Source organism: Callithrix jacchus, chromosome Y, assembly GCF_049354715.1.
Source record: "Callithrix jacchus isolate 240 chromosome Y, calJac240_pri, whole genome shotgun sequence".
Classification (NCBI taxonomy): Eukaryota; Metazoa; Chordata; class Mammalia; order Primates; family Cebidae; genus Callithrix; species Callithrix jacchus.
The window spans coordinates 5,265,492-5,335,525 of record NC_133525.1 but is presented as its reverse complement, the minus strand read 5'-3'; the positions used below and the strand labels follow the sequence as shown (position 1 = coordinate 5,335,525).

At 46.4% G+C, this 70,034-nt stretch overlaps 1 protein-coding gene and 1 pseudogene across 1 annotated transcript; one reads left to right on the top strand and one right to left on the bottom strand.

Annotated features, from left to right (window-relative positions):
* Positions 1–10,466: 10,466 nt before the first annotated feature.
* On the bottom strand, positions 10,467–32,999 carry LOC128930735 (microtubule-associated protein 4 pseudogene; annotated as a pseudogene).
* Positions 33,000–33,127: 128 nt separating this feature from the next.
* LOC118150463 (uncharacterized) lies at positions 33,128–58,693 on the top strand. Its single transcript, XM_078364511.1, has 2 exons — positions 33,128–34,682; positions 57,447–58,693. The coding sequence occupies exons 1-2, from the start codon at positions 33,787–33,789 to the stop codon at positions 57,502–57,504; spliced, it is 954 nt and encodes a 317-aa protein (XP_078220637.1). The 5' UTR covers positions 33,128–33,786; the 3' UTR covers positions 57,505–58,693.
* The last annotated feature ends 11,341 nt before the right edge of the window (positions 58,694–70,034 follow it).

The following is a 70,034-nucleotide window of genomic DNA, read 5'->3' as shown; positions in this document are numbered from 1 at the left end:
TTAGAGATGAAGTCTCCTTCCGTCATCCAGGCTGCAGTGCAGTGGCTCCATCTCAACTCACTGCAACTTCTGCTTCCCGAGTTCAAGCGATTCTGTGCCTCAGCCTCCCAAGTAGCTGGGATTACAAGCATGTGCTACCACACTTGGCTAAATTTTTTTAAGACTGAGTCTCACTTTATCACCCAGACGGGAGTGCAATGGTGTGACGTCAGCTCTACAACCTCCACCTCCCAGGTTCAAATGATTGTCCTGCCGCAGCCTCCTGCATAGCTGGGATTACAGGCGCACACCCCCATGCCCAGCTAATTTTTGTATTTTTAGTGAAAATGGGTTTTCACTGTGTTGGCCAGACTGGTCTCAAACTCCTGACCTCATGCCTCAGCCTCCCAAGTAGCTGGGATTACAGGTGTGTGCCACCACTCTCGGCTAATTTTTGTCTTTTTTTTTAAGACAGAGCCTTGCTCTGTCATCCAGGCTGGAGTGCAGCGATGTGATCTCGGCTCACTGCAACCACCTCCACCTCCTGGGTACAAGAAATTCTCCTGCCTCAGCCTCCCAAGTAGCTGGGATCACAAGCATGTGCTACCACGCCCAGCTAGTTTTTGTATCTTTATTTTTAAGACTAAGTTTTGTTTTATTGCGGAGGTTGAAGCTCAGTGGCACAACCTCAGCTGACTACAACCTCTGCCTTACAGCTTCAAGCAATTCTTGTGCCTCAGCCTTGCGAGCAGCTGGGATTATAGGAACGTGCCACCACGCCTGGCTAATTTTTGTATTCTTAGTAGAGATGGGGTTTCATCATCTTTAAGCTGGTTTGGCCGGGCTGGTCTTGAACTCATGACCTCATGTGACCTGCCCACCTCAGCCTCCCAAAGTGCTCCCCTTGGACTCTGCCTGTCTTTCTCTTTATATGTAGATGGTTCCCTCTCCTGGTGGGAGGTTCTCAGTGCCTGTGTCCCAATCTATGACCCTAGAGGTAGAGATGTCCCCAGCTGCCTTTCTTACTTCTGCCAAAATGGTGTCCTGTGTCCACCTGTTCCAGCTACTTGGCTCACTTTGACCCAGACCCTCAGAGATGACACCCTCCCTCATCAGGCTCCCTGATCCCATCAAGTGTCCAAACCCGATGTGGCAGGTATGATCCTGATCCCTGGAGATGTTCTAATTCTTAGGACAAAGAGCAATTTGCAGATGGGATCCAGGTACGGATCTTAAGACATTGTTTGAATTCTCCACGGAATCACAATGGGGTCACAGGGCTTTTATGAGGAGAAGGGAGATATTCGACCACAGAAATAGGGAATGTGAGGCTGGAAGCAGAGCTCAGAGTGATATGCCTTAATGGTGGGGTCACAGCCAATGAGATAAAAACGGCAGGTACCTTCTAAAACCTCAAAAGCAAGGATGAATGCTCTGCTAGAGATTTTGCAGACACTGCAATCCTGCCAACACCTTGTTATGAAAACTGCAATCCATTTCAGACTCCTGACCTACAGAAATACAGGTAAGAAAATAAACCTGTTGTTTTCAGTGTTGGCCATTTGTTGCCACAACAACACACACATCCTCACAGCCCACTCAGGAACGAGGCTCCCTCCCTTCTAAACAGCATGTATCTGCAGCATGTGACGAGCGTGAATACAGGTGTCACCATGTATATTTCTGGTTTTTTTGTTGTTGCTGTTGTTTTTAGAGATGGGGTCTCACTATGTTGCCCCGTCTGGCTTTGAATTTTTGGTCTCAAGCAATCCTCCTGCCTTAACCTCCCAAAGTGCTAGAATTACAGGCATGAGCAAGTGTCCCCGCCCTATATCTTTTTTTTTTTTCTTTGACAACCTGTGTCTTTTTTTTTTTTATGAGACAGTCTCACTCTGTCGCCCAGGCTGGAGTGCGATGCCATGATTTCAGCTCACTGCAACCTCCACCTTCTGAGTTCAAGCAATTTTCTTGCCTCAGCCTCCCAAGTAGCTGGATTATAAGTGCCCACCAGCACACCCGGCCAATTTTTGTATTTTCAGTAGAGACAGGGTTTCACCATGTTAGCTCAGGCTAATGTCAAAGTCCTGGTCCCAAGCGATCCTCCTCTCTCAGTCCCTTGAGTAGCTGGGGTTCCAGACATGAGCCACTGCACCTGGCCTTTGAATACTTCCTAGAAGTAAGTTAGTGGTCTGTTTCTGTGATTCTGCTCACTCCTTTCCCCACAGCCTCTATCCTCCTCCTCCTCCTTTTTTTCCACCCCCCCCGCCATGCTTCACCCTTTCTATGAGAGTGTCAGCAACCATGCACCAAAGTGTGAATGAGGCTCAGTCTTGGATGGAAACGGAGCTCCCATCTACACTTTCTGTTGTTATGCATTCGGGGCGGGGGGACGGGCAAGCATGTCACAGAAAATATTTAGGGAAAGTTATAACTGATAGTCTCAAACATGTTGGAAGGCCGAGAAGGTTTTATTGGGGCAGGCTGAAGGCAGCTGCTCATTAACGTTAGCATAGGAAAGAGAGAGAGCCGATCAAAGACCTCACCCCACATGCATTTCTCTCCACTCTCACTGGTCACTCATGTGAATTTTGTGCTGGGTGCTCCCCTCTGGGGAAGGTCAAAGGGGAATTACCCGTTAATAGTGTTTACTCTGAGCCCCAGAACCTAAAGCTTCTATTGTTTGTAAAATCATTACTGGGTATATATCCAAAGGCTTATAAATCGTTCTACTCTAAGGACACATGCACATGAATGTTCATTGCAGCACTGTTTACAATAGCAAAGACCTGAAACCAACCCAAATGCCCGTCGATGATAGACTGGACAGGGAAAATGTGACACATATACACCAGGGAATACTATGCAGCCATCAAAAATGATGAGCTGGGTATATATCCAAAGGATTATAAATCGTTCTACTCTAAGGACACATGCACATGAATGTTCATTGCAGCACTGTTTACAATAGCAAAGACCTGGAACCAACCCAAATGCCCGTCGATGATAGACTGGACAGGGAAAATGTTGCACATGGAATATTATGCAGACATGAAAATCAATGAGTTCATGTCCTTTGTAGGGACATGGATGAACCTGGAAACCATCATTCTCAGCAAACTGACACAAGAGCAGAAAATCAAACACCGCATGTTCTCAGTCATAGGCGGGTGTTGAATAATGAGAACACATGGACACAGGGAGGGGAGCACTACACACTGCGGTCTCTTGGGGGGAAATAGGGGACGGACAGTGCGGGGTGGGGAGCAGGGGAGAGATAGCATGGGGAGAAATGCCAGATATAGGTGAAGGGGAGGAAGGCAGCAAATCACACTGCCACGTGTGTACCTATGCAACTATCTTGCATGTTCTTCACATGTACCCCAAAACCTAAAATGCAATTTTAAAAAACTCACTCTTTTAACCACGTGAATTATCCACAAGTGTATTGACTTAGAGCCTCTGTTATAAATAAACGTGTGGATGCACAGAGGGTCTGGGTCTATGGTTGCATTTTGCCCTCTGAAAGCAGCCAGTGGCCATCCCCAGCTCACTTGTATCACTGTAACGGTGTGAGAATGCGTTCAATCATCTGTCCTTGACTCAGGGTCTGCAGGGCAGACTTCCTCAGGTGTTGGGACCCACGTCTCGACTTTCCTGAGCTGGAGCTGATGTTACAGGTGCCCATCCTCCCTTTCAATCACCTTTACTTTCTGCCATTCCCCCCATGATGGTCGGCCCCACCTCAGGCGATCCCCTAATATCCCGTGTCCGTTACCATGTCTGTGCCCCCCTTCAGCACCAGCTTCTGTGCTCATGGCTTCTCATGGTCTATACCTACAAACTTTGACCATTGCCCTTGAATTGCTGGGTTTGCTCTTTCCTGGGACCTCAAAAAGCTGGAGGAGGACAGGGGTTTTCCTTCCTCCTCTTTGCTGTGGTATGATCCCCCCACCACACACTCCCTTCCCAAGCATGCCTCGAGAGTCTGCCTAAGTATTCCACTTGCATGACTGCATGCCAGGGCTGCATATCATTGTGAGTCATAAAAAGCGATGTGCATGCCCTCACCCTGAAAATCTAGCAAAAGGATCTTATTTAGAAGAAAGGTCCTGGCAGACATATTTAAGTGAAGGTTCTTGAGATGAGATCATCTTAGAGGTGGAGGGGGGCTCTAAATCCAATAACTAATGTCCTTATATGGAGAGAGAGATTTGTAGACACAGAGGAGAAGGTCTTGTGGAGATGAGGCAGGGAACGGAGTGATGTGGCTACAAGCCCAGGACACCTGTATTCCCCAGGAGCTGAGAGAGGCAGGAATGACCCTCATGAGGGATCACGGTCCTGCTCAGTTAGATCTCAGACTTCTGGGGTCTGGAACTGTGACAACACAAATTTCCTTTGTAATGTGTAAAATTCTTAGGGTAATGTGATAAATTCTTACGTCAGATGGCATTAGAGTATTAGAGTCTAATACTGGCATTAGAGTATTCGAGTGACCCCATCTGGGTCTATTCTGAGGTCTGTGTGGGACTTCCTCTTTTATGTGTGTGTGAACATCATGAATCATCAGGGAAAGGCACATTAATTCACTGTGTGGAATTTCTTCTAATCATACCCATGAATGACCAGTGTGTGCAAAGCATGTCTAGTTTGCCCTCCCTGAGATGACACTTTCTTCCCTTGTGAAACTCTCCAGGGCACCTTTTTAGTGTGGCATCCATTGTGGCATCTCCTCTTTCCATAACTAGGATGTTTGAGCCCAAAAGTGTGATCACTAGCATTAGGTATTTTTAATAAATAAAAGTGGAGAAACACCATTTTAGCTTTAGGATTCTAAGAAAAAGTTCATTCTTGAGCTGAGAAAAAAAATATATACCTGGCTGGGCATGGTGGCTCATGCTTGTAATCCCAGCAATTTGAGAGGCTGAGGCAGGCAGATCACCTGAGGTCGGGAGTTCAAGACCAGCCTGGCCAACATGGTGAAACCCCATCTCTACAAAAATTAGCCAGTCATGATGGCGAACACCTGTAATCCCAGGTACTTGGGAAGCTGAGGCAGGAGAGTCACTTGAACCCAGGAGAAGGAGGTTGCAGTGAGCTGAGATCATTCCACTGCACCCCAGCCTGGGTTTCAGAGTGAGACTCCATCTCAAAATAATAAAATAAAATAAAATACCAAACAACAATGAAAACCCCCCAAAAAACAAAAAAAATAACCCTGACACTGGAGAAAGTGCATACATGTCAAGTAAATTAGAGGATGCCGGGACAGAGACATTCGGTCCCTCTCCTGGACCCGGGCAGTAAAGCGCTTGACAGGTCCTGACTCATGAACCTGACTCATGAAAAAGCCGTCCCTGACCAGTAACAACATCCAGGATTTCACTATATTGGCCAGACTGGTCTTGATCTCTTGACCTTGTGATCTGCTGGCCTCAGCCTCCCAAAGTGCTCGGGTGACAGGTGTGAACCACCTCGCAGACTCGGATTTAGTAGTGACTCGCCACGGGTCTCATAGAGACATTTACCCAACAGTATGGCTGCAAAGCAGCACCAAGGGGCAAAGCCAGGCTGACTTCAGAGGCTAATGTCACAGGTGGGGAGAACCAGCAGAGCTCTCTAAGATGGAAACTTTTCTTTCTTTTCCTTCCTTCCTTCCTTCCTTCCTTCCTTCCTTCCTTCCTTCCTTCCTTCCTTCCCTCCCTCCCTCCCTCCCTCCCTCCCTCCCTCCCTTCCTTCCTTTTTTCCTTTCTGTCTTTCTTTTTTTTTTTTTGAGATGGAGTCTCACTGTGTGATCCAGGCTGTGATGCAGAGGTGTGATCTTGGCTCACTGTAAACTCTGCCTCCCGGATTCAAGTGATGCTCCTGCCTCAGGCTCCCAAGTAGCGGGGATGATGGGCGGCTCACTACCATGCCTGAAATTCCTGCTACTTACACCTTGAAATGTAATATAAATATTTTTATATTCAAAAATATAAAAATAATTTTTGTATTTTTAGTCAAGATGGAGTTTCACCATGGTGGTCAGGCTGGTCTCGAACTCCTGACCTCAAGTGATCATCCCGAGTCTGCCTCCACAGTGCTGGGATGACAGGGGGTGAGCCACTGTGTCCAGCCAAATGGGAACTTTTAAAATCATTTAAATGAGTTTCCTATCTGTAGCCCAGTGTCCTCTCCACCTTTTCATCCTTGAAGAGTGACAGCCAAAATCCCACTCCGCTAACGGAACCAGGAAGCTCTCTGACATCTCTCTTTTCAAGCTGTCCCTGAGTGGAATACCCTATCTCTTTGCTTTCTTCACTGGCAGAGGTGACTGAGCCAGCCAAAAGCCTCAGGTGCCCACAAGCCCATGCTGAATATGAATTTTACCAGTAAGTTAATATATTATTTTAGTCACTGAAAAATAAATTCCCAGCCAAAGTGGAAGGCAAAGCTTCCAGTGTAATACCTACCTGAGGTCAGGAGTTTGAGGCCAGCCTGGTCAACATAGCAGAACCCGCTCTCTACTAAAAATACAAAAAATAAGCTGAACATGGTGGCAGGAGCCTGTAATCCCAGCTACTACAGAGGCTCAGGCAGGAGAATCACTTGAACTGAGAATACAGAGGTTGCAGTGAGCTGAGATCATGCCATTGCACTCCAGCCTGGGTGACAGAGTGAGATTCTGTCTCAAGAAAATTAATTAATTAATTAATTAATTAAATCCAGTCAGTAGCCAGACATGCTAGCCAGAAACAGGCAAACGCAATGTTCCATCTCTGTTTGGTGTCTTTGGAAAATGTGCCTTTTTAGGGTAATAAAAATGTCCACAGTATTTTCTTGGGCTAATGAGAAGTCAAGTGTTTCTCTGTATTTTTAATATAAAAGAGAACATCTTTGCTCCGGGAAAACGTTTATGAGAAACATAACTAAACGGAGACCAAGTTTCTTTTTTATTTCCCTTCTGCCTCAGAGATTCTTCTGTTTGTTCATAGTACTAACTAATTAAGTATTTAAAGCTACTGTCCATGTGGAAATGTTCCTTCCTAAAATGTTTCAATGAGCTGGGAAAAAAGTGCAGGATAATTTTCTACCTTGTACATATTCAGAACATAAGGACGGCAGGAAGCCTTAGAGTCGCTTTCAACGTGTCTGACTACACAAGCATCGGTAATATCAGGAAGAACATTTCCAGCTTGCAAGGTTTGAAATTTTCATCTCCTGCTTTTCACTTCCTTCTGCTCCTATCCAGGACCCTTGGAGGTGGCCGCAGCAGGTCATGTTTGTTTATTTATTTATTTATTTGAGATGGAGTCTCGTTCTGTGGCCAGGCTGGAGTGCAGTGGCACCATCGCAACTCACTGCAAACTCTGGCTCCCAGGTTCAAACAATTCTCCTGTGCCTCAGCCTCCCGAGTAGCTTGGATGACAAGTGCCTGTCACCGCGCCTGGCTAATTTTTTTGTATTTTTAATAGAGATGGGGTTTCTCCATGTTGGCCAGGTGGGTCTTAAACTGCCGACTTCAGATGATCCATCTGCCTTGGCCTCCTAATATGCTGAGATTACACGTGTGAGTCACCACACCCAGCTGGTCACATTTATTTTTTACCCAGGTTCTGTGCACCAAAGTAGGGTCACCCTTCTGGATGTACTTTAAAAGGGAGGCAGTGAAAAGCTGCAAGAAGTTCATTGCAAAACATATCTTCCAGATTTCTCAAAGAACTAATAAGAGAACTACCATTTAGTTCAGCAATCCGATTCCTGGGTCTATACATAAAGGAAAATCAATTGCCCTCCCAAAAAGACTCCTGCACACATATGTTTACCACAGTACTATTCCCAATAGCAAAGACATGGAATCAACCTAAATGTCCATCAGTGGTGGATTGGATAAAGAAAATGTGGACCACAGACACCCTGACGTAAATACGATACAGCCATTGAAAAGAACAAAACCACGTCCTCTGCAGTGACATGGATGGAGCTGGAGGTTCTTATCATCATCAAACTCATCCAGAAACAGAAAACTGTTAGGAGGAGCTCTTGACATGTGTGTGATGGAATATATGTTGTTTGCTGAGAGGTGATGGCAAGGAACACGAAGCCATCCCCAGGCAGAAAACTGCTAGAATCAGCAAGCAGTGCATACTGGTCACACACAAGTTAAGCCAGCTCCCAAAACACTGAATACATAAACTTGTCCCCATTGTTAAGTCGCAACGAGTGCTTTCCAGCTTATTTCTATCTTAGTAGAGAACAGGCACTATCTGCCTGTTGAGTCTATCTTTATTCTATGAAGAAACACTGCGCACCTGCTTATTCAAAATAATCACTTGTTCACAAATAAATACGTGGGTCAGAGTCACTCTGGGCTTTCAGCTAGGAAACGCTGTCAGTCCCCTGATGTCCCACTCTGACCCCACTTTTGCACTCTATCTTTGTGTTCATTTCTTAATTCCTCCAGTGCCGCCTGGGTTGGGATCTCTACGACCGAGCTGGTCTTCGCAGAAAACCAAATATTGCATGTTCTCATTTGCAAGTGGATCTACATATTGGTTACTCATGGACACAAACATGGGAACACACACTGGGGACTTCTAGAGGTGGGAGGGAGGGATGGGGTAAGAACTGGAAACTACCTATTGGGTGCTATGCTCACTCCCTGTGTAATGGGATCCATCACACCCCAAACTTCAGCACCAGACAGTACATCCAGGTAACACACCTGCGTACGAATCCCCTAGTCTAAAACAAACACTGAAAAAGGTCTCTGACAAAAATAATGAAATCTTCTTAGTTTTATTTTAACCACAAATTAGAAATAAGGCATTTTCAACTATCTGCCTTGGACCCGATTCTAGGAAAAATATCCTAGGTCTGTGTTTCATAAAGACATGTGTAACTATATGTGCATATGTGTGTGTGTCTCTATTATATGTATGTATATAATGTGGGTATGCTTATATATGTATATAAATGGTTGTATATATATTTACACTTGTATGTGTGTGTATATATATATACGTACATATATACACAATCGTATATATGTGTATATACACATATATAAGCATACACACATAAATTGTCAATAGTGTCTTAATCTTCACATGGAAATTTTTTTTTTATGTTTCAATCCTTTATTAGAAACCATGCAAACTTTGATACAAAAAAATACAAGTGCAATAAGAATCTTTGTGTCAATACAGTTCCTGGGATTTCTCCTCTCTGCAGCCATCCCAAGGCCTAGTTGGGACGCCCTCTGTGGGCCTGGTCTCTCCTCCCTCCCCTCTCCATTCAGGGCATTAAGGGAAGCAGATGGCCTTAGTCTCATGCCTTTTATTTTTACATTTCTAGACCTGCTTTCCCACTATCTGCATGAGGCTCCCCTGGACATGAGGGTGCCGGCCTGAACGAATTCCATCTCCTGGGGCCTTTCCTGTTCTCTAGCCCTGGCTTTGTATCCGAGGGCTGACCACCAGATCCAGGGAGTGGGACCGAGATGCCAAAACCAGCCTCTTGGTTAGAAAAGAAAAGCAGCACACACACAAAATGGAAAAACAACCAACCAGTCACCGCTCTAAGAGCCCCTTGTGTGCCTGACCCGGTCACCAGCCACAGCCTCTGCACTCCTCTTCCTGCCATGCCACCTCCAGGGCCCTAACTGCCCACATCCTCCAGTGGGGGCAGCATAAGGATCTCCCTGCCCTGTTCCCTCTAACACTTACTGAGGATTTTCATGTAGACATGGCTTCAACCTGCAGAACTATTTTGCCAGTTTTTAGGTTATTAGAAAAAAAAATAAAAGGACAAAACAAGAAAAAATGTGACAGCAGCTAGGCGGGTATGTTAAGCATGGGGACAGCACTGGCCCCTAACTTGGGGCAGGGCAGCAAAAAGCACCTGATGCCACCTGTGGGGGGGGGTGCCTTTGTGAGGCCAAAGGGAGAGGCAGTCCTGTCCTGGGTCAGTGTCCTGTCACCACTTGGAATTCACCTCCACTCTTCCCTCCAGGTACATCCAGGGAGGGAGGGCATGTTTCTTTTGGGTTTGGACCAAAAGAACCAAAGACGAGGGCAGAATCTTGTTCTCCCCTCCTAGATCCCAACTTAGCCTCAGCCACTCCAATCCCCTCCCAACCTCTCCACGGAGTAGTGGCTCAGTGATGGGTCAGGACCAAAGCAGGAAGCTGGGCCCAGCCAGGAGTGAGAGGTGTGGGTGGGGCTGCTGCTGCCCCAGGGTGAGAAGCAGGAGGGAAGGCGAGCCTAGCGGACTGCGCCTAAGTGCTCACTGGTCTAGTGGACAGCCTGAGAAGGGGGGCCAAGGACCTGAGAGCCTGAGTTGGGGCCACCAGGGAAGTGTGGGGGGCGGGAGACAATGTTGGTGCCGTAGTCAGTGCGGGCCCTGGCATTTGCCCGGAACACAGCCTGTAGGTCTCAATCTGCAGTGACATGGGAGGAGGGAAGGGAGAGGGGAACAAGGGAGACAAGAGGGGAATGGGGGAAACAGAACACGAGACCAGAATGTCATCATTAGATGCTTGTCTCCTGGATCTGGCTGTCCAAGGTCTGGGCCTCCCTTTGGTCACCACCTCCTGACAGGTTGGGGTGGCCACTGGGGCCACTGGCTGAAGTGGGGGCGCCAGTTTCAGGTGCTGCCCCAGAGATGGCCGGCTCCTCTCCAATGGGGGGACCCAGACACAGAGGAGCCTCGCTGCCACCACCCTCAGTCTTCACGGTACCTCCGGCAGGTAGGTGGCCCACATTATTGAGGGATCACCTTGGCCTGGGCCTTCTCCTTGAAGTTCAATTTCTGACTTTCAATCTTGACATCTCCTCCACCAGGCTTGTGCTTGATGTTAGCCTTAGACCCACACTTGGAGGAGAACTTAGAGATGTCCACTTTCTTGTTCAGAATCTGAACATTACCACCTCCAGGGACATGCTTAATATTGTCCTTGGAACCACACTTGGACTGAATATGGCTGTAGCTCACTTTTTTGGAGACCATCTGGACTTTCCCCGCAGGTGGTTTCTGTGCACTTGCAATTGGGCTGGCTGTTTTAGTGACTGCATTAGATTCAGGCTTTCAAGTTGTATCAGCTGCCTCTGTTTTTTTCTCTACTTTGGCCCGGCCTCCTCCAGGCTGATGCTTGATGTTTTCCGTGGAGCCAGCCTTGGAGCGGACATTCTTCAGATCAGGAGCAGAAGCATTGGTGGCCAGGCGGCTGAGTCTCAGGGTGGTGGAGCTGGGCTTGGTCGAGGTGAGCTTCTTGTCTATGGAAGGAGTGGTGGAGGGCCGAGATGGCATAGGTGTGGGCTTTACTCGAGTGGGAGCCACCCCTGCCGCAGGGGCTGTCCCACCAAGAGTGGTGGTTTTCTGCATGGAACTGGTGGAGGTGCTCTTGGGGCGACTCAAGTCAGCTGGAAGAGACTTTGCAGTCATCTTCTTGACTTCTGCAGGTTTTCCCTCAGTCTTAATGGTAGTGGGCTTCTTGGGTACTAGCGTTGAGGGGCTCCTACTACTTGGCCCAGTTAAGGCAACAGCGGCAGCTGTTGTGGCTTTTGGAACAGTTCAAGTGCTCTTGGCTCCAGATCTGGAGGCTGGGGCAGAAGCTGGCTGGGATGCTGAGGCCGACTTCTCAGGAGCCTTTGCTTCTGCAATGGGCTTTGTTTTTGTGTGTGTTTTTTTTTGAGACAGAGTCTCACTCTGTCACCCAGGCTGGAGTGCAATGGTGGGATCTCAGCTCACTGTAACCTCTGCCTCCAGAGTTCAAGCAATTCTCCTGCCTCAGCTTTCTGCACAGCTAGGACTACAGGTGCCTGCCACCACACTAGGCTAATTTTTGTATATTTAGTACTGATGGGGCTCCTCCAGGTTGGCCAGGCTGGTCTTACACTCCTGACCTCAGGTGATCCGCACACCTCAGCCTCCCAAGGTGCTGGAATTACAGGTGTGAGCCACTGCAAATGGAACAACTGTTGACATTTTAAAATAAAACATGCGTTTGCTATTATATTTAATCTGTATTTATTTAATGCTTTCTGTGTTTCAGGCAGTGTCCTGGATAGATCTGGGGATTGTGGGGTTAGAGAAAGCACAGTTCATTCCTGAAACTAACATTTAGATACCCATAGCTGACAGAGAAGCAAATAAGGTCAAGCATTATTATGACGATGAATAAAATTCATCAAAACAGTGGGTAAGAAACATTTATTTATGTATTACTCATTAGTCATCTCCTTGATAAAGAAAAAGAAAGACCAAGAAAACTTGAAAACCAACCTATTTGGTCATCAGGGAAATGAACATCAAAACCACAGTGAGATAGCCCGTTTTACACACTAGGATGGCTCTAATGACAAAGATGGACAGGGACAACTGTGGGCTCAGATGTGCAGAAACTGGAACTCTCTCGTATTGTTTGTGGGATGGTGCAATGGTGCAGCTGCTTTGAAAAGCAGCCTGGTGGATCCTTCAGTGGTTAAACACAGAGTTTTCATACGACCCAGCCATTCCCCTGCTGGGTATTTACCCAAAAAATTGAAGACACGCACTCTGACAACTACATACATAGACGTCCTAACTGTACACTAAGTGCTAAACATTATTTATGGTAGTTGCACAGTGGAAAGAACTCACTGCCCATCAACAGGTGCAGATAAACAAAATGTGGTCTCCTCATACAATGGAATGTCATTCAGCCATCAAAAGGAATGGAATTCAGATGCATAGTACATCGACGGACCTCAAAAATGTGATGCTGAGTGAAAGAAGCCAAGCACAAAACTGCATGGTGTGGGATACCATTTCTTCAAAATGCCCCAATAGTCAAATCCATGGGATAGGAAATAGATTTGTGAGTAACTTCCTAGGTCTGAGGCAAATGGCAGAATAGGGGATGATGAAACAGGAAGTGTTGCAATGTTCCTATGAAACAAAGAGGACTACTATTATCCACGTGAACCAGAAAGTGTTGCAATATCCCTATGAACCGTGAAGTGCTACCATTATCAGGATGAACCAAGAAGTGTTGCAATGTCCTTATGAACTAGGAAGTGACACAATTATCCATATAAACCAGGAAGTGTTGCACTGTCACTATGAACCAGTAAGTGTCGCAATTCCCCTATGTGCCAGGAAGTGCTACAATTATCCCTATGAACCAAAAAGTTCTACAGTTATCCAAAGGAACCAGGAAGTGTTGCAATGTCCCTGTGAACAAGGAAGTGCTATAATTATCCATGTGAACCAGGAAGTGCTACAATTATCCATATGAACCAGGAAGTATTACAATGTCCCTATGAAACATGAAGTGCTACAATTACCCACAGGAACCAGAGGATTGCAAATGTCTTTATGAACCATAAAGTGTGACAATATCCCTGCAAACCAGGAAATCTACAATTATCTGAATGAACTAGGAATTGTTGCAATGTCCTTGTGAACCAGGAAGTACTACCATTATCTGTATGAACCAGGAAGTACTACAATGTCCCTAAGAATCAGGAAGTATTACAGTATCCGTAAAAAACAGGAAGTGTTACAATATTTCCTATGAACCAAAAAGTATTGCCATGTCCCTGCAAAGCAGGAACTGCTACAATTATCTGTATGAACTGTAAGTGTTGCAATGTCCCTGGGAACCACAAAGTGCTACTATTATCCACATGAACCAGGTAGTGCTACAATTATCTGTATGAACCAGGAAGTATTACAATGTCCCTAGGAAACAGGAAGTGTTACAATTACCCCCAGGAACCAGAGAGTTACAAATGTCTTTATGAACCAGAAAGTTCTACAATTATCGATATGAACCAGAAAGTGTGACAATATCCCTGCAAACCAGGAAGTTCTACAATTATCTGAATGAACTAGGAATTGTTGCAATGTCCCTGTGAACCAGAAAGTACTACCATTATCCATATGAACCAGGAAGTACTACCGTTATCTATATGAACCAAGAAGTATTACCATGTCCATATGAACCAGGAAATACAAGAAGTATCTGTATGAACTAGGAAGTACTACAATGTCCCTATGAACCAGGAAGTACTACCATTATCCATATGAACCAGGAAGTACTGAAATGTCCCTATGAACCAGGAAGTATTATCATGTCCATATGATCCAGGAAGTGCAACAAGTATCTGTATGAACCAGGAAGTACTACAATGTCCCTCTGAACCAGGAAGTATTACAATGTCTGTATGAACCAGGAAGTTCTACAATGTCTTTATGAACCAGGAAGTATTACAGTATCCATAAGAAACAAGAAGTGTTACAATATTCCCTATGAACCAAAAAGTATTGCCATGTCCCTGCAAACCAGGAAGTGCTACAATTATCTGTATGAACTGGAAGCGTTGCAATGTCCCTGGGAACCGCGAAGTGCTATTATTATCCATATGAACCAGGAAGTATTACAATGTCCCTAGAAAACAGGAAGTGTTACAATTGCCCCCAGGAACCAGAGGGTTACAAATGTCTTTATGAACCAGAAAGTGTGACAATATTCCTGCAAACCAGGAAGTCTACAATTATCTGAATGAAGTAGGAACTGTTGCAATGTCCCTGTGAACCATGAAGTACTACCGTTATCCGTATGAACCAGGAAGTACTGAAATGTCCCTCTGAACCAGAAAGTATTACAATGTCCATGTGAACTAGGAAGTACTACCATTATCTGTATGAACCAGGAAGTACTACAATGTCTCTATGAACCAGGAAGTATTACAGTATCCATAAGAAACAGGAACTGTCACAATATTTCCTATGAACCAAAAAGTATTGCCATGTCCCTGCAAAGCAGGAAGTGCTACAATTATCTGTATGAACCAGAAGTGATGCAATGTCCCTGGGAACCACGAAGTGCTATGATTATTTGTATGAACCAGGAAGTGCTACAATTATCCATATGAACCAGGAAGTATTACAATGTCCCTAGGAAACAGGAAGTGCTACAATTATCCCTAGGAAACCGAGGGTTGCAAATGTCTTTATGAACCGGGAAGTTCTACAATTATCTATATGAACCAGAAAGTGTGACAATATCCCTGCGAACCAGGAAGTTTATAATTAACTGAATGAACTAGAAATTGTTGCAATGTCCCTGTGAACTGGGAAGTACTACCATTATCCGTATGAACCAGGAAGTACTGAAATGTCCCTCTGAACCAAGAAGTATTACCATGTCCAGATGAACCAGGAAGTGCAGCAAGTATCCATATGAACCAGGAAGTACTACAATGTCCCTCTGAACCAGGAAGTATTACAATGTCCATATGAACCAGGAAGTACTACCATTATCTGTATGAACCAGGAAGTACCACAATGTCTCTGTGAACCAGGAAGTACTACCATATCCTTATGAAACAGAAAGTGCTACAATTACCACTATGAATCAGAGGGTTGCAAATATCTTTATGAACCAGGAAGTTCTATAATTATCCATATGAACCGGAAAATATGACAATGTCCCTGCAAACGAAAAAGTCCTATAATTATCCGAATGAACCAGGAAGTGTTGCAAAGTCCCTGTGAACCAGGAAGTGCTACTATTATATATATGACCAGGAAATACTACAATGTCCCCCATGGGAGGCTGAGGCAGGCAGATCACAAAGTCAGGAGTTCAATACCAGCCTGACCTACATCGAGAAACCCCGTCTCTATTAAAAATACAAAAATTAGCTAGACGTGCGGGTGCATGCCTGTAATCCCAGCTACTCAGGAGGCTGAGGCAGGAGAATTACTTGAATCCGGGAGCTGGAGGTTGCAGTGAGCTGAGATGGCACCACTGCACTCCAGCCTGGGCAACAAGAGTGAAACCCGGTCTCAAATAAAAAATCAAAAGCTGAACAATAACAAAAATAAACAATACCTATACTTCCTATGTTCCCACTGTCCAAACTCAGTTCGCTTACCATGCCAAAGAGATGTCTCAGAAATGATAAGAATTCGATGACAATAACCAGGTCAGCAACACAGGAGACTTTGAAAAGTTACTCACTGTTTTCTCCACCAGAAAAGTCAAAGTCAGCCCCTAAGGGAGGGAAATGAGCTGTTAATAGCAAAGCTCTGAGAAATCAGGAAGCAATGACCCAAAACAGGTGGAGAAAACCCCACGGCCCCACATTCCTAAATTCCCCAGAAAAAGTGAATTCCTAGTTTCACATCACTCTTCCCTCAGGTGACAACTGTAAAAGATGAACATGGTGGGGGCGGGGGTAAGAGAGACAGAGAAAGAGAGAGGGACAGAGAGAGGAGAGAGATAGAGACAGGAGAGAGAGAGAGGAGACTGAGAAGAAGAGAAAGGAGAGAAAGAGAGGAGATAGAGGGAGAGGACAGAGAGGGAAGGGGGGGTACAGAGAACAGAGAGCAAGGAGAGAGACAGGGAAAAAATAATTTACAAATCAATGGTGCCACCAGTCCCAGGCTGGAATGCCAGCTCTATCTGCTGGCAAGTGTCTCCTGCCGAACCCTCACCCACCATCCTCTCCTCCTATGTTCCCAACAGCTGTTGTGAGGGAGACCCTAAGATGTGCAAACAGATTACTGTGAGCAGATGTGGGCTAGAGGGTGTCTAAGACGTGGCTTTCCCAGCCCACATGTGCCCCACACACTGACCTGACCATTCACCACGATGTCAGAGGTGCCTTCTGGTTTCAAGCTTTTCAAACCCCAGCTACATTTGAGGCACTTTTCAATTGGAAAGGCCGAACAAGGAGGCTTCAATGAAAGAAATCTGAGGGGTGCCATAGAAACCAGCACTCCTGCAAACCATCTCTCCTGATGCAAGCATGGCGGTGCCTTTCATGCTGTCTGCCTATTTCGATGCCTCTCTTCTCCAGGAACCGGAATGCTTCGGCCACCAGAACTCCCTTGCACATACTTCCCTGACCACAAGAACACAGTAGGTGCAAAGGAGGGAAGGAATGCGTGAAGGATGAAGAAATGCATTAGCAGAAAGACGAGGGAAAAACCCTTTCATCAGGTGCCTTGGGAGCAAATGCAGCTGATCAAACTCTACAGACATGCTGTCCGCAGTGGCGGCCTGCCAGAAAGAGGGAAAGATACTTAGCAAGAAAAGAGAAAATACCCAGTAGTGGGATTGCTGGATCAAATGGGACTTCTATTATCAGTTCTTTTTTTTTTTTTTGACAGAGTCTTGCTGTTGCCAGGCTGCAGTGCAGTGGTGCGATCTAGGCTCACTGCAACCTCCACCTCTTGGATTCAAACTATTCTCCTTCCTCCACCTTCTGAGTAGCTGGGATTATAGGCATGCACCACTATGCCCATCTAATTTCTGTACTTTTAGTGGAGACGAGGTTTCACCATGTTGGCCAGGCTGGTCTCAATCTCTGATCTCAAGTGATCCACCTGCTTTGGCCTCCTAAAGTGCTGGGATTACAGACATGAGTCACAGCGTCTGGCCTGATCACAACCATATTTAACAAAGAGGAGACCTCTCCCTCCCTGAGGGTGTCAGATCAGGCCTTTGTGAGAAGGGGACAGTGTAGATTAGCACCAGGAGCAGAAAGGGTATGTTTTAGTATGTTTTCTGTTGCTAATACAGAATACCACACACTGAGTCACTTATTAAAAACAGAGGTGGAAGGCCGGGTGCGGTGGCTCACACTTGTAAGCCTAGCACTTTCGGAGGCCGAGGTGGGAGGATCACCTGAGGTAATGAGTTCAAGACCAGCCTGGCCCTCATGGTGAAACTCTGTCTTTAGATTTAAAAATTAAAAAAAAAAAAAAATTAGGTTGATGGCTGGGTGTGGTGGCTTATGCTTGTAATCCCAGCACTTTGGTAGGCCAAGGTGGGTGGATCGCAAAGTCACGAGTTCAAGACCAGCCTGGCAAGATGGTGAAACCCCCATCTCTACTAAAAACACACACAAAAAAATTAGCCTGGCATGGTGGGAAGCACCTGTAATTCCAGCTACTCAGGAGGCTGAGGCAGAGAATTGCTTGAACCCAGGAGGAAGAGGTTGCAGTGAGCCGAGATCATGCCACTGAAATCCAGCATGGGCAACAGGGCCAGATTCTGTTTCTAAATAAATAAATAAAAATTGAAAGAGGGTATTTTTACCTTGCAGTTGTGGAGGCTGGGAAGCCCAAGATGCCCAGCTGATCTGGTGAGGGCCTCAGTGTAGTTCATATCATGGAGAGAAAGTGCAAGAGGTGAGAAGGTACATGCCTAAGAGAAATAAGGAGGCCACACTCCCACAATAGCCAGGAACCCCTTCCTGCAGGAGGCATGAATTCCACTTAACCACCTCATGACTTCCCAGCACTTTGGGAGGCTGACAGCGGCGGATCACAAGGTCAAGAGTTTGAGACCAGCCTGACCAACATGGTGAAACCCCGTCTCTACTAAAAATACAAAAAATAGCCAGGCATGGTGGTGAGCACCTGTAATCCCAGCTAGTCTGGAGGCTGAAGCAGGAGAATCACTTGAACCCAGTGGGCAGAGGGTGCAGTGAGCCAGGATCATGTAACTGCACTCCAGCCTGGGTGACAGAGCATGACTGTCTTAAAAAAAAGAAAGAGGCCGGGTGCGGTGCCTCAAGCCTGTAATCCTAGCACTTTGGGAGGCCGAGGTGGGTGGATCACGAGGTCAACAGATCGAGACCGTCCTGGTCAACATGGTGAAACCCCGTCTCTACTAAAAATTACAAAAAATTAGCTGGGCACGGTGGCACGTGCCTGTAATCTCAGCTACTCAGGAGGCTGAGGCAGGAGAATTGCCTGAACCCAGGAGGCGGAGATTGTGGTGAGCCGAGATCACGCCATTGCGCTCCAGCCTGGGTAACAAGAGCGAAACTCCGTCTCAAAAAAAAAAAAAAAAAAAGAAAGAAAGAAAAAGAAACTGTGGATATATATATATGAAAGAATACTACTCAGCCATGAAAAGGAATGAATTAATGGCATTCTCAGCAACCTGGATGGGATTGGAGACTATTTTGCTAAGAGAAGTAAAGAGAAATGAAAAAACCAAACATCGTGTGTTCCCACTTACAAGTGGGAGCTAAGCTATGAGGATACAAAGGCATAAGGATGACACAATGGACTTGGGGAATGGCAGAGACAGGGTGGGAGTGGCTGAGGGATGAAAGACTACAAGCAGGGTGCAGTGTATACTTCTAAGGTGATGGGTGCACCAAAATCTCACAAATCATCACCAATGAGCTCGCTCCTTCAACCAGACACCACCTGTTCCCAATAACCTATGGAAATAAAAAAAATCATAATTAAAAAATATAAAAATATTTGGGAGGCTGAGGCAGGTGGATCCCTTGAGTCAGACATTCCAGACCAGCCTGGCCAACCTGGAAAATCCTTGTCTCTACAAAAATCCAAGAATTCGCTGCATGCCATGGCGGGAGCCTGTAATCACAGCTACTCAGGAGGCTGAGGCAGGAGGATGGCTTGAACCTGGGAAGTGGAGACTGCACTGAGCTGGGATCACACCACTGCATTCCAGCCTGAGGGACAGGGTACTTGTATTATATAATTATATATGAATGTTATAGAAGTATATAATATAATTATAATATAATATTACATATAATCATTATGATATAATATTATGTATATAATTACCTAATGTAGACAATGGGGGGATGCATGCAGCAAACCACCATGGCATATATAGACCTGTGAAACAATCCTGCATAATCTGCCTGTGTACCCCAGAACCTAAAGTATAATAATGAATAAATACAATCTTTTTAAAGAAGGAGAGTTCCGCTGCACGGCTCTCTCTCTTTGCCTGCTGCCACCCATGTAAGATGTGACTTGCGCCTTCCTGCCTTCTGCCATGATTCTGAGGCCTCCCCAGGCATGTGGAACTGTGAGTCTGTTAAATCTCTCTTTCCTCTGTAATTCGCCCCGTTTGGATATGTTTCTATCAGCAGTGTGAAAACAGACTAATACATATGGTCTTCGGTTCACCCTTTGAGGAAAGATCAGACTTTCCCATCCCTGTATTTTTCAAGTTTCAGTCTAAACAGATCTAACCCTGACTCTTAGACTCCTTCCCTGGGAAATGCAATCTTGGCTATTGCCATGGTTCTGACTCTTCCCTAGAGTCTCCTAAGAATTTGGGTTACGCTCCATTTTCAGGCAGTCTGAAAATTGGTCCGTCATGGTCTCTGCTCTGAAAACCTTCATTCTCACCCCCATCTCCTGCCCCAGCTTCCAGCATCCCCTCCCTTAAAATTCTGGGGATGAAGGCATCTGTGCTGAGGCTGGGAAAACAGTAGCCTGGAGAGCAGCATCCCTGAGCAGATGCAGGGAAACCAGCTGGTCAAGCACCAAAAGGTCTGCCACCCATCCCTGGTATTGTGCTGTCTGTGCTGAGAGCTGGTGGTCTGCTCGGGGTTCCCTGGATACTGCACTGGACAAATGGATAACTGGAAAATAATTATTTAAGTGTTAAGCCACAGACATTTCAGGGCATATGTGTGATAGCCAGTGATGTAATACAGTCAATGGCTTCCATCAACCCCCTCTGCTGGGATGCTGGTTCTCTTTTTGGCTGGTGGAAAAAGAATTTCCATCAGTCTCTTTCTTTCTGTGTGCGTGGGGGTCTCTGTCTCTCTCTGTCTCTCTCTCTCTATCTCTGTCTCTCTCTCTCTCTGTTCTCTTCTCTTTTGTCTCTTTCTCTCTGCATTCCTTTCCTTTGTGTCCCCATCTCCCCCTTCGTGACTCTTCTCTCCCCTCCCTACTCTTCTAAGGTAAAATATCATCTTGCACCCAGTAGCATGCTGCGTTAGCACTTTGGGAGACTAATGCCCAAGGATTTCTTGAGTTCAAGAGTTCAAGACCACCCTGGATAACATAGTGATACCTCATCTCTACAAAACAAACAAATGAAAATATTAGCTGGGTGTGGTGGCACAGGCCTGTGATTTGAGCTGATCTGGAGGCTGAGGTAGGAGAAGTGCTTGAACCCAGAAAGTCAAGGCTGCAGTGAGCTATAATAATACCATTTCATTCTAGCCTGGGTGACAGGGCAAGACCCAGCATCTTAAAAAAAAAAAAAGACATAACATCATCAAAAATTGTACTAAAGGGCTGGGCAGGGCGGCTCACCCCTGTAATCCCAGCACTTTGGGACGCCGATGTGGGGCAGATTATGAGGTCAGGAGTTTGAGACCAGCCTGGCCAACATGGTGAAACCCAATCTTTACTAAGAATACAAAAAATTAGCAGGCATGGTGGTGCACACCTATAGTCCCACCTACCTGGGAGGCTGAGGCAGGAGAATCGCTTGAACCTGGGAGGTGGAGGTTGCAGTGAGCCGAAATTGAGCCACTGCACTCCAGCCTGGGTGACAGAGTGAGATTCCTCTGAAAAAAGAAAAAAAGGTACTTAAATATAAAAGTTTGAATGCTGAAAAGTCTCCCACAGCAAGCTGGCTTGAAAACTCTAAAATCCATCTGAACACAGTAAGAGCATTTTTGGCGGGGTGGGGGGGGGGGGAGGGGGAGGGGTTACTTTACTCAGATTTGAAAACTATGACAAGTGGCTATGGTGGATAGCTCTTGGAATTCACGTGGGGTGGTTGGCAAACTATTATGGAAAATATTTAGAGAACCATTCTCTTCACCATGTTAATTATCCACAAGTGTGTTGACTTAGAACTCTGTATGAATAAAAGTCTGGATGCACAGAGGGTCTTGGTGGATGGGCTGCATTTTGTCTCTCAAAGCCCCAAGGCCAGCCCCAGCCCACTTGATTCACTGAATGATGTGAGTGCATTTGTTGGTCTGTCGCTGACTTGGGGTCTGCAGGGCGGACTTCTGCAGGTGGTAACCCACGTCTCACATAACGTCCATGTAGAGGGACCCAGGAGCACACACACTTTTTTGTTCTTTGAGATGCCGTTTCGCTCTTGTTGCCCAGTCTAGAGTGCAACAGCATGATCTCGGCTCACTGCAACCTGAGCCTCCCGGGTTCAAGCGATTCTCCTGCCTCAGCCCCCCACTTAGGTGGGATTACAGGTGCCCGCCACTACGCCGGCTAATTTTTGCGTTTTTCGCACAGACGGGGTTTCACCATGTTGGCCAGGTTGGTCTCGAACTCGTGACCTCAGGTGATCTGCCAGCCTCAGCCTCCCAAAGTGTTGGGATTACAGGCGTGAGCCATCGCACCAGACCTAATTTTTGTATTTTTAGTAGAGACTGAGTTTCACCATGTAAGCCAGGCTGGTCTCGAACCCCTGACCTCAGGTGATCCGCCCGCCTCAGCCTCCCAAAGTGCTCCGATGACAGGTATGCGCCATGCCCGATTTTTATTGGGTGTTCGCAGCCAGCCACGCTGAAAACCTCAAAGACGGGTAGCATATTGCCTTCATAGCCAGTAGGTGGCGCAGTCAGACAAGCCTTAACTAAATCAAAGCTCCCTCTCCCCGTCAATAGCTTCACCTAGAAGATAACCCCAAGCCTGAGAATTTTGTCAGGTCTGCACACACACACACAGGTTCCCCCACTGTTAAGGGACACTAAGACATAGTCTTCCAAAACAGCCAGTCAAAAACTCTGTGAGGCAGGAAAAAAAATTAAAGGATGATTACAGAATAAATATTTACATTTCTGCAGGCAGCACTATGAAGCACTTCGGGATAATGAGGGCTTGGACACTGCGAATGAGCATCAACATCTGGAGTTACACTTGAGAAATTAAGATTCGTGTTAAAGAAAGAGGACATCACAAACCGCGTTTATGTCTGACCCAAATACATATACATACATATATGATACACATACATATATAATACACATACATAGATACACATATATATACACCCATAAACACACATCCATATACATACATATGCACACACACATATACATGCATGTGTGCATGCATACATACGCATACACATAGATACACACATATACACATACACATATATACATACATATACATGCATATATACACTTACATGCATACATATATGCACATACACATACATATACATTCATATATACACACATACATATACACGCATATGCATACACGTATACACATGCATATACATACACTTACATGCATACATGCATTCACACACATACACACATACAGATACATACATATACACACATACATATACATATACACATTCATATATACACATATACATACACACATGCATACATATACATATGCATACATATATACACACATATACATACACATATACACATACATACACATATGCATACATATATACACATATATACACATACATATATGTACATATATACATACATATATACACACACATATATATATATATACTTGAGACAGAGTCTCCCCCTGTCCCCCGGCTGGAGTGTTGTGGTGCAATCACGGCTCACTGCAACCTCCACCCCCTGGGTTCTAGCGATTCTCCTGCCTCAGCCTCCCAAGTAGCTGGGATTATAGGCCCCCACCACCGTGCCCAGCTAATTTTTGTATTTTTAGTAGAGACAGAGTTTCACCATGTTGGCCAGGCTAGTCTGGAACCCCTGGCCTCAGGTGATCCACCTGCCTCGGCCCCAAAAATTGCTGAGATTATCGGCGTGAGCTGCCGCGCCAGGCCAGTATCTTTATACCCTTCTAGAGACAGAACGTGTTCCTTCCTCTATTGACACTAAATTATGCCAACACTTCTCCCTCACACGGGTGATTTGACCTTCCTGGCCTCACTGTTTCATCTGTAAATGGGACATAGTCATACCTAGCTGAGAGACAGTGGCTCTGTGCAAAACATTCTAACACTCAGGAAATACCAGGAAAGGGTCGGTGACCAACCCACACGGCCTATTTTTTATTTTGGTTTTTCCCAAACATCCCCCCTGGCCCCAGTGAGACCTCATGGTGTCTCGCGCTTGCTTACCTGATCTTATAATCGCTCTGATGGTCAGGAAGGCTGACCACATGGGAATTCTTAAATCAAGGCACATGATTGTTATAAGAATAGACGCTAACATGGGCAGATTGTGAGGTCAGGAGTTCAAGCCCAGCCCGGCCAACGTGGTGAAACACTGTCTCTATTAAAAATACAAAAATCAGCTGGGCATGGTGGTGGGTGCCTGTAATTCTAGCTACTGGGGAGACTGTCAGAAGAATCACTTGAACCCAGGAGGCAGAGGTTTCGGTGAGCCGAGATCATGCCACTGCACTCCAGCCTGGGAGACACAGCAAGACTCCATCTCAAAAAAAAAAAGAAAAATTGTTGTCAAATGTCCAGTTGATAAAACCATGGGATCTTCTTGGTATGTCTGTCTTTTGAGAAGTCATGGTGTTGAGATGGAAGGACATTTTATGAGTTTTTAAATTTTGAGACAATCTTGCTCTGTCACCCAAGCTGGAGTGCAATGGCGCAATCTCGGCTCACTGCAACCTCCACCTCCCAGGTTCAAGCCATTCTCCTGCCTCAGCCTCCCCAGTAGGTGGGACTACAGGTGGTGCCCACCACCACGCCTGGTTAATTTTTGCATTTTTAGTAGAGACGTGGTTTTGCTATATTGGCTAGGCTGGTCTTAAACTCCTGACTTTCTCGTCCACCCACGTCAGCCTCCCAAAGTACTGGGATTACAGGTGTGAGCCACTAAGAGTTACGTTTGTCTGAACTTTCCTTCTCCAACTCAGCATTTTTATACAAGTTGTCCCAGGGCAAATACGTGACAATAATCTGCCTCTGCTCTCCCAAGCCCCCCACCCCCAGGATATTTCTGCTTTTCAGTATGTTGGATGGCCATCCTGAATAATGATTATAGAAAGTAACGCAAACTAGCTGGGCTTAGTGGCTCACACCTGTAATCCTCGCACTTTGGGAGGCCGAGGAGGGTGGATCACCCAAGGTCAGGAGTTCAAGACCAGCCTGGTCAACGTGTCAAAACCCCGTCTCTACTAAAAATACAAAAATTAGCTGAGCATGGTGGTGGGTGCTGGTAATCCCAGCTACTTGGGAGGCTGAAGCCAGAGGATCACTTGAACCCAGGGGGTGGAGGTTGCAGTGAGCTGAGACTGTGCCATTGCATTCCAGCCTGGGTAAAAGAGGGAAGCCCCATCTCAAAAAACAAATGAACGGACAAAGAAAAAATGAGAAAGCAATGTAAACTCTCCTGGACTTAGAGATGTCACCCCGTTGTCATGATTCAGACATGGATCATCTGTTTCTATCAGGCAGCCGCTCTGAGGGAAGGAAGGGTTCCTATCTACAGAAAGGGCAAAGGTACAAAACACAGACTGAAGTTGGTTGTCAACACCTCACAATTAAGGACCATTTCTCATGTTAATTGAGAATCCACAGATCTGCCTGAACCCATAACAAATCCCATACTGTACACAAAGCTGCCTGAGAAATAAAATGTCATTATTACAGATAATGTATTAAAAAATTCAAATCCAGACAATAAACTCAACCAGCACTCAGCGTTTTACAGCATCAAAATGCTGCATAAAGAGGTTCATCACCGGGCCTGGTGGCTCATGCCACTAATCCCAATATTCGGGGAGGGCAACGCAGGAGAATCACTTGAACCCAGGAGTTCCAGATCAGCGCTGCAAAACAGCGAGACCCCCATCTCTACAAAAAATTCAAAAAATAGCGAGGCATAGTGCTGCACACCTGTAGTGCCAGCTACCTGGGAGGCTGAGGTCAGAGCGTGGCTTGATCCTGTGAGGTCAAGTCTGCCAGAAAGCATGATGGTGACACACACTCCAGCGCAGGTGACACAGTGAGACCCCATCTCAAAACACAGGCAAACAACGTGTGTGACAGTAATTCAACTTTTTCCAAGTGAAAAGGCCTTTCACTCCCAAGACACGGAGGCAAGAAGGAATCTGAACTTATTTGAGCTGTCAGTTTAAAGAGCCTGCTACATCAAAAAGCCAGCTACTGCCCTTAATGAGAAACCGCTGCTTGACAAAGAAACTAAATTTGATTCAACTTAATTTCAATGTTTTTAAACGTTGCAGAGCACGGTGGCTCAGGCCTGTCATCCCAGCACGTTGAGAGGCCGAGGCGGATAGATCACCTGAGGTCAGCAGTTCGAGACCAGCCTGGCCAATATGGTGAACTCCTTCTCCACCAAAAATGCGAACGTTACCTGGGCGTGGTAGCGTCTGTAATCCCAGCTACTCAGGGGGCTGAGGTGGGAGAATGCCTTGAACCTGGGAGGCAGAGGTTGCAGTGAGCCAAGATTGTGCCACTGCACTCCAGCCTGGGCAACAAAGTAAGACTCCATCTCAAAAAAAAAAAGTTAACTAGAATGCATGGCCAACTTCATCTTCCCCAGCTTTTCCGGTTTTTATGTTTTCTCCCACACACCAAGCAAAAATGAAGGCAAAGCTTACAGTTAAAAGTATACACTTTTAGACCGTCTGGGAAAATCTACTCACTGTTGAAATAACAGCATGGGAGTGTGTGCATATTTCTCTGGGAGTTTTCATCATCTGAATCTATGGTTGCCTGGCTCCCACTCTGCTATTTTAAAAATAAAATGTCCCTTCTCCTGTAGTCTCTATGGTCTCGTCACTCGCCCATTTTTGCTGGAATGAGGTAGAAAAAGCATACACTGAAGTCTGAAGCCCCCATCGGCTCTGCTAACTTATTACTAGTTTTCACACACACTGAGTTTAACAAATCTGTGTTTTGGAACAAAGCAGCTGTCTCAGGAACTTGAGAGCTGTTTCCTTGTTAAACCTCCCCAACTCTAAAAAGCAGGTGGATTACATCTCCTTGCTTGCCTGTAGAGAAGTCTTTCTAGTGTTGGCTCCTCTGTGGATAAATAAAAAATGTTGGACACCTACAATATTAGTTTAAATGTATTAATAGCATCTACACAAAATCTTAGCCATTCTACACAACACTGCCCCACCTCATCTTTGAAACAATTTGAGCAAATAGTAAAAAGACATGCAACACTGGCACACGAGAGAAAAGCAGAGTGCTGGGCACGGTGACTCAAGCCTGTAATCCCAGCACTTTGGGAGGCTGAGTTGGGCGGATCATGAGGTCAGGAGATCGAGACCATCCTGGCCAACATGGGTGAAACCCGTCTCTACTGAAACATAAAAAAATAGCCAGGCGTGGTGGTGCGCACCTGTAGTCCCAGCTACTTGGGAGGCTGAGCCACAGGAATTGCTTGTACCTAGAAGTCGGAGGTTGCAGTGAGCCAGGATCATGCCACTGCACTCCAGTCTGGTGACAGAGCAAGGCTCCATCTCAAAAAGAAAAGGAAAGGAAAGAAAAGCAGACGCCATGAACTAAGAAGGTAAAATGCTTTGAGAACCTCTTGGCGACTCCTGCTACTACAGAAACATCCATTTTTATCAGTTTTTATCACTGGCTTTGTGTTTTGCCTAAATTATGAAATCAGCAAGTCTAGTTTTTATTTTTTGTTTATGCCTCAATGCACCTGCGGACGTAAGCTCACTGAAAATAGCACATTAGGAAAAACTATCTGAAGTAATGATAACTGTTATTTTGACACATGTGCACACCTCCACCCTAACACAAAGGCACACATAAAGAGAAACGGGACACAAATTCATATGGCAAACTTGGTCTTGTTCACACCCTTGATTTTGTAACCCAAATCTTTTTGTTTTTGAGACAAAGCCTCAATCTGTTGCCCAGGCTGGAATGTAGTGCTGTGCTCTCAGCTCACTGCAACCTCTGCCTTCCGGGTTAAAGAAGTTTTCCTGCCTCAGCCTCCAGAGTCTCTGGGACCACAGGTGCATTCCACCACGCCTGGCTAATTTTTGCATTTTTAGTAGAGACCGGGTTTCACCATGTTGGCCAGGATGGTCTTGAACTCCTGACCAAAGGCGATCCACCCACCTCAACCTCCCAAAGTGCTGGCATTACAGGTTTGAGCCACCAAGCCTGGCTGTAACCTAAATCTTGATTTTGACCCTGATTTGGGAAGGAGAAATGCTTACAGCGGAAGACCTTTGGAGGGAGAGAAGGTTTCACATGTGACAAAGGGCAAGGAGATACAGCAGTCAAAATCTTATTTTTTACCAAGGTTTTCCCCAAATCTTGATTTTTTGACCTTGATCTGTAAACCAAATCCATTTTTTTTTTTTTTTTTTTTTGAGGCAGAGTCTCACTCTGTCACCAGGCACCAGGCTGGAGTGCAGTGGCACAATCTCAGCTCACTGCAACCTCTGCCTCCCGGGTTCAAGCAATTCTCCTGCCTCAGCCTCCCAAGTAGCTGGGACTACAGGTGCACGCCACCACACCCAGCTAATTTCTGTATTTTTTTTTTAGTAGAGACGGGGTTTCACCATGTTGGCCAGGCTGGTCTCAAACTGCTGACCTCAGTCAATCCACCTGCTTTAGCACAGGGATCATAGGCGTGACACAGCACACCAGGCCAAATCAGCTTCATATAGCAAACTGTGAAAATTGTTCACGAGATCACGCAAGTTTGAATTACTTTAACAACGGATGACCCAACGTGAAGATCCTGGAGACAGAGCCAGGACCCAAGATTTTCAGTTCTCCAAAGGAGCCCAGCGTTGTAAAGAGTTTGGGCAAGTTTCCTTGGGTTGAAAAACGAAATGCATGTTTCACATTCAAAGTAAAACGGAGTTTCAAAAAGCACTTATTATTCAATTACTTTAGGTAATTGAGTCAAGCCAGGGATATACGCTGTCCAAAAACTCTTGGGAAGATGTTCCATTTTCTACATAGAATACTGGACCTATCCCAGTGTTCTCCAGGGATGCCCTGAAGACTTGTTACACATTCCAGAAAGTGCTCACATTTCTTCAACCAGCGGACCTAGAGATTGCTGTGCACCTGTGGCGCGTTCTGTCCAGCCCACGAGCAGCAACTGCTCACACAGATACTGAGCCAATCAGAAACGAGGAAATCCTTCTAATACTTCCCATCTTCACCCAGGAATGAGTTGGTCAAGAGGTGACTCTTCTTGTCCTCACCTGCCTGTCCCAGGGCTCATGGCTCCTCTCGTCCATGAGTTTCTACATGCAAGTATGAACTAAAATGAAAACAGAACTACCAGGTATGGTGGCTCGAGCCTGTTATCCCAGCACTTTGGGAGGCCGAGGCAGGAAGATCACTTGAGGTCAAGAGTTCGAGACCAGCCTGGCCAACCTGGAGAAACCTCATCTCTACTAAAAATACAAAAATTAGTTGAGTGTGATGGCACATGCCTGTAGTCCCAGCTACTCGGGAGGCTGAGGCAGGAGAATGGCTTAAACCCAGGAGACAGATTGCAGTGACCTGAGATTACGCCACTGCACTCCAACCTGGGAGACAGAGGGACTCTCTTTCTCAAAAACACAAACAGATACACGGATTAAAAAGGAGAAGCCCTAATTGCTCAAAGAAAATCAATAATTACCGTCCCCATTAGAAGCTCTGCATCTTGGGACCAAATAACTACAAGCCACATACGGAAAGGGCATTTAGGAGTTCACACACTAACTGAGTCTAAAATAATTCGCTCTCGGGAGAGTGACTGCATTGAAACATGAGCTCTCCACTGTATTTAGTTCAAGAAGTAACTCGGGGATGAGGAAAATGAAGTACATGTACCCGGCTGCAGGGTTAAGCAGCAGAAACAGCATTTTATTTTTATTTTTATTTTTATTTTTAGACAGTCTCTTTCTCTGCAGCCCAGGCTGGAGAGCAGTGGCACGATCTTGGCTCACTGCAACCTCCACCTCCTGGGTTCACGGTGTTGGCCAGGCTGGTTTCAAACCCCTGACCTGAAATGATTCACCCGCCTCAGCCTCCCAAAGTGCTGGGATTACAGGCTCAAGCCACCATGCGCAGCCACTAGCTTCTGATAACAATTCTACTCTCTACTTCTATGAGCTCAGCGTATCAACATGGGCATTGATCTTTTCATGCCTGACTTTTTTCACAGAGGATAATGTCTCCCAAGTTTATCTGTGTTGTTGTCAATGGCAGAATTTCATTTTTTTATGGCTGAATAGTATTCCATGATGTATAGATATCACATTTTAAAAATCTAGTCATGTGTTACATAGACAAGGTAGTAAGATTATGGAATCACATGGCAATTCTAGTTTTAGTTTTCTGAGAAAGTCCCACGCTGTTTTCCATCACAGCTGTGCTAATTTACATTCCCACCAACAGGCCCTGACCTTCCTTCTGTCCCAGTCCTCACCAGCATGTTTTACCTTCCGTCTTTTTGATGCTAGCGAATCTACTGAGTTAAGACAGCATCTCCTTGTGGTTTGGATTTGCATTTACCTGATGATTAGTGTTCTTGGGCATTTTTTTCATCCTCTCCTTGGCCATGAGTCTGTCTTTTTTGGGGAAAAGACAGATCCTTTCAGATCCTTTAATAATCTTTTCTTCTTTTAAGACAAAATCTTGCTCTGTCACCCAGGATGGAGTGCAGTGGTGCAATCTCGGCTCACTGCAACCTCCGCCTCCTGGGTTCAAGCGATTCTCCTGCCTCAGCCACCAAGTAGCTGGGATGACATGCACCTGCCACCAGATACCTGGCTAACTTTTTGTATTTTTAGTAGAGACAAGGTTTCACCATGTTGGCCAGGCTGGTCTCGAACTCCTGACCTCAGGTGATCCACCTGCCTTGGCCTCCCAAAGTGCTGGGATTAGAGGGAGGAGCCACTGCACCTGGCCCCTTTGGTAATTTTTAATTGGATTATTGTTTTTTTACTGTTGTTTGTTTGAGATCCTTGTATTTTTAGAGCTGTGTCCCCTGTCAGATGAGTAAATATTGTCTCTCGAATATGTGTAGATATATTCTCCCATTCTCCAGGTTGTGTCTTCACTCGGTCACTTGTTTTCTTTGCTGTGCGGAAGCTTTTCTGGTTTCCTGTAGGCCCATTGATCTATTTTCGAGACGTTGCCCAGAAAATCTTGGCCCACACAAAGGTCCTGAAGCATTTCCTCTACTGTTTATTTTAGGAATTTCATCACTTGGGGTCCTGTATTGAAGTGTCTAATTAGTGTTGAGTTTGTTACTGTATATGGTGAGTGAGGGGAGCTAGTTTTATTCTTCTGAGCACATTATCCCGTTTTTCTTGCACCATTTAGTGAATTAAGGGTTCTTTCCCCTGTGCTAGTTCTTGGTGCTTTTGTCAAAAGTCAGTTGGGTGTAAATACACGAGTTTTTTCCTGGAGTGTCTATTCTGTTCTGTCTTCCTACATGAAAAAATCACATTTTAGGGTGGGCACTGTGCCTCACACCTGTAATCTCAGCACGCTGGGAAGCCAAGGTGGGTGGATCACCTGAGGAGTTCGATTCCAGCCTGATCAACATGTTGAAAACCCATCTGTAATAGAAACACAATAAATTAGGCTGGTGGTGGGCACCTGTAATCCCAGCTACTTGAGAGGCTGAGGCAGGAGAATTGCTTGAACCTGGGAGGTGGAGGTTCCAGTGAGCCGAGATCGCAGCACTGCACAGCAGCCTGGGTGACAGCAAGACTGAATTTCAAAAAAAAAAAAAAAATTACATTCTCTTTGTGAGAAGGAATCTCGGTGTATTGCCTGACACCTGCCTTCAACCTTCCCACCTGGATGTTCTTTTCGCTCTTGGCTTCACTGTGGGTGGGCAGCAAATTGTACAGACAAAATGAAGTTTAACAAACTGTCTGAAACTTTGGTGTTTCTTCCCCTGAGGAATTCCCCTGAGGAATACCAGCTCTTCATGTGCAGAGAATTGGAAGTCTAGAAATTCAATTATCCCTCTTCTTTCAGTTCATGAACAGCTAGACGCTGGAAATACAGGTTCAATTGAAAGTTGGAAGCAGCAGCCCTGGAAATGTGCACAGTATCGCTGCTGAGGGGGGCTTCACGCAGGACATTGACAGGTCAGTGTGAGCACATGTGCGCACATACACACTCACACACACACACACACGCACACACACTTGACTTCCTCTCTACTGTGGCGAGAAGCAGGCCCCTGGCTGCAAGTTCTGCCTGAATGGGCCAAGCCATCTACAAAACTCTCCCCTCCCTCCTGACTTTTGCTCAAAACACCTTTCTCAGACTGCAGATTCAAGGAACAGCCACGCCAGTCACCCCCATATCTATGGAAGCCCTTGATGTGGACTGCCCTCTTTGATCTCAGCAGGAAGAGGGTCTCCTCCCTCCCACCTGCTTCATCCTGGAAGAAGAGCTGCCTCTAGGATGAAAACATTGGGCAGGACATTGACAGTTTGCTATGTGAGCACATGCATGCACGCGTGCGCACACGCACACACGCACACGTGCATGTGCACACACTTGACTTCCTCTCTACAGTGGCGAGAAGCAGGCCCCCGGCTGCAAGTCCTGCCCGAATGGGTCAAGCCATCTACAAAACTCTCTCCTCCCTCCCCACTTTTGCTCAAAACACCTTTCTCAGACTGCAGATTCAAGGAACAGCCACGCCAGCCACCCCCATATCTGTGGGAGCCGCTGATGTGGGCTCCCCCTTTGCCCTCAGCAAGAAGAGAGTCTCCTCCTCCCACCTGTGTCATCCTGGGGGAAGAGCGGCCTCTAGAATGGAAGCGTTGGGTAGAAGGGTGCGGAGTAGAGACCGCATCACCACTTCAGTGCCTGACCGATTGCTTTGTACCAGACCCACACAGCCCTGTAATATCGTGGCACCCATTTCCCTGGCGGCGTCACTCAGCTGCAGATCCATCCCAGACCATAGCCCTGGATGCTACTTTTACCTGGATCAGGTCATAGCTTCTCCTTTGTTCCTGTTTCTGAAGGTCAGGAATGCCTGTACCCTCGGAAGCCAGGATCTCAGACAAAGGCTCTCCAATCCCGAAGCTCCTTCTGTCTCCCAGAAGCGGGGGGCGTCTGTGCTGGGGTCACTGCAGGCAGGTGTGTCATCGGCCCTCAGCAGTGCATCACTGCAGGCAAGTGAGGGCTGCTACCAGGCGGAGTCGACCGGCTCCTGTTCACCGGTGTCAGGGCCACAGGTAGTGCAGACAGACATGAGGGCACGACGGGCCTGAACTGTGTCTTTGCTGGGCACTGGGTGGTCCCTGTTCTTCCACGTCATGGATTCCCGGTCCAAGCCCTGCGACCCTGTCCAATACCCCCAGCTTCCTCCCTCCCTTAAAGGGCGGATTCGGGATGCGCAGCTGGGGAGGAACTGCGTCCTTTCCCAAGAATCTGCGCTCCTTGGGCCTTCTGTGTTCTGCTCTGACCTGCTCAAGTCTCCACCAGAGATCAGCCCTAAATATAGCTCAGCCATCAGGGAAAATGTGCATACCGGGGCACCTGTCTTTCCATTCCCCGGGGTACACCCCAAAGAGTAAGAGACAAACGTGGGACAGAGGGCCTTCTGAGATGCGAGGGCAGAAGCTGCATTCTTACACCAAGGCTGTGCGGACATCAGCCTTCATCACGGGCTGTGACTCTCACACCGAGACGTCCGCAGCACCCTCCATCACAGAACCAGCGTCTTCCCTTCCCTTATGTAAGCCGTGCCTCGGGGTAAGCGTTTGTCCCTTTTTTTTTTTTTTTTTTTTTTTTTTCTTTCTGGGGTTGTTATGCTTGGGGTTAGCTATGAGTTGGGCGCAACTTGAAAGCCCCTTCCGTGTCCAACACAGAGAGAGAGAGAGGGACAGAGAAGGGTCAGCCGCGTCTCTCCGTTAGCACCCTGTTTCTTTTACGGGAATATCCCTGCTCACCAATACCGGGGTGCAGGGTGTGAGTGGGGGAAAGACGAAAAAAGGGGACTCCCAAAGAAGGGGTGACATGCAACACCAGGAGGAGGGCGACATCCACCACTCAGCGCTGCGCGGGACAGAGTGGTGGAGGGAAGGCAGGGCGGTGGGAGGGTAATGGAGAGGCTCGCGGGGCGAGTGGAAACGCGTGCTCTCCCCGCACCTCCGCATCCGCGAAGGGAGGCTCCTGCCCCGCGCCGCAGCCCGTCCCCGCGCGCTCGCCCCCGCGCCTCCCTCCCGCGCCCCCGCTCCTCCGGCCGCCCCCGCGCCCCCCGCCGCCGCCTCCGCCCGTGGACCGCTGCGCGCTGCTGCCCCGGGGGGCTGGCGTTTCCACCTGTCACCGCGCCGCCGCCGCCGCCCAAGTTTTCAGAGAACTTACCTGGCGCGTCGTGTGCCTCCGGCTCTTCCCCATGGCAGCCGCCCCCTCCTCCCTCCAGCTCCCCGGGCCCCCAGCGCCCCCCGCCCAGCCCTGCGGCCGCCGGGCCCGGTGAACGCCAACAGCGGGGACTCGGGGGGTGGGAGCCCCGCGCGCAGCCGCCCGCACCCGAGCGCTCCGGCTTCCGAGCAGCCACGCAGCGTCCGTCCCGGGCAGGAGCATTGCGGATGCCGCGCGGGGCCGGCGCGGGGCTCCGGGCGCTCTCGGGGGTCGTGAGCGCCGCGCCCCGCGCCCCCGCACGCCCCCCACCCGCCCGCGCGCCCCGCCGGGGCCATGCAGTCTCTCATCTCGCCGGTGACCAAGGTGATCCTGGTGACCCTGTTCATCTTCGCCATCCTCCTCATCCTCTACGTGATTCTCTGGTACATCTGCCGCGATGTGGACTGCGACCACGGCATCTGAGCGTCGCGGGACCCCCGGGCCGCCACGCGGGGGGCGTCCGCGGCGAGAGGGCCCTGGGGACTGAGCGGTCCCGTGGTGCCCTCAGCTTGGCGCTCGAGACCCCCGCCCCGGGCCCCGCCGCCGGCCCTGCACCGCCTCCTGGCCTTGACCTTCAGCGACGCGCCGGGGAGAGCCGGTGAGTGCAGTCGCGCGGCCGCTCATGGGGCCAGGGCGGGGGAGCCCCAACTTCGGGGAGGGCGCCAGATCCGGACGCGATACCGAACCCGAGGATGCGCGGAGCCCGGGGTTCCCCTGGGGACACGGGAAGCGGCAGGCGGCAGTGCAGAGGGGTGGGCGCCGGCCCGCCCTGCTCCTCCAGGTCCGTCCCACCTTCCCACCCACTGCGCGCCCTGGGTCCGAGGACCAGACGCGCTCCCGCCTGTGGCCGCCACCCGGGGAGCAGGACGCGCGGGCTCTCGGGTGGGTCTGTGCGCTATTGCACACCACGCGCTATCGGGTCCCCAGTCCTCTGCCCCAGCGGTGGGGACCCCGCACTCAGGTGCTCTATCACCTCTACTGACAAAAAAAAAAAAAAAAAAAACCCGCTGAGCGCAGTGCTGGGAACCGAGTGAGCGTCATCCACCGCCAAGGCACACCTCTAGGGACGAATGGAAAACAGAATTTAAACCAGGTCGGAAGCCTTTTTGCCTTTTCCACACCTCCAGGTGCCCCCAGGGAAGCCTGGGGTGCAGCGGGGGTAGGAGCTGTCCCTTAAAGTCCTCTGGCCCCTGCTCCAGAAGGGAGAGTGACGGACGTGACAATGATGAGGCTTTGTCCCACACCAATTGTGACGGGCAAGTTTGGGAAGGTGAAGCAATCTTTGACTAAATAAACACCTTCTGAGACAGAAAATTGCCTCCCTTTGAATATTTCTCTGGGTGGGGGGGAACCCTGTGAGGAAAAACACCCACTTTATGCACGGGCAACCTGCTGGGATGTCTCCCTCTGGTAATCAGGGCAGACAGCAGCTGTTTGGGGGCTCACCTCGGATCTTACTGAGCTTTTCTGCGCGTTGTTTAGGTTTGTGGATTCCTCCGTGATTCAGTTTCCAGACACTTAAGGGTTAAGGAGACAAAAAAAATCCTGGGACTTTTGATCCTAGGATAATGTATAGATTGCTTGTCCTGAGAGTCTTTGGAAATTCAATGGGACTGCGAATGTGTGATTTGGGATGGTTAGGGTGTGAGTGTGAATGTGTGTGTGTGTGTGTGTGCGCGCGCGCGCGTGTTTGTTTTCTGTAGTCAAAATTGGAGCCGAGGCAGTGAGTGATTCTGCAGCACCTAAGCCACAGAAGCCGGAGTCTGCAAAGCGCGGTTGGGGGCAGCTGTCAGGCTCGCCTCCGGGACAGGACAGGCCTGTCCTCAGCCTGTCCCCCCCACCCCCAACTCCCAGGTCACTTACCCAAATCTACGATTTTTACAGCTCAGTTCACAAAGACTCTCTGACAGCAGAACAGACCGGTGTGTTTGAAGCGCTGCCTGTGCTGCTGGTATGAAATTAACTGGAAAGAAACAGGGTAGACGCTTGATTAGGAAAATCGAAAATGGGATGCTTTGCAGATTATTCCCCGAATGGAGGAAAAGGCTACTGAGCTTCACCTAGGACATCCCACCCAGGGAATCCAAAATTAAGCCAAGCACATTCCCAAGGGTCTAGTCCAATAGAAGAAGGAAGATTCAACCCAAGAAGCCTGTTTCTCAGGTGAGGGTCTGGGAGGAAACAGGGCTGTGGGCATCCATCATTAGTGGTGCTTGTGTGGGAAAGGTATGAAAACGCAGTTACCACCGAAACCAGATTTCAGCCACTAATCATCCTCCCCCTAAACATGACAGCTGGGTCCGAGTCCCATCTGGTGATTTCTTAGAGCTATACATTCTCAGCCTGTCTTGGATTAGTCTTCTTACATAAAATTTCAATTTCAACAGAGCAATGTTTATTCAGTTTCCCCGAGAATGTCCTGTCATGAATTAGAAACTAGCCATCTACATATTGATTTTCTATGAACGATTACATTAAATTTCCTACTTAGTAGTCACTGCCGTGCCCGCTGAAAGCCTCCTCATATCATCAGAACAAAACGCAGGGCTTCAGAATTCAAATGGCAGGGCGTGCAGCAAGTCACAAGGCACACAGCTAATTAACACTCTTGTGGAAGAAGAACACTAACACCCCTGGCAGATACTCTTCTTCCCCCAAGTACACAAGGGTAGAACCGGAAGCCTTTACACAGAAGGAAATCACACGGCCTCGGGCCTGTGCAGCCTCCTGCGTGATGTACAAAACACCTTCCCCTGCGGCGTTCTTCCGAATCTATGCCACCGGCCTGGGAAGACGCCAGGTTGCCGCTAACACTCCTGTTTCAGGTACAGAAACCAAAGCAGGTAGAAGTCAAGGTCACCCAGCGGGTCAGTGCAGAGCTGTCACTGGAAGTGACACAGACTCACACTTGGAGCTTTTGGCTAGAGATTGGGTTTCTTTCTCCCCTTGTGGCTCTTCTCTGGGATCCTCTTTTATATCCACCAGTTCACACTGGTTTACCAAGGGAGTTCACATCCGTTTACCAAGGGAGTCCTTAGATCATCGTGACCATTTTGGTATTTTCTTTGCTGTGTTACCCAGGCTGGAGTGCACTGGTGCAATCTCAGCTCACAGAAACCTCTGCCTCCTAGGTTCAAGCAACTCTCCTGCCTCAGCCTCCCGAGGACCTGGGATTATAGGCACCTGCCACCACGCCTGGCTAAGTTTTGTATTTTTAGTAGATATGGGGTTTCACCATGTTGGCCAGGCTGGTCTCGAACTCCTGACCTAGTGATCCACCTGCCTCAGCCTTCCAAAGTGTTGGGATTACAGGCGTGAGCCATGTGGCCCAGTCCATTTGCATATTTCACACCTAAAGAAGAGAGAGAGTGTGTGAGTTTTACAACAGCCGCATGGCCACTCAGGATGCTTTGCTGGAACCTAGAAGCATAAAACCTAACTGAGCAGAAGGACACTCAATAAAGCCGGGAAGAGTCCGACAAGTCAGAAACCTCTGAGCTATTATCTTAATTTTCTGTGGACAGCCCACGGATGCAGGGGTGGATAGAGTACTGTCAAAACACCTGTGCTTTCCTACAAATAACCATTAGACCGAATAGTTGCTGAGTGTTTGACTCGGCACCAACCTGAAGTTACAATAATATTATGTACATTGTATTTTACCCTCTGACAGCAAGAGGAATATAATTAGTACCCCAATTACACAGAGCAGAAAAATAAGGCTGGAAAAAAAACGTTATGTAACTTCCCCAAGAATAAAAGAAAAAACTCATCGGCCACCAAGCTTTTACTCATGAATCTGTAGCAAACATGTGTGTCTGTGGTGTGTGTGTGTGTTTGTGGTGTGTGTGTGTTTCTGGCATGGTGTGCTTGTGGCGTGTGTGTTTGTGGTGTGTGTGTGGTGTGTGTTTGTGGTGTGTGTGCGTTTGTGGTGTGTGTGCGTTTGTGGTATGGTGTATTTGTGGTGTGTGTGTTTGTGATGTGTGTGTTTGTGGTGTGTGTGTTTGTGGTGGGTGTGTTTGTGGCATGGTGTGTTTGTGGTGTGTGTGCTGTAGTGTGTGTGTGCTTGTGGTGTGTGTTTTTGTGGTCGGTGTGTTTGTGGTGGGTGTGTTTGTGGTATGGTGTGTTTGTGGTGTGTGTGTTTGTGGTAGGGTGTGTCTGTGGTGTGTGTGTGTCTGTAGTGTGTTTGTGGTGTGTGTGTTTGTGGTGTGTATGTTTGTGGTATGCTGTGTTTGTGGTGTGTGTGTGTGTTTGCGCCATGGTGTGTTTGTGGGGTGTGTGTGTTTGTGGTGTATTTGTGGTGTGTGTGTTTGTGGGGTGTGTGTGTGTTTGTGGTGGGTGTGTTTGTGGTATGGTGTGTTTGTGGTGTGTGTGTGTTTGTGCTGTGTGTGTTGTGGTGTGTGTGTTTGTGGTGTGTGTGTGTTTGTGTCATGGTGTGTTTATGGGGTGTGTCTGTGTTTGTGGTGTGTGTGTTTGTGGTGTGTATGTTTGTGGTATGCTGTGTTTGTGGTGTGTGTGTTCGTGGTGTGTGTGTGTTTGCACCATGGTGTGTTTGTGGGGTGTGTGTTTGTGGGGGTGTGTGTTTGTGGGGTGTGTGTGTTTGTGGTGTGTATGTTTGTGGTATGCTGTGTTTGTGGTATGCTGTGTTTGTGGGGTGTGTGTGTGTTGTGGTGTGTGTGTTTGTGGTATGGTGTGTTTGTGGTGTGTGTGTGTTTGTGCTGTGTGTGTTGTGGTGTGTGTGTTTGTGGTGTGTGTGTGTTTGTGCCATGGTGTGTTTGTGGGGTGTGTGTGTGTTTGTGGTATGTATGTTTGTGGTATGCTGTGTTTGTAGTGTGTGTGTTCGTGGTGTGTGTGTGTTTGCACCATGGTGTGTTTGTGGGGTGTGTGTGTTTGTGGGGGGGGTGTGTGTTTGTGGTGTGTATTTGTGGGGTGTATGTTTGTGGTATGCTGTGTTTGTGGTGTGTGTGTGGTGTGTGTGTGATATGGTGTGTTTCTGGTGTGTGTATGTGTTTCGGTGTGTGTGTTTGTGGTATGGTGTGTGTGTGGTGTATGTGTGTCTGGTGTGTGTGTTTGTGGTGTATGTGTGTTTGTGGTGTGTGTGTGGAGTGTGTGTTTGTAGGGTGTGTGTGGGGTATGTGTGGTGTGTGTGTGGTGTGTGTGCTTGTGGTGTGTATGTTTGTGGTATGCTGTGTTTGTGGGGGGTGTGTGTGTTTGTGGAGTGTGTGCTTGTGCCATGGTGTGTTTGTGGGGTGTGTGTGTGTTTGTGGTGTGTGCATGTGTGTATATAAAATCACCCAGAAGTTTTAAATTATGTTTCTACTTTCAGATCTCTTTTAGGGTTTAAAATTAGTCATTTTCTTTTAAGTTTTTAAAAATTGATTATGGAATAACTGCTAATTATTTCTAGACACTGCTCACACAGGTTTCCATTTTTAACATATTTTATGTATTTTATTTTTAAGACAGGTCTGGCTCTGTCACCAGGGCTGGAGTGCAATGATGCAGTCTCGGCTCAATGCAACCTCCGCCTTCCGGCCTCGGGCAGTTCTCATGCCTCAGTCTTCCGAGTGGCTTGGACCATGGTCCTGAGCCATCACACCTGACTGATTTTGGGACTATTTACTAGAAACGGATTTCATCACATTGGCCAGGCTGGTCTTGAACTCCTGACCTCACGGGATCCACCCACCTCAGCCTCCCAAAGTACTGGGATTTCAGGCTTTTGGTGTATTTTTTAATGCATATTGACAATCAGTCATAAAAAAATTTAAAAAGTGAATTCAACAGTTTTTCTGTATTTTAGAAGTTATTAGTTATGTCCATAGTGTAAGGAAAACTCTCTTATTTTAAAAGGCCATGTTAATATATGTATATACATTATTATTATTATTTTGAGAAGGAGTCTCACTCTGTCGCCCAGGCTGGAGTGCAGTGGCACAACCTTGGCCTCTTGGACTCAAGCAATTCTGCCTCAGCCTCCTGAGTAGCTGGGATTACAGGCATGCGCCACCACGCTCGGCGAATTTTTGTGTTTTTAGTAGAGGCGAGGTCTCACCACGTTTGCCAGGCTTGTCTCGAACTCCTGACCGCAAGTGATCTGCCTGCCTCAGCCTCCCAAAGCGTTGGGATTACAGATGTGAGCCACGGCGCCCAGCAAGTATATTTTATTTATTCCCAATTGTAAAGATTTTTATGAGTCTTAAAAAAAAGAGCCTTAAAGTGAACCTTCTGAAAAAGTGACCCTAAATGCGTTTTGCTTGCTTTCCCATATAATGTGAAGACCCTTCTAAAAGCCGCCGTACTTGCTTTCTGCAGCCTTCCAAACTTAAGGGGAAGGTCCCCCACGCGGCAGAGAGGGCCTCCTGGAAACTTCAGCTTCTGTGCAAGAAGACTGGAGGGAAGTGGGCAAATTTGAGTCGTATGGAAGCCTGAGATGGAGCAAAGCTTAAGAACATGTAGACAGTAAGTCGAGGGACAGTAGCTGGGACTTATGAGAGGGCATGCTCAGCTAGAGGAACTTTCTAACGCTGATCATTAAGGGCAGGGCACAGTGGCTCACCCCTGTCATCCCAGCACGTTGGGAGGCCGAGGTGGAAGGCTTGCTTGAGTACAGGAGTTCAGTACCAGCCTGGGCAGCATACTGAGACTTCATCTCTAAGAAAGAACAAAAAGGGACCAGGCACAGTGGCTCACGCCCATAATCCCAGCACTTTGGGAGGCCGAGGCGACAGATCACTTGAGGTCAGGAGTTCCAAACCAGCCTGGTCAACATGGGGAAACCTATCTCTACTAAAAATACAAAAGTCAGCCAGGCATGGTGGCACATGCCTGTAATCCCAGCTACTCAGCAGGCTGAGGCAGGGGAATCACTTGAATACAGGAGGCAGAGGCTGCAATGAGCTGAGATTGGACCACTGCACTCCAGCATGGGGGGGGAAAAAAAAGCAAAAAGAGAGAGAGAGTGAGAAAGAAAGACAGAGAGGAAGGAAGGAAGAAGGGAGGGAAGGAAGGAAGAACAGAGGGAGGGAAGGAGGGAAGAAAGGAGGGAAGAAGGGAGGGAGGAAGGATGGGAGGGAAGGAAGGAAAGGAAGGAAGAAGAGAGGGAGGGAGGTAAAGAAGGAAGAAGGGAAGGAGGGAAGGAATGAAAGGAAAGGAAGGAGGGAGGGAAGAAAGGAAGGAGGGAGGGAGGGAAGGAGGGAAGGAAGGAAGGAGGGAAGAAGGAAGGAGGAAGGGAAGGAGGGAAGGAGGGAGGGAAGGAAGGAGGGAAGGAAGGAGGGAAGGAGGGAGGAAGGGAAGGAGGGAAGGAAGGAAGGAGGAAGGGAAGGAGGGAAGGAGGGAGGGAAGGAAGGAGGGAAGGAAGGAGGGAAGGAAGGAAGGAGGGAGGGAGGGAGGGAGGGAAGGAGGGAAGGAAGGAAGGAGGGAGGGAGTGAAGGAAGGAAGGAGGGAGGGAGTGAAGGAGGGAAGGGGGAGGGAAGGAAGAAAGGAAGGAGGGAAGGAAGGAAGGAAGGAGGGAAGGAAGGAACAGGCAGCCTCAGAAGGGGTCTTGCTTGCTTGTGTATTTCCCCAAGGGAGGTGTGGAAGTCGGGGAGGAAACACAAAGAAGCAAGTCTGTGGGTCACCAGATAAGAACAACTGGCTCTTGAATGTTGACTGGGTAAACAACGAAATGAAGGCAGAAATAAAGAAGTTCTTCGAAACCAATGAGAACGAAGACACAACGTGCCAGAACCTCTGGGACACATTTAAAGCAGTCTCTAGAGGAAAGTATATAGCAATAAGTGCCCATATGAGGAGAATGGAGAGATCCAAAATTGACACCCTATCGTCAAAATTGAAAGAGCTAGAGGAGCAAGATCAAAAAAACTCAAAACCCAGCAGAAGACAAGAAATTACTAAGATCAGAGCTGAGCTGAAGGAGATTGAGACACGAAAAACCCCTCAAAAAATCAATAAATCCAAGAGCTGGTTTTTTGAAAAGATCAACAAAATAGACAGACCACTAGCCAGATTGATTAAAAATAAAAGAGAGAACAACCAAATAGATGCAATAAAAAATGATAAAGGGGAAATCACTACAGATTCCACAGAAATTCAAACCATCATCAGAGAATATTACAAACAACTCTATGCACATAAACTAGTAAACCTGGAAGAAATGGATAAATTCCTGGACTCCTGCGTCCTCCCAAGCCTAAACCAGGAGGAAGCTGAAACTATGAATAGACCAATAACAAGGTCTGAAGTTGAGGCAGCAATTAAGAGCCTACCTCACCAAAAAAGCCCAGGTCCAGATGGGTTCACAGCCGAATTCTACCAGACACACAAGGAGGAGCTGGTACCATTCCTTCTAAAACTATTTCAAACAATCCAAAAAGAGGGAATCCTTCCCAAATCATTTTATGAGACCAACATCATCCTGATACCAAAACCCGGCAGAGACCCAACGAGAAAAGAAAACTTCAGGCCAATATCCATGATGAACATAGATGCAAAAATCTTCAATAAAATATTGGCAAGCCGATTGCAACAGCAAATCAAAAAACTTATTCATCATGATCAAGTAGGATTCATCCCAGGGATGCAAGGCTGGTTCAACATACGCAAGTCTATCAACGTAATTCACCACATAAACAGAACCAAAAACAAAAACCACATGATTATCTCAATTGACGCAGAGAAGGCATTTGACAAAATTCAACAGCCCTTTATGCTAAAAACCCTCAATAAATTCGGTATCGATGGAACGTATCTCAAAGTAATAAAAGCTATTTATGACAAACCAACAGCCAATATCATACTGAATGGGCAAAAACTGAAAGCATTCCCTTTGAAATCTGGCACTAGACAAGGATGCCCTCTCTCACCACTCCCATTCAATATAGTACTGGAAGTTCTAGCCAGAGCAATCAGGCAAGAAAAAGAAATAAAGGGTATTCAAATAGGAAAGGTGGAAGCCAAATTGTCTCTATTTGCAGACGACATGATAGTATACCTAGAAGACCCCATCGCCTCAGCCCAAAAACTCCTGAAACTGATAAGCAACTTCAGCAAAGTCTCAGGATATAAAATCAATGTGCAAAAATCACAAGCATTCGTCTACACCAATAACAGACTTAAAGAAAGCCAAATCAAGAGCGAACTGCCATTTGCAATTGCTACAAAAAGAATAAAATACCTTGGAATACAACTCACAAGGAACGTAAGGGACCTCTTCAAGGAGAACTACAAACCACTGTTCAACGAAATCAGAGAGGACACAAACAGATGGAGAAACATTCCATGTTCATGGTTAGGAAGAATTAATATCGTGAAAATGGCTATACTGCCCAAAGTAATTTACAGAATCAACGCTATCCCCATCAAGCTACCATTGACTTTCTTCACAGAACTGGAAAAATCCACCATGAACTTCATATGGAACCAAAAGAGAGCCCGCATAGCCAAGTCAATTCTAAGCAAAAAGAACACAGCGGGGGGCATCACACTACCGGATTTCAAACTATACTACAAGGCTACAGTAATCAAAACAGCATGGTACTGGTACCAAAACAGAGATATAGACCAATGGAACAAAACAGAGGCACCGGAGGCAACACAACATACATACAACTATACAATCTTTGATAAACCTGACAAAAACAAGCAATGGGGCAAGGATTCCATGTTTAACAAATGGTGTTGGGAAAACTGGCTAGCCATGTGCAGAAAGCAGAAACTGGACCCCTTCCTGACACCTTACACTAAAATTAACTCCAGATGGATTAAAGACTTAAACATAAGACCTGGCACCATAAAAACCCTAGAAGGAAATCTAGGCAAAACTATCCAGGACATAGGAGTAGGCAAGGACTTCATGAACAAAACACCAAGAGCATTGGCAACAAAAGCCAAAATAGACAAATGGGACCTAATGAAACTCCACAGCTTCTGCACGGCAAAAGAAACAGTCACTAGAGTGGATCGGCAACCAACAGAATGGGAAAAAATTTTCGCAGTCTACCCATCTGACAAAGGGCTGATATCCAGAATTTACAAAGAACTCAAGCAGATTTACAGGAAAAAAACAAACAAGCCCATTCAAAATTGGGCAAAGGATATGAACAGACTCTTTACGAAAGAAGACATATATGAGGCCAACAAACATATGAAAAAATGCTCGTCATCACGGGTCATCAGAGAGATGCAAATCAAAACCACATTGAGATACCATCTCATGCCAGTTAGAACGGTGATCATTAAAAAATCTGGAGACAACAGATGCTGGAGAGGATGTGGAGAAATAGGAACACTTTCACACTGTTGGTGGGAGTGTAAATTAGTTCAACCATTGTGGAAGACGGTGTGGCGATTCCTCAAGGCCTTAGAAATAGAAATTCCATTTGACCCAGCAATCCCATTACTGGGTATATATCCAAAGGACTATAAATCGTTCTACTATAAGGACACATGTACACGAATGTTCATTGCAGCACTGTTTACAATAGCAAAGACCTGGAATCAACCCAAATGCCCATTGATAATAGACTGGATTGGAAAAATGTGGCACATATACACCATGGAATATTATGCAGCAATCAGAAATGATGAGTTCGTGTCGTTTGTAGGGACATGGATGAATCTGGAAAACATCATCCTCAGCAAACTGACACAAGAACAGAAAATGAAACACCGCATATTCTCACTCATAGGTGGGTGATGAAAAATGAGAACACATGGACACAGGGAGGGGAGTACTAAACACTGGGGTCTATTGGGGGGAAAAGGGGAGGGCCAGTGGGAGGGGGAGGTGGGGAGGGATAGCCTGGGGAGAAATGCCAAATGTGGGTGAAGGGGAGAAGAAAAGCAAAGCACACTGCCATGTGTGTACCTACGCAACTGTCTTGCATGCTCTGCTCATGTACCCCAAAACCTATAATCCAATAAAAAAAAAAAAAAAAAAAAAAGATGGGATTATTTTGAGGCTTCCATAAAAAAAAAAAAAAAAAAAGAATATTTACATACCTTCCAACTTTATATCACTGAAAAAAAACAAAGTTCTTTAGCAGAAATAAACATTTTGGAATTCAAGATAAGTGAAACGGGAAAAAAAGAATCGGGTTGAAAATGTCGCTCTTGCTCTCAAAGCTGTTCTGAGTTCATGAATATAGAGGTTGGGAATGTTGCTCGGGTTACTGTGATGCTCAGTAACCCTCTTCTCCTCCTTCACCCTAAAACGAAGGTCCTTTTCCATCTCCTCCCCTCCGGCCCTGCTCCACAGGTGTTCATATTGCAACTTGCCTGCATTGCAGATGTCTGTAAAAGAGGAGTGGGGAGGAGGCCGAAAGATAACAGAGAGTTCCACCATGCTGACAGACAGGGAGACCCTGTCTCAGAATAAATAAGCAGTAGATAAAGAACTGCCCACTGGGGATCTGAAAGCCGTGTTGCCAGCAGCCAGCAGAGGCGGTTTTTCACGTCATTGTGCTGTCTCTTACCATCTAACCAGACTCACCCTCCACTCCACCCGCCTCCACCTGTGTCTGACTCCTCAGGTGACGATGCATAGCCATCCCTTGGCGCTGTTTGCATGAATGCAATGATTCAGGTCGTCAGTGAGACCACCACCCAGAATGCTCATGAACACCCTCAGGGAAAATGGATGGACGTCATTAGGGAAAGAGAAAAGCTAAGTGTCCCCCAAGCCCATCCGTCAATGCTGGTCTGATCACAGCACCTCGATGCACTACTCCTCATTGCTCATTCCCACCTGTGTGAAGTGTAGATCACATCACGATGGAAGCTAAGTGAGTTACCATGATTTTCTTTATTATTTTTATTTTTGGAGACGGAATCTCAGTCTGTCGCCCAGGTTGGAGTGCACTGGCGTGATCTCGGCTCTCCGCAACCTCCGCCTCCAGGTTCAAGCGATTCTCCTGCCTCAGCCTCCTCAGTAACTGGGACTACAGGCACCTGCCACCACACCTGGCTAATTTTTGTATTTTTAGTAGAGACGGGGTTTCACTGTGTTGGCCAGGCTCTCTCAAACTCCTCACCTCAGGTGATGCGCCTCCCTCGGCCTCCCAAAGTGCTGGGATTACAGGCGTGAGACACCGCACCTGGCCAGTTTTCCTTAATATCTCATATTTTAGGCTGGGTGTGGTGGCTCACACCTGTAATCCCAGCACTTTGGGTGGCTGAGGTGGGTGGATCACGAGGTCAAGAGATCAAGACCATCCTGGTCAACATGGTGAAACCCCGTCTCTACTAAAAATACAAAAAAATAAAATTAGCTGGGCATGGTGGCATGTGCCTGTAATCCCAGCTACTCAGGAAGCTGAGGCAGAAGAATTGCCTGAACCCAGGTGGTGGAAGTTGCTGTGAGCCGAGATCATGCCATTGCACTCTAGCCTGGGTAACAAGAGTGAAACTCCATCTCAAAAAAATATATATATTTCATCTTTTAGTATGACACTGATGGACAATTCTAACGGGAATTACGATAACATGGAAATTACGATAACATGGAAATTAGATCTTACCTACCACAAAAGACAAAAGAAAAGAAAAAAAAAAACTATCTAACTGAATAAAGAACTTTGGGAAGGCCGAGGTGGTCAGATCACTTGAGGTCAGGAGTTTGAGACCTGCCTGGCTGACATGGTGAAACCCTGTCTCTACTGAAAAAGAAAAATTAGCTGGGTGTGATGGCAGGCACCTGTAATTCCAGCTATTGGGGAGATTGAAGCAGGTGAATCTCTTGAAGCCAGGAGGTGGAGGCTGCAGTGAGACGAGATCAGGTTCCAGCAGTTCTCCGGCCTCAGCCTCCAGAGAGTAGCTGGGATTACAGGTGATCCTCTCACCTCAGCTTCCTGAGTAGCTGCGACTACAGACATGTGACACCACAGTAAGCAACACATAGGGTTTCCCCAGGTTTTCCAGGCTGTTCTCAAACTCCTGGTCTCTGACCCTCCTGCTTCAGCCTCCCAGAGTGCTAGGATCAGTGGCATGAGCCACCCTGTTCAATGCAAATATTATTTCTTTTCTTTTTTTTTGAGATGGAGTTTCGCTCTTGTTACCCAGGCTGGAGTGCAATGGCGCGATCTCGGCTCACTACAACCTCTGCCTCCTGGGTTCAGGCAATTCTCCTGCCTCAGCCTCCTGAATAGCTGGGACTACAAGCACGTGCCACCATGCCCAGCTAATTTTTTGTATTTTAGTAGAGACGGGGTTTCACCTTGTTGACCAGGATGGTCTCGATCTCTTGACCTCATGATCCACCCACCTCGGCCTCCCAAAGTGCTGGGATTATAGGCGTGAGCCACCACACCTGGTCTCTTTTCATTTTTTTAACTGCTTTTTTGTTTTTTTGTTTTGTTTTGTTTTGTTTTGAGACAGGGTCTCACTCTGTTACCCAGGCTGGAGAACAATGGTATGATCTTGGCTCACTGCCACCTCCACTTCTCAGGTTCAAGTGATTCTCCTGCCTCAGCCTCCTGAGTAGCTGTGATTATGAGCATGCGCCACTGCGCCTTGCTTAATTTTGTATTTTTGGTAGAGATGGGGTTTCATTATGTTGGCCAGGCTGGTCTCGAACTCTTGACCTCAGGTGACCCACCCACCTTGGCTTCCCAAAGCGCTGGGATGACAGGCATGAGCCACTGCACCCGGCACAATCAGCATTTCAGTATTCCCTTCCCTCCTGCAGGGGTTCCCCATCTGGGGACAAATGGTGGGTGGCACAGTAACCTTCAGAAGTGCAGAGAGATAAGGCATGCTTTCCTCGGGGGCAGGAAAATTAATTCAACCGACAGCAGGACTCGTGAGCAGGACGGCAGCGCCAGCGTTGCAACCAGGAAGGACAAGTGGCTGTTGAGCGTGGATTCATTCAAGGCTTGAATATTTATTTTTCCGGAGCTTTAATTGATTTAAACGTAAGCAGCCACATGTGGCATGGCTAGAATTGCAAGCTGTGGACTGTTTGATTCACTCGTTGCAGTAGTTTGCTAAGGCTACCGTAACAAAAGACCACAAACTTCGGGGTATAAACAAGGGATATTGACTCCCCAAGTCCTGGAGGCTGGAGGTCTGAGATCCAGGTGTGGGCAGGGCTGGCTCCTCCTGAGGCCTCTCTCCTGGGCTTGTGGACGCCGTCTTCTCCCCGTGTCCTCACAAGGTCGCCCCTCTGTGTCTGTGTCCTCATCTCTTCTTCTTTTGATATCTCTTAGTCCATTTCAGGCTGCTGTCACAGAATACCATAGACTGGGTGGCTTAGAAACAGCAGACGTTGATTCTCCCACAGTCCTCTGGAAGACCTCTGGAAGCTGGAGGTCTGAGATTCAGGTGTGGGCAGGGCTGGCTCCTCCTGAGGACTCTCTCCTGTGTCCTCACAGGGTCATCCTTCTGTGTGTGTCTGTGTCCTCACCTCCTCTTCTTATAAGCACCCCAGTCCTCTTGGATGAGGGTTCACCCTAATGACATAATTTTCACATCGTTATCTCTTACCATCACAATGGGAGCTAAGGTTTCCACATAGGAATTTCAGAGAGACACCATTTAGCCTGAAACACTCCTCTAACAAACCTTTCCCGGCTCTTCCGTACCAGCAGCTGTAATGCTGGGCACACGTGGCTTCTGCTCTCTCAGTATAAATTCCCTGTTGGGGACATGGCAAGGTTATTGGATAACCGTGGTGCATTTTGATCCTGGGTATAAAAGAAGTGCAGACAGCATGTCATAAAACATCTGGCAGACAGACCTCACAGTCTCTGTGCTCCAGAACACGGAGGAAGAACTCCAGTGGGGCTGGGAGGAGATTTTTCAGCCATCATGATCCTCAGCGCAGCCCTGAAGGTCAAGGCAGACTCTCCAGTTAAAGCTAGTGCAAGGTTCATTCCAGGTAGTGGAAGCCACGGGACATAGGATCATTCATGCATGCACACATATGCACATATATGCATGCGTGTACACACACACACACACACTTCCATGCTGAAATGCAGCAAATTCTGCAGCTCAGTTTGTGTTCCAGAGCCTGCTACTGATCAGGTTGAGATATGTCCTGAGACCAAATCATTGCTCAGTGCCTTTTTTGGTTTTTTTTTAAGATGGAGTCTTACTCTGTCACCAGGCTGGAGTGCAGTGGCACGATCTCGGCTCACTGCAACCTCCACCTCGCAGGTTCAAAAGCTTCCCTTGCCTCAGCCTCCTGAGTAGCAGGAATTAGAGGTGTCCACCACTACATCCAGCTAAAGTTTGCATTTTTAGTAGACACAGGTTTCACCATGTTGGCCACGATGGTCTCTATCTCCTGACTTTGTGATCTGCCAACCTTGGCCTCCCAAAGTGCTGGAGTTATAGGCATGAGCCGCCGTGCCTGGCTGGCTCAGTGCCTTTTTAACCAGGCTTCCCTCCCTTCGTCTGCAATCGCTCTCTTCCTTTGAATCTCAACCTCAATCTCTGTTTCTGGGGAACCCACCTTATGACCACACCTTATCCACATAAGCGTTAGCAGGTAAGGAACATGATCGTCACTCAATAGACGTGGTGCCTGAAGTCCAACTCACCTGGACAACGTCCACCACTAAGGTTGAGCACCATAATTCTCCCCTGAGGGCCTTCTGCCTCCAGGATTTATAAGGAAGCAGAGAAAGCAAGGAGCTGATAAAGCTTCTTGTGTATGAAGATTGGAGATCTAGAAAGTGACTCTGAAACGCATGCCGTACCTGGAACATAATCAATGCATGCTGGAAACAGATGTTTGGTGCCGCAAGAAAAAGTTAGCACTGAGACAGAGGATCTTTCAGCAACGCAATTTTTACTTCCTGTGCTACAGGAAGGGGACCCTCACTAGCCATCGTACCACAAGAGTACAAGGAATAAAGGAAAACACACACATTTATCGCTTACACATATGGGGGTCATCCTTACTGCTGTGTCTGATCTCCAATGGCTGGAGCCAGACCTCACCATCTAAACTAAAACCTGATTGGCTGACAACTTAAAACTTTTCTAAACAGGTGAAAGCCATGGAGAGCTGGGACACGCCTGTGAGCACGTCCAGCACTGATATCTCGGTGAAAGTACAAGGATGTAGAATATACCACGTGCCTGTGAGCACGGCGTGTCTAACAGCTGCATAGCATAGGGCTTCACAAAGAGTTATCAGCACACCTATGTAGTCCCCTAACTCGGGTTAGCCTACCTGACTCCATCTCAGCAGTAAGCTCCAGCCCGGCCTCTCCCTCCCTGCCACAGCCCCCACAGGTGCATAGCTGGGTCGTGCTGCACTTAGATGCCTTGAAGCGTTAAAGTATGAAGCATACTGTTCTTCACAGTTGTAATGTAACCACAGCCTGCTTGGCAAGCCCACCTGCTACTGTGAGGAACTCCCCTTTGATGATTGCGTAGAAAGCAGCGGAACACCCCTCTTAGTGGCTGTATGGGAAGTTCCCCCTGCTGCCATCTTTAATGCCTCCTACTGACTTGCTCTTTCTGCTTCTGTAAAATTCCTCTTCAGCTAGGCTCCCCCTTCCCTACCTAAACAAGGCACAAAGGGAAATCGAGATTTTGAGCGGGAGCTGACTCTCGATTGCTGGCTGATGAAGGACTCTTTTTTTTTTTTTTTTTTTTTTTTTCCTTTTTTTGAGACGGAGTCTCGCTCTTGTTACCCAGGCTGGAGTGCAGTGGCGCGATCTCAGCTCACCGCAACCTCTACCTTCCGAGTTCAGGCAATTGTCCTACCTCAGCCTCCTGAGTATCTGGGATTGCAGGCACGCGCCACCATGCCCAGATAATTTTTTGTATCTTTAGTAGAGACGGGGTTTCACCATGTTGACCAGGATGGTCTCCATCTCTTGACCTCGTGATCCACCTGCCTTGGCCTCCCAAACTGCTGGGATTACAGGCATGAGCCACCGTGCCCGGCCAAAGGACTCTTAATTTGGAACTCAGAACGTCTTAATTTGGTTCCGTCTGACTTGCTTGGTTACAACACTTATTCTTTAACAAGAAAGGAAACTTTAAAAAGGAACTTTTCTACTCCCCACAGTGCAGGTCAAACGCAAACCCATCATCCTGTGCCCTGTTCCCTCTGGCACTCCTCCTGCTCCCTGGAGTAGGGCAGACAGCCTGACTGTTAGGTTTATGCCTCTGGGTGTATTTTCACGTTTTCCCGGGACCTCCCAGAATCACTGTGTCAGAAAGCAGTCCAGGGATGCTTCCATGAAGGTGCCTCCCCAAACCCTAAGGCCACCCTCTGTGCCTCTCAAACTACCCCATCTTGTTGGCCATCTGACTGTGTCTGCTGAGCATCAGTCTCAGGGAAAGACACAGTAATTGGTGGAGACCTACCCATTCCTTTTGTTTCTTTCTTTTTGTTTTGAGATGGAATCTAGCTCTGTCTCGCAGGCTGGAGTGCAGTGGCATAATCTCAGCTCACTGCAACCTCTGCCTCCTGAGTTCAAGTGATTCTCCTGCCTCAGCCTCCCCAGTAGCTGGAACTACAGGTGCAGGCCACCACGTCCAGCCAATTTTTGTATTTTTAGTAGAGACGGGGTTTCACCATGTTAGCCAGGCTGATCTTGAACTCCTGACCTGAGGTGATCTGCCTGCCTTGGTGTCCCAAAGTGCTGGGATTATAGGGATTATAGACGTGAGCCATGGGGCCCAACCCCCACCCATTCTTAAAGATAAGATTCATGGAGTTACAGGTCGGGAAAAGAGCAGATGGAAAGCTGGAACACCTGGTTTGAACTGGCAAGGATTAGGCTCCTTTCAAAAGCTGAATTGGCTGGGACTGGGTCCTGGGGTTAGTTAAGTGTCATGATTACTTTGGGGGATCAACCCATTCTCTCACCAACAGAAGCAATTCAGGAGTTGGTACATGGCATTCTAGTGAACATTTGAGATACTCGAGTGAATGAAAGCCCCTTTGTTTTTGAGATGGAGTTTCACCTTTGCTCCCCAGGCTGGAGTGCAGTGGTGTGATCTCAGCTCACTGCAACCTCCGCTTCCTGGTTTCAGTTGATTCCCCCGCCTCAGACTCCCAAGTGGCTGGAATTACAGACATGCACCATCATCTCCGGTACATTTTTTTATTCTTAGGGGAGAAGGGGTTTCACCATGTTGGCCAGGCTGGTCTTGAACTCCTGATCTCAGCTGATCCACAAGCCTCAGCCTCACGAAGTGCTGGGATGACAGGCGTGAGCCATCGCACCTGGCCAGAAAGCACTTTTCAGTAGGTTTTGAATTCTTTGTGAAAGTATCAAGGACTCCCCTGTGGACTCAGCCTTCATCCCAAGTGCTCAGTATAACTATGTAGTCACTTCTCAGTTGCTCCAATTGATTTCCTGGAATAAGGACAGGTCCCAAGGGGCACTGAATCTTCCTTGATGAAGAGTTCTGCCACTGTCTGAGGTGGAGGGGCTGGGGTCAAATGGGGTTCGAGGAGGAGTGGCAGCCCAGTGTCCATGAACATCATGGGGCTTCTGGGGAACACATCCATGTGGCTACAGCCCCAGCCAGCACTCTAGTGATGGACCCGGAGCCCTGTTTCTGCATTTTCCCTGGATGACCCAGGATTTCAGGGTCTACAACAATTCTACCCGTTAGAAATACAATATGGGCCAGGCACAGTGGCTCATGCCTATAATTGCAGCACTTTGGGAGGCGAAGGAGGGTGGATTACCTGAGGTCATGAGTTCAGGACCAGCCTGGCCAACATGGTGAAACCCCGTCTCTACTAAAAAATACTTTTAAAAAAAAATTAGCCCAGCATGGTGGTTGGCATCTATAATCCTAGCTGCTTGGGAGGCTGAGACAGGAACATTGCTTGAACCCGGGAGGCGGAGGTTACAGTGAGCCGAGATCACACCACTGCACTATTCTAGCCTGGGTGACAAGAGCAAAATTCCATCTTAAAAAAAAAAAAGAAAGAAAGAAATACAATATGAGCTGGACAAGGTGGCTCACGCCTATAATCCTATCACTCTGGGAGGCCAAGGCGGGTGGATCACTTGAGGCCAGGAATTCAAGACCAGCCTGGCCAACATGGTGAAACCCCGTCTCTACTAAAAATACAAAAATAAGCCAGATGCAGTGACTCAAATGTGTAATCCCAGCACTTTAAGTGGCCAATGTGGGCAGATCACTTGAGGTCAGGAGCTTGAGACCAGCCTGGCCAACATGGTGAAACCCCCGTCTCTACTGAAAATACAAAAATTAGCCAGACACAGTGGCTCACACCTGTAATCCCAGCACCTTAAGCGGCCAAGGCAGGTAGATCACTTGAGGCCAGGAGTTTGAGACCAGCCTGGCCAACATGGTGAAACCCCATCTCTACTAAAAATACAAAAATTAACCAGGCATGGTAGCACATGCCTGTGATCCCAGCTACTCAGGAGACTGAGGCAGGAGAATCGCTTGAACTCAGGAGACAGAAGCTGCAGTGAGCTGAGATCCTGCCATCGCACTCCAGCCTGGGCGACAGACTGAGACTTTGTCTCAAAAATAAAATAAAATAAAATATGATCCACATAAGCAATTGAAAACTCTTTGTTAAATACATTAACAAAGGAGTAAAATGAAAACGGTGAAATCAATTTTAATACATTTAATCACTATAAAAGTCTCCTTTTAACAGGTATATAAATGGATATTTACATAAATGTATAAATGCATACTTTATGTATGTTTTTAAATTAATTAAATCTGTACAAATTTTGTTACAATATATTTGTATGCAAATATGTGTATTTAATAACTATATAAAATAGTCTCATTTTAACATGTATGTGTGTATATATACATATATATATATATATATATTTTTTTTTTTTTTTTTTTTTTTTTTTTTTTTTGAGACAGAGTTTCCCTGTTGTTACCCAGACTGGAGTGAAATGGCGTGATCTCGGCTCACCACAACCTCCACCTTCTGGGTTCAAGCAATTCTCCTGCCTCAGCCTCCCGAGTAGCTGCGATTACAGGCACGCGCCACTGTGCCCAGCTAATTTTTGTATTTTTAGTAGAGACGGGGTTTCACCATGTTGACCAGGATGGTCTCGATCTCTTGGCCTCGTGATCCACCCGCCTCGGCCTCCCAAAGTGCTGGGATTATAGGCTTGAGCCACTGCGCCCGGCCATGTATGTATATTTTTATATTTACTTAAATATATGAAGTTACAGTTTCAGTATTTTTAAGTTAATTAAATATGTACAAATTTTATTAAAATGTTTTCCTATAAATATATTTAATCACTATATCAAATAGTCTAATTTCAACATATATATTTATATTTACAGAAACAAATTTATAGCTTATGTATATTTTTCAATGTATTAAATTTGTAAAGAATTTTATTATATTTATGTATAAACATAGTTGTTTTATCACTATATAAAAAGTCTAATTTCAGAATGTATATTTATATAAATATATAAATTTATATTTTATTTTTTTAATGTTAAATGTGTACACACTTTATTAGGATATATTTCTTCCTGGGCACGGTGGCTCACGCCTATAATCCCAGCACTTTGGGAGGCTGAGGTGAGTGGATCACCTGAGGTCAGGAGTTCGAGACCAGCCTGGCCAAGATGAAGAAACCCATCTCTACTAAAAATACAAAAAGTTAGCCATAATCTCAGTTACCCTGGAGACTGAGGCAGGAGAATCACTTAAATCCAGGAGACAGAGGTTGCAGGGAGCTAAGATCACACCACCTTTCTCCAGCCTGGGCAAGAAGAGTGAAACTCCATCTGAAAAAATATATCTATATTTCTATATAAACATATATTTATAAATGTCATAAATGAATATGCACATTTCATAAGCATATAAAATAGTTATATGCGTATACACATAATTTATTTCAAATTTATATTTTTGAGATATGTGTGTAAATATATTTAGAATTGTATATATAGGTATAGCTAGGATTATTTACAATTGTATATATTGTTATTTACGGTATATTAGAATTGTATATGTAGGTAGCTAGAATTATTTAGAATTGTATATATTATTTACAGTATATTAGAATTGTATATATGGTTATTTAGAATAGATTTTGGAATTGTACATATAGTTATTTAGAATAGATTTAGCATTGTACATATAAGAGATTTAGAACTGTATATATCTAGAATAGATTTAGAATTGTATATATCGTTATTTACAATGTATTAGAACTGTATGTGTAGTTATTTAGAATAGATTTAGATTTGTATATATAATTATTTAGAATAGATTTAATATGTATATATAGTTATTTAGAATAGATTTAGAATTGTATATATAGTTATTTAGAATATATTAGAATTGCACATATAGTTATGAGATAGTGTGCATTCTTTTTTCACACCACCTGTTCAAACCCAGTGTGCATTGTACACTTACAGCCCATGTTGGTTCAGATGAACCGGCATCCTTTGGGTGTTTGTTCCCTCCAAATCTCCCGTTAAAGTAGCATCCCCGGCATTGCAGGAGAGGCCTGGTGGGAGGTATTTTGGTCATGGGAATGGATTCCTCATGAGTGACTTGGTGCTGCCCTCGTGGTAATGAGTGAGTTCTCACAGTATTAGTTCATGCAAGAGCTAAAGTTTTGTTTTGTTTCAGATGGAGTCTCGCTCAGTCACCCAGGCTGGAGTGCAGTGACACAATCTCAGCTCATCGCAACCTCCTCCTCCCTGGGTTAAGCAATTCTCCTGCCTCAGCCTTCCGAGTAGCTGGGACCACAGGCACACACCACCACGCCCGGCTAATTTTTGTATTTTTAGTAAAGACAGCATTTCTCCATGTTGGCCAGGATGATCTCAATCTCTTGACCCCATGATCCACCCACATTGGCCTCCCAAAGTTCTGAGATTACAGATGTGAGCCGCCACGCCTGGCCATAAGGAATCTTTACAAAGGAACTTTTCTACTTCCCACAGTCCTGTGGACTAAACAGGAAGCATGGTGTTGAGGAGGATGGGTCAGGTATTTTGCCAAGCTGTCCCTCTGTTGGGATTTGTCTGCAACTTTTCTCATGGTGAGACTAGGGTGGTTGGTTTTGGGCTGGATGACTGCAGAGATGAACAGTCATTCCCATTACATCATATCAAGATACAGACCGTCAGCCTGTCCGATGACTGTGGATGTTGGCCATGATCAGCGCTGAGGCGGTGTTTGTCAGATTCCTCCGATATGAAGTCATTATTCTCCCTCATCATGCGCTTTCAAAGGAAGTCTGTACATGCAACCCACAGTTAAAGAAATGGGGAGTTGTATTTCATCAAATAACTACACAAGGCCGGGCGCGGTGGCTCACGCCTGTAATCCCAGTACCTTGGGAGTCCAAGGCAGGTGAATCACGGTGTAAGGAGATCGAGACCATCCTGGCTAACCTGGTGAAACCCCATCCTTATTAAAAATATAAAAAATTAACTGGGCATGGTGGTGGGTGCCTGTAATCCCTGCTACTCGGGAGGCTAAGCCAGGAGAATCAATTGAACCCAGGAAGCAGAGGTTGTAATGAGCCAAGATCATGCCACTGTACTCCTGCCTGGGTGACAGAGCGACAGTCTGTCTCAAAAAAAAAAAAAAAAAAGAAAAAAAAAATCAACATAAATTATTTGGAACTATTCTGCAAGGTGGATTTGACTGTCCTCGTTCACTTACGTATTTATTCAATGATTCATTGCTTTGGTTACCATCTAATATTTTATTTTATTGCCTAGACTGTTTCAGCTTTGAGCACCAGAAGCTCCCTCAGGTTGGGACTCGTGTCTCTTTGACATACCCCCGTCTTGTTGTCTTGGAGATTTTTGTGTTTGAGCTAGATGTATGGGTATTCCAGAAAATGCAATTTCCTTAGTTTCTGGTACGAGAAGATGGTCTGGGCTTATCTGTAGCATCCAGCTCCATGCTAAGAGTTCACCATTATTTCAAGGGGCCCTGGTTCTTTTTATGTGAGTGTGATATTAAGAACCCATGTGCTGGGTGAAATGACTTGTCAGTAGCATTGAAGGAGTGGACTGGTTGGGCTCAGGGACTCCTATCTGTCAGCACAGCACTTTGGGAGGTTGAGGTGGGAGGGTCACTTGAGCCTAGGAGTTCAACACGAGCCTGGGAAACTTAACAAGACAAAAAATAAAAATAATTATCTGCTTAGTGGCACATACCTGTAGCATTAACAACTCAGGAGGCTGAAGCAGAAGAATTGCTTAAGCCCAGGTGTTCAAGATGACAGGTATGGTCCCCCCACTGTGCTCCAGCCTGGGTAACAGGGGCACACGCTGTCTCCAAGGAGAGCAGAGGATGGGGGAGGGGTGTAATCTTTCATCAGATCGCCATTCATTTTTTTTTCTTCCTCTTTTTTTCCCTCTTTTCTTTGTATCTACTTAGGTCCCCTAAGGCGCTGGAGAACGCTGGCGGCTGTGGAGTCATGTGTTTGCATGCATGACAGGTGCCAGCCAGGGAGCTGTGGGCACATCACCCTGGGAAGCCAGCACCCACAGGCTAGGACTGCAGCGTGCAGGGAGGATCTCTGAAGGTCACTGCTCCGCCCTGCTCTGAAGACTGTCCACCAGCATGTCAACGCAGCTTCCCTGCGGGGGTTGAAGGGTGGGAGGACTGTCAGTCAGGATTAAGGCCATCTCCCCCGCCCATCACTCCTTCTGCCAAGCCATCACCAGGCAGCCGGGACTCATGGGCAGTGTCACCTCCGGGGCCATGCTGGCATCTGTAACCTCCATCCACCCTCGAGGTCCCATCCAGCCAGCTCTGCCCACCTGCCTGGCCCAGTCTGTTGTGAAGTTTCACGCTCCTTCCTCTTGTGCAGAGTCGGAATTCACGGGGGTCACCATGCCCACAGGTACCCCAGTAGAAGTGTTGACTCTTATTACTGGCTAGACCCAACCAGAGGACAAACCAGCTTCAGAGAATGCCATCGTTAAAGTAGGTGCCACTGGGGGGTTTCCGCACTTAACTCTCCGATGCTGTCCCCGCCATCAACCTGATACAGACTTCGTCCCCTGCGAGATCACTTCCTCTCAAGTGCAGACCAGATCCCCCGGGGAAGAGACTCCTCGTCCTTATTGTTGCCAAGTGACCCCGAATATTCCTCTCCTGCCTGTTGCAGAAAAGGAAAAGTCACGTTCTGGAAGAACAGCATTGCCCTACAAATACAAACGAGAGACTCTGCACCTAGAACAAGAGTCCCGGAAATTTCTGGAAGCAAATCTCTCACTTGTGACCATCAGATTCCACCTGATGCCTAATGCACCTTCTCAAATCTCATTACGTGTGACAGCCGCAACGCCCGGTCCAGTGGCCACAAAGGACTCTCCGCTGTGTTTCTTCTGCTTCCTTTAACTCACGAGAGTGAAGAGATGAGGACGAAGGCGGGCCGAACACTGGTCTCTCTGAATGCCCTGGACCGACAGCAGCCCTGGTCACCCACTCACCATCCTGTCCATATGCACCCTGGTGAGCATTTTCTAGAAGCTCCCATCGTTCCGTGTTTGTAGGTGTGATGTGTGCCACCTCCGAGGCTGTCGTAGCTTCCACCTCCTCTGTCTGCAGAGAGGCCACAAAGACAGAGCTGAGAAATTATGGCTATCCCAGAAAATAAAATATTTTTTGAAACCACACAGCACAGGTGTGGGTCTTTGTGTCACTGTGAAAACAGAACCCTGCATACTGTTAGCTTGGTAGCATTTGGATGACAGACAGAGTATTCATGGGCCCTGCAGAGAAGTACGGGTGGAAATGCATTTATCACCTGAGCTTGGTACAGTCTGCTCTTGGTACATTTTTTTATTTTTTTGAGATGGAGTCTCGCTCTGTCCCTCAGGCTGGAGTTCAGTGGCACGATCTCAGCTCACTGCAACCTCTGCAGCTGGGATGACAAGCTCCTACTATCATGCCTGGCTGATTTTTGTATTTTTAGTAGCGATGGGGTTTCCCCATGTTGGCCAGGCTGGTCCCAAACTCATGACCTCAGGTGATCCGCCCACCTCAATCTCCCAAAGTGCTGGGATCCCAAAGTGTGAGCCGGGTGGCATCTGGCTGCATCTACAAAATGAGATGCCTCTCGTATGGTCTCCATAGGTGTGGGAAGGGATGCCTTCTATTAAAATAACCACTAAAAAGGCAGTGTCAGAGCTCCCATGATGATTTTAACACCCAAGCTCTTCTGAGGTCATTTTCCTAAAGGAGGTCTGCTTTCTCCATGTCTGAGAACACAGAACATATTCTCACCCTGTACACAGAGGAGCACCGCACTTCACACTCGCGGGTCTCAGCTTTCCCTGGGCAGGGTCTCAACGTGGGAGCCCGAGCACAAGGCAGAAAAACCTGCCATAAGATTCACACAAGCACCTCCACCTGCTCCAGAACAGGGTCAAAGGCTAAGAGAAAAAGTCTGAAAAACCATATTTTATAAGTACAATCTTAAGTGCACTTGTGATTAAAAAATAACATGGTTTTGGTTTTGTTTTTGTTTTTGTTTTTTTGAGTCAGAGTCTCACTCTGTCACCCAGGCTGGAGTGCAGTGATGTGATCTCTGCTCACTGCAACCTCCACCCCCCGGGTTCAGGTGATTCTCTTGTCTCAGTCTTCAGAGTAGCTGGGACAACAGGTGTGCGCCACCACGCCCGTGTAATTTTGTATTTTTTTTTTTCATTTTTTAGTAGAGATGGGGTTTCGGCATGTTGGCCAGACTGGTCTCGAGCTCCTGACCTCAGGTAATCTGCCCACCTCGGCCTCCCAAAGTGCTGGGATTACAGGAGTGAGCAACCACATCTGGTCAACTCATGTCTTAATACACTTATTTTATTATTAACCCCAAGAAGGAAAATGTGGCAGACACATGGCTAAGGGTTACTTTTCATATCTACACGGCGAAAGACCAAGATGGCTGGGTGAGGTGCATACATTCCTCTGGAAAAGGGGCCTTTATACTCTTGGGGTGACGGATGGCCTAGAATAATTGTCTTTCATCCGAGAGAACATAGGGAGATTGTCAAGAAGTGTGTGGGACACCGGGTGCGGTGGCTCACACTTGTAATCCCAGCACTTTGGGAGACCAAGGCTGGTGGATCACAAGGTCAAGAGATCGAGACCACCCTGGTCAACATGGTGAAACCCCATCTCTACTAAAAATACAAAAAATTAGCTGAGCTTGGTGGCGTGTGCCTGTAGTCCCAGCTACTCGGGAGGCTGAGGCAGGAGAATTGCCTGAACCCAGGAGGAGGAGATTGCGGTGAGCTGAGATCACGCCATTGCACTGGAGCCTGGGTAACAACAGCAAAACTCCATCTCAAAAAAGAAAAGAAGTGTGTGGGACTCAGCAAAGTGGCTTACGTGTATAATACCAACACTTTGGGAGGCCAAGGAGGGAGGATCCCTTGAGCCGAGGAAGACCATCCTGGGCAACACAGTGAGACCCCATCTCTACTAAAAATGTAAAACTTTAACCAGGCGTGGTGGTGTGCACCTGTAGTCCAGTCAACCCAAGAGGCTAAGGTGGGAGGATTACTTGAGCCTGGGAGGCCAAGGCTGCAGGGAGCTTTGCCCCCACCACCGCAGTGCAGCTGGGGTCACACACCAACACCAAAAATAAAAAGAAGAAAAGAAAAGTGACGGGCTTGGTGGTAGTGGGGGGTGCAAGCATTGGTGGGGAGAGCTCTAGAGGAACGCAGAGCTTCCTGACAGGTTGAAGACAGTCCTAAGACACATGCAGACTCGGGGTGTGCACTGACTTTCAACACTGCCATGCAGACTACATCTGTCTCCTGCTTATCTGCGGGTATAACAGAAGGCGAGAAGCCCCTCTTTTTATTATTATCATTGTACTTTAAGTTCTGGGGCACACGTGCGGAACACGCAGCTTTGTTACACAGGTACGCATGTGCCATGGTGGTTTGCTGCATCCATCACCCCGTCATCTACATTAGGTATTTCTCCTAATGCTCTCCCCTGTCCCCCTAGCCGAGAGACAGGCCCCGGTGTGTGATGTTCCCCTCCCTGTGTCCGTGTGTTCTCATTGTTCAACGCCCACTCATGAGTGAGAGCATGCGGTGTCTGGTTTTCTGTTCTTGTGTCAGTTTGCTAAGAATGCTGGTTTCCAGCTTCATCCATGTCCCTGCAAAGGACATGAACTCATTCTTTTTGATGGCTGCATAGTATTCCATGGTGTCTCTGTGCCACATTTTCTTTATCCAGTCTATGATTGATGGGCATTTGGCTTGGTTCCAAGTCTTTGCTATCCTGAACAGAGCCACAATAAACATATGTGTGCATGTGTCTTTATAAAAGAATGATTAGAAGCCCCTCTCAATAGAAGGGGTCAGAGCTCCTCCAGGATGAAAATGTGGACAAAGAGCATACGTAGTCTGGATCTAAAATTGGGTCGCTTTGACTTACAGCCCACTTTGGGCGTATAATTGATTGCTAACACAACCTGAGCCAATTCCTTAACCTTTGCCTCCTGAAGGTAACCAATCTGAAAAATGATGAGAACACCCGGTATAATGCCTACCACAACGCACTATTTCTACATGCATTTCACATAGAAATATGTGAATATGAACCAAGCATGGGGGCTGACTCTTGTAATCCCAGCACTTTGGGAGGCTGAGGCAGGCAGATCACTTGAGGTCAGGGGTTGGAGACCAGTCTGGCCAACATGGTGAAACCCATGTCTACTAAAAATACAAACAAACAAACAAACAAACCTGGACGTGGTGGCACAGGCCTGTAGTTCCAGCTACTTGGAAGGCTGAGGCAGAGGAATCACTTGAACTCAGGAGGTGGAGGTTGCAGTCAGCTGAGATCACGCCAGTGCACTCCAGCCTGGGCAACAAATTGAGTGAGACTCTGTCTTGATAATAATAATAATAAAATACATATTAATACATGCAGAATGTGTTTAAAAGTTTCTGCCACAGTACAAGCCCGGGATGCTTACAGCCATTACTGTTGCCATTATTCTGAATATTCACCAAAGAACAAAGTGGGAAAAAATAGATGTGTGTGACCTTAAGTGCGAATCTTCTTGAATTAAGCGGGCAGGATTCTCTAAGTCACAGCTGCAACTCTATCCTTGAATGCTTCCTAAGAAGATGAGAATTTACACTCCTCTTTAAAAACTCCTATCTTTCTGAAAAGGGCCTTGAACCTTGTGTAAAACTCTGAATGGCAAAGGTATTTCTTTTTAATTAAGAAGGCTTCTTGAAGATTCAAGTTGTGTTTTTTGCAGCAGCTGTGAAGGATGGTGTGCGTGTCAACTTGATCAGATTGAACCACGCAAAATATCGATGCTGGCTGTGTCTGTGAGGGGGTTGCCACAGGAGATGAACATTTGAGTCAGGGAGTTGGGAAAGCCAGAACCACCATCAGTCTGCGTGGGCACCATCTCATTAGCGGCCAGCTCAGCTAGAATATAAGCAGGTAGAAAATGTGCAAAGGGAGACTGGCCTCACCTCTCAGCCTCCATCTTCCTCCCACGCTGGAGGCTCCCTGCTCTCTGACATCAGACTCCAGATTCTTTGGTTTTGGGATATGGGCTTGCTGTCCTTGCTCCTCAGCCTGCAGATGGACTATTATGGGACCTTGTGATTGTGTGAGTTCATACTTAATCAACTCCCCTTTGTGTATATATATATATTTATAGAAAATATATATCTATAATATTATAACTATTATTTATATAAAATATGTCTTATTTATATTTACATTTATTTATAATATTAAACAAAAAATATAATATATAAATATAATTACATATAAATACATAAAATATATTTATATACATAAGAGTATAATACATAAAATATATAAATATAATTACACATAAATACATAAAATATATAATTATATATTATATATAATATATTTTCATATCTATTATTATAATATATATTATATAATATCATTTATTTATATTTATAATATTAAACATAAAAATATATTTATATATAAAATTTATAAATATATTTACACATAAATACATAAAATACATAACTATATGTATTATTATAATATATATTACATACAATATTTAATATATTATGTATATGTCATGTATATATTATTATAAATATACCTAATATGTAAATAAGTATATATAAATGTTTTTATATATAAATATATAATATATACATTACATAAATATATTATATTTAAAATATAATTATATACAAAAATACATATAAATATATAAATACATAAAATGTATTTTTTCCATTGGTTCTGTCCCTCTGTAGAACCCTGACTGGTGCAGATGGGAAGACAGATGTATCTGAGATTGATCTAAAAAACTCTGAATATGAATGGAAAACCTACGCAAAGTTGGGCATGGCTTATCTCTTCCGTGAGCAGCCCTGCTGAGACCCACTGGTTTTGGTGTCTCCAATCAGTATCCTTCCTGTAATTTTATGATATGACCACAGCAAAAAGAAACTGTGAAGGCAATTATTGTTCGCAGCTGTTTTATGCCCTGTTGGGAGTTTGGAGAAAAATGTTTACAATCAAGTACTCTTGGAGAATCCTTTATTTGTTTGTTTGTGTCTGATTGGGAGACAGGGTCTCACTCTGTCACGCAGCCTGAATGACATCATGGTTCTCTTCAGTGTTGACCTCCTGGGCTCAAGCAATCCTCCCACGTCAGCCTCCTCAGTAGCTGGGACTACAGGCACACACCGCCATGACTGGCTGATTTTTTAAAAAATGTTTTGAAAGATGGGGTCTTGCTATGCGACCCCATCAGGCTGGTTTCAAACTTCTGGGCTCAAATGATCCTCCCACCTCAGCCTAAAGTGCTGGGGTGGCAGGTGTGAGCCACTGCACCCCGTTGAGAAAACTTAGAGTGCTGTGAAAAAAATAGAACAGAAACATGCTAATGTGCTCCCTGCTTACTCTGGACATGAAGAAGTAGAGAGATCCTAGCCTCAATTCTAAGAGGGGAAAACAAGGCCTCAATTTGGAATAAGCACTTTTATGGAGCATGTCTGTTGTAACATGATGTCACATAAAAACATGTCACGGCAGGCTGGGCGTGGTGGCTCATGCCTGCAATCCTAGCACTTTGGGAGGCTGAGGCGGGCAGATCACCTGATGTCAGGGGTTGGAGATCAGCCTGGCCAACACGGCGAAACCCCATGTCTACTAAAAATACAAAAATTAGCAGGGCATGGAAGCTGGCCCCTGTCATCTCAGCTACTCAGGAGGCTGAGGTAGGAGAATCACTTGGACCCAGGAGGCAGAGGCTGCAATGAGCTGAGATTGTGCCACTGAACTCCAGCCTGGGGGACAAACTGAGACTCTGTATCAAGAAAAAAGAAAAAAAAAGATACACACACACACACACACACACACACACACACACACACACACACATATTATTTCTTTTTTATATGTATAATATAATTTTTTTGACATATGTGTCATTGACACAGTGTGAGAGTCAGTGCTGCCAGGATAAATATAATTTCACTTCCCTGTCAGCAAGCCTGTGAACCTGCGTGGTAATAACCCCACCCCTATTGGCACCTGGGTTTGGGTTTGTTTCATTCATTGAGTAGGTGGAGACAGTGCATTGTTCTTCCTGCGTTTCACACAGGTTATTCCTCTTCCACACTGTGGTGCACACCCCTGTGTTTTTATGACACATCTTATACCAGATGACTCTGGGCTCCAGTTTGTTTTATTGGAACAGATGGAAATGTAAAAGTAAGGTCACTTACTTTCAAGCAATACACAAGTTGATGGAGTTTGTGGTCAGGAAATGACTGACCTCGTTTTTTGAGCCATGGAAGGGGACTGTCCTGAAGGGCATTTGAAGAGGTGCATTTAATGATCACTCTCTGAATTGTAGTAGCACGCATTCAGCTCTCACTACCCCACTGAGACCTAGATTTTCTCACATCATCCGTGCAGCGATCCCATCCTCTGCTTTAAAGAGGTGACAGGGAACAGAGACGTTCAGGTACATAAACAGGTAACACAGCTAGTCCCCGAGGCTTCTGGGAACAGCACATCGGCTTAGAACCACTGTATGGGACCACCCATTTTGCACCCTCTGGGACCGGCAATCAGCATGAAGGCTGGAGAGGAGTTGGCATTCAGCCGTGAAGTTGAGCATCTTCCCTCCATCCACCCAAATATCTATGCAATTATCGATCTACCCATACATATATTAATCTATTTTTCGATCTGTAATCTATCCAGCTATGTACACATCTATTCACGCACTCAGTGTGTCCATCTATCATTCATCTACCTCTTCATATAACCATTTATCCAACCATATATCCACCCATCCTAATCAATTATCCAGCTATGTACCCACCATCGTCTACCCATTTATCGGTCCACCCATCATCTGTAGATGCATGTGTTGTTCTCTCTATGTAACCATCTGTTCAACTCTCTACATCCATCCATTCAATCAGCTATCCAACTATCTATCTACCCATTCGTCCATCTACCCATCCATCTGTCCATCCATCATCTGTGTGTCCATCCATCATCCATGTTTCCAACTAGCCATCTCTCTATATAACCATCGATCTATCTATTCATCAATTCATCCAATCGACTATGCAACTACCTACCTACCCATTTCTCCATCTACCCATCTCTCTGTCCATCCATTAATCCATCTAATAATTCATCCATCTATGCACCCAACTTCCTATCCAGCTATTCATTCGTCCACTTACCCACCCCCCATCCATCTATCCATCTACCTACCTATTATTTTCTGAGACCAAATGTTGGGACCCACATACATGCAGGCCGACTTCCATATCTGCACAGTTTAGGTAATGGATATTCATTAAATGAATGCATGCACCCTTGAATGAATGAATTGACTTTGTCTGGCTCATTCTAGAGAATCTTTGCAGTGCTATTCCACTTTTGCCATGAAATACATTCAAAGGAGGAGAACAACTTGGTTGGAAGAAGCCTGATTTCCCCATTTCAGTGGGGGAATTGAACTCCACCCTGGAGACAGAGCCAAACTCACAGTGCAAAAAGATCACAAAATGCTTTCTGTGAAATGTGCGTGGGCCTCTTTATAGTTTTCTGTTCTTAACTGTTTGTTCTAGGTGGGGGCAGAGGGGGAAACCATTAGATTCTGAAGAGTTTTCATGGCTTTATATATTAGACATTGGCCATGTGTAATTGCGAAATGAATGCAAAAGCTATGCTTCACAAAGAGCAGTATAAAGAGGTACTGCATTCCCCTGGTGGTTCAGGAAATTGGAAACAGCAGGTTAGAATACTGAGCATTACTCACTGTTTAATCTCAGTCTAGCTTCCAACAATCGCAACACATTCTACACCAGAAATTTGGAAAATAAACGAGTAATATTGATGCTCTCATGTTGACAAGGGTTTGGATGGGTCTGGAGTACTTTATATGCTAAACATTGCTCATTCCATGCTCCCTGGAAGACCTCGTGTACTTTTTTAAAGAAATAAAAATACACCTTTATATTAATATCTTTGGTTTTAGAATGCCCACCCTAATGTGCTTTTTTTTGCCAGTGCCAGTAAGTATAATAGACAATTGTCCTAGGTGCAATTAGTCATTTTGTACCACTGAGGCAGAGGGATGTTGAAAAGATGTAAAGGGTGACATTTTGGCACCTAGAAGCCGGGTGATTCCAGCATCACCTACTTCCTTTGGCAAGCACTGACCCTCACACTTCTCTTGTTAAACCTGAGCCCCAAACCCTCTGGGCAAGGGCCCTTTTCCCAGTGCAGATGGAGCTACGTTTTCTTACCCTCCAGAGAGATCCACAGGGAGCCACACACACCAACATTGTCTCTGCCAAGAAACAGTTCTAAAGGCATCAGCTTAGCAAGACTCCGTTTTTTCTTTCTTTCTTTGTTTTGGAAAAGGTCTCTCTGTGTGATCCGGGCTGTGTGATCCAGGCTGTGTGACCCGGGCTGGAGTGTAGTGGCAGACTCAACTGGCTGGGCTCACGTTATCCTTTCACCTCAGCCACCAAGCCTGAGGCTCGGCTAATTGGTTTCCTCCCTCGCTCCCTCCCTCCCTCCCTCCCTCCCTCAATCCCTCCTTCTGTCCCTCCCGCTTTCTCTCTCTCTCTTTCTTTCTTTCTTTCTTCTTTCTTTCTTTCTTTCTTTCTTTCTTTCTTTCTTTCTTTCTTTCTTTCTTTCTTTTTTCTTTTTCTTCCTTCCTTCCTTCCTCCCTCTCTCCCTCCCTCCCTGCTTCCCTCCCTTTCTCCCTCCTTCCTTCCCTCCCTCCTTCCTTCCCTCCCTCTCTCTCTATCCCTCTGTCCCTCCTTCCCTCCCTCTCTCTCTTTCTTCCTTCCCCTTTCTTCCTTTCTCCCTCCCTCCTTCTTTCACTCCCTCTCTCCCTCCCTCTCTCTCTCTCTTTCTTTTTCTTTCTTTCCTTCTTTCTGTTTGTAGAGACACAGCTTCACCATGTTGTCCAGGCTGCCTTTCACTCCTGGGCTCAAGCAGTCCTCCTTGTGTCAGCTTCCCATAGTGTTGGGATTACAGGCATGAGCCACCACGCCCAGCCAAGACTCGCTTTTAAAATGTAATGACAATTTTTAGACTCCCTTTTTATTGTAATTTGCAGTTTACACACAAGAAAAGTGTTTCGAGCGGATTCGTATTGAGACTTTGCAAAAGTTCCTCTCCCCTCAGTCGTTGTTTAGCAAACCCTCTTTGTGGCTGTCTCCCCTGGATGGATTGGTGTAGTCTTCCCACAGTCAGGTGAGCTGTTTCTGCTTCTGAGGGCAACTTCACATCAGCACAGAGGAAGATGCTACCACAGGACGTGGCTACAGCCAGGCAGGCCTCATTTAGGTTGTTTGTACTAGGACTGATGCATTTGAGTCGATCCTGCAGCATTTCCCCGTCTTTCTTGTGATAAATCGCCTGGACATACGCAATTCCTGCTGAGGGGCAAGAAAGTGGCCATCCCAAGCTCCATGGCTACCTCCAGGGACCCCTAGTTTGCACTCTGCTACCATGTCCACCTATGTGCCTAACCTCCCTACACCTGTGTGGTGACAACTCAAGACACAGTATGTGGTCCATGGAGGAGCAGTATTGGCACTGCCCATTACTTACACACACAGAGCATGAAGCCCCAGCCAGATACACTGAAGTAGAATCTGCCTGGTAGCAGATCCCCAAGAAATTACTACACAGGATGGTCTAGGAGGCGCCATTACATGCAAGCAAAACACAGAAACTCATGCGGCTTTCTCAGGAAGATTCCATGCAGTGTTCTTAAGGACAACCGGGACTGGCGTGGTGGTTCACGCCTGTAATCCCAGCACTCTGGGAGGCCGAGGTGGGTGGATCACGAGGTCAACAGATCGAGACCATCCAGGTCAACATGGTGAAACCCCGTCTCTCCTAAAAATACAAAAAATTAGCTGGGCATGGTCGCGCGTGCCTGTAATCCCAGCTACTCGGGAGGCTGAGGCAGGAGAATTGCCTGAACTCAGGAGGCGGAGGTTGCGGGTGAGCCGAGATCGCGCCATTGCACTCTAGCCTGGGTAACAAGAGCGAAACTCCATCCCCCCCCAACAAAAAAAAAAAAAAGAAAAGAAAAGAAAATCAAGAACTCAAGCTTGGATTCCAGTGGCAAAGTGGTGACCCTACTGGTTCTGATCTTGGGGCAGGGAATAAGTTTGCCGGACCTCAACTCTGAAGAAGGTCCTGGAAGGACGCAGACTTGCTACAGAAAGTGTATTTCAACTTGAATGAGAAGTTTGGGTAACATTTGCCACGAGACGTTGCTCATTTGCAGAGTGGAGGTAATCATTTAGTCCTTGGCTTGTCACTACCCTTGGTTATCACAACTACTCAGGAACTCAGCTACCAGAGATGTGTAAGTTTCCAGCCCTGACCCCAATGGCAGCCTCATGTTCAAATCCAGCAGACAGGCGTTATGAGCCCTTCCTCTCACCAACAGCAACCTGTGTCTTCCACACCACCTGAGGCTTCTAAGATGGAAGATGAGTCTTCCAACTTCCACTGAGTGCATTATATAATCTCAATACTTATTTGTAGTTCTGTTTAGGGCTGAAACAGAAGCAGACAAGATCAAAGCCTTGGTTTTGTGGCTGCAATGGGAATGAAGTAGTCATTAAGCCTGTTGAGGAAACATCTAACTTGGAAGTAATTAGTGTCATGAGTGAGCACAGCTATAGGGTCCATTCTACGTGAGTTTGGGGTTCGCTTGCTGACTTTGCTGTGGAGCCTTGGAAATACTGTTTTGTTTGACTTGCAGATTCACAGAAGCTCAATCTAAAATGCAATGTGGAAATATAACTTCATGCCATGACTGAGGTTGGCCTCCCATGAGTTAGGGAAATGTGTGCTTAAGAGGATAATCTGATTTTAGAAAATAATATTCAAATGCCGTCATGTTTACATGTTGACCCCTCCCCACACTGGCTCAGCTCTCTCTTATTAAAATCAATTTCTTGCTGATATGAATGATATTAGACTGCTGAAAGACATATAACGGTGAAAAACTGGTAACTATGATTTGAAAATGAAAAGACATTGACAGGGAGACAGATAAAAATAAAGACTTGAGCTGAGTGCAGTGGCTCACACCTGTAATCCCAGCACTTTGGGAGGTCGAGGCAGGTGGATAACAAGGTCAAGAGATTGAGACCATCCTGGTCAACATGGTGAAACCCTGTCTCTACTAAAAATACAAAAAAATTAGCTGGGCATGGTGGCGCATGCCTGTAATCCCAGCTACTCAGGAGGCTGAGGCAGGAGAATTGTCTGAATCCAGGAAGCGGAGGTTGCGGTGAGCCCAGGTTGCACTATTGCACTCCAGCCTGGGTAACAAGAGTGAAACTTTGTCTCTAAATAAATAAATAAATAAAGACTGCTCCAGAAAACCAGAAGAGAAAGCTTTCTGACCCTTTTCTTAATTTCCGATTACATCAGAAGCATCTGGCTCATGGCTCCATAGCT

What these genes read in the sequence shown, in the direction of transcription:
- LOC118150463 (XM_078364511.1), top strand. Translation starts at nt 33,787, where the DNA reads ATGGAGAGGCTCGCGGGGCGAGTGGAAACGCGTGCTCTCCCCGCACCT. An exon ending in CGACGCGCCGGGGAGAGCCG is followed by an intron (nt 34,683 to 57,446) that starts GTGAGTGCAGTC and finishes GTATCTACTTAG; the next exon opens with GTCCCCTAAGGCGCTGGAGA.